This window comes from Impatiens glandulifera, chromosome 6 (genome assembly GCF_907164915.1).
Source record: "Impatiens glandulifera chromosome 6, dImpGla2.1, whole genome shotgun sequence".
NCBI lineage: Eukaryota > Viridiplantae > Streptophyta > Magnoliopsida > Ericales > Balsaminaceae > Impatiens > Impatiens glandulifera.
This window is the reverse complement of record NC_061867.1, coordinates 54,685,177-54,757,265: the sequence shown is the minus strand read 5'-3', so window position 1 is coordinate 54,757,265 and position 72,089 is coordinate 54,685,177. Positions and strand designations below refer to the sequence as shown.

Genomic DNA, 72,089 nt, shown 5'->3' with positions numbered 1-72,089 from the left:
AATTAACGAGTTTGAATTTTTCTACGAGAGTATAGGTATTAATCATAACGAAATCAGTTTGATTTTACCGGAAAATAAGTTTTTCCTTCATGAAGATCCAACTGTACTGAATGCAGCTTGTGCTTTATCGGAATTTGGGTTTCCTTGGAATAAGTTGGGGAGTTTGTATAAGGAACAAGTTTCTATTTTTAATCAAAACCCTGATGAATTAACTAAGAAGTTAGTTGGGTTTAGGAGTTATGGACTTAATACTGCTGCTGTGATTGGTATTTGTTTGGTTTTTTCGCGTGTTTTGATTGGGGAAGATGAGTTAGTAAGTGATTTGATTAAACTGATTATAGATTTTGATTTGATGAGTTCGTTTGAGAACAATGTGATTGTTTGGTGCGAAGTTTGTAGGAAGATTAAGGTGTTTTATGATTTGGGTTGTGAAAAGGGGGGAATTGGGGAGTTGTTGGGGAGGAGTAAAACCATTTTTGTTGATTTCTCGGAAGAGGTTTTGGTTCAGAATGTTGAGTTCTTCTGTAAATTAGGTATTGAAAGGAAAGAAGCTGGTTTGTTTCTTCTTGAGAGACCGGAAATCTTTCGTTTTGATTTGAAGGAGAAAGTGATTTCAGTTGCAGGTCTTCTGAAACACTTTGGGATGAATTCTGATGAAATAGAATCGGTTCTCGAGAAATTTCCCTATATTTTGGGGAGAAACAGTATGCAGAATCTGCCTCAAATCATGAGAGCTTTGAATTTAAATGAATGGTTTTACAGTAAGATTACAAAGGAGGAGGATTATCATCTACTTGGAACTTATGCCATTACTGATTCTGACCAAGACATGGATAGAAACTACATAGAAGCTCTAGAAAAGATAAGATTATCGAAAAACCATATTCACTACGAATGCAAGTTGGAATTTCTTCACGGAATTGGTTTTGGGGAAAACAAATTAACAATGTGCGTACTAAACGGGCTTCATGGAACTGGGCGAGAGTTAAAAGAACGATTTGATTGCATGATCAGACAAGGGTTTTGTTTCTCGAGACTTTGTAAAATGTTGAATTTCACTCCAAAGCTTTTGAACCAGAATTCTGAGATTCTCGAGAAGAAGATAAAGTTTCTTTCTTTTGAAATGGGTACATCGGCGCAGTATCTTGACGCGTTTCCTGCATTTCTATGTTATGATTTGGAGAAACGGATACAACCCAGGTATAAATTTCATATGTGGCTTACGGATACCGGTTTGTGCACTAAAAATTACTCTCTTGCTAGTTTGATTGCAACTAGCGAGAAGAATTTTATAGCTCGAATTTCTAATATTCATCCTGCTGCTCCGAAAATGTGGTTAGAGTGTTTTAAATTGAAATCTTAAGTTAATTGTTCTACTACATTTGTTGTATTATCATAACCCATGAGAGTAGTTATTTTGAATTGGATTATTACCCTCTTTGTTCTTCTTTGGTTTGTATATTTCATTTTGTTTTTTAGTGAAAATGGAGAATGAGACCTCTTAGGTAAGACCTTTTCACTTTGTATATTTACTTTTATTTTTACACTTGTAAATATATGAAATTAGAGAGAAATACATACAAATATGTAAAGAAGTTATATTAAATTGAAAGAGAAGTTAGTTTTTTCATCTTTTCTTTCATATAAGTGAAGTATAATCTCATAACATTATGTTAGTCTTGAAACACATCTCGAGTTCATTTGAAAACACCTTTTATATTTGTACTTTTATGAAATATCATCAATAAATTCATAGTGTCTGGTTTGTCTTGATTTCTTATTTTGGAATGGAAAGGAAAATAGATGTTTCACCGTAGAATAGATCATCTTCTCTTGCAGTGCAGTTCCTAGTTTTGCTTTCTAATCGTTTTCGGGACCAAGCTTCCATCTCTATTCTTTTTTTTAAGGTTATTTTGTTTATGATTTTTTGCATATAGTCCTTGCTAGAGGTAGTGTCCGATTAAGTTGAATAATGGCTAAATAAAATCATAAAACTGAATGAATATTAAGTCTATTTAAATATTCATTCAAATGACATATAAAATTAGAGGTGAAAATTAAAACTCTAAATGGTTTAGATGGGATAAAATTGATATATATTATGAATGAATATAAAGTCTATTTACATGATTGAACTAATTTAATTGGTACTTAAAATATATTAGTTAAAGTTATAAAATTTGTACGAATATTCAACTTTTCTCATTTCTGAAAGAAGATAAGATGGATGATCTTTCCGTTTTTATTGAATACAAAAACTATTTTAATTGTTATTATTTAGTGTTTTATATTTAATAATACTTAATTTACACTACGGGTGGCCAAAAATATTCGATCCGTTGATCCATCCGATCCGAGAAAATTTGGATATCGATCAGATCTAATATTTTTATCGGATTTTTGGATCGGATACGAATTGGATAAAATAAATTCGGATAACCGAAATCGATTCGGTGATTTTTAAAATTTAAAAATAACATATTTATACAAATTACAAACACTAATGTTGAGATATCCTTGGGAAATTATGTATTATTGGATGTTTAATGTCGTACATGCTATTGAGATATCCTTGGGAAATTATGTATTATTGGATGTTTAATGTCGTACATGCTGATACTGACAAGATCCAGAATGCTTAATGTTGAGATATCATAATCCATCTTGTAAAGCTTCTATTGGTCAAGATATTGGTCAAGATATGATAAACCTATTCACAACTAATTATGATAAACCTATTCACAACTAATTATGATAAATGGAAGTATGCACATTATGTTTGTTCGATCTTATGTTGAAGACAAACGCAAGGTAACTATTGTGTTCATTTGTATGTTGTTATTGTGTACATTTAATTAGGGGTGAACAAACTGATTAACCTAATAGATTTAGCAAAATTAGAGAATTTTTAATTTAAAATTTACAAATATGAGTGAGAAATTTGTGTATGAGAGAAATGAACCTTTTATTACTACAAGTCAAAAACCATTAAGGCATCTTTCCTCTAGTGATGTTTTTCTCCTAGTTTAGTTGTGATAATAAGAGAAATAGTTTCTATTTGGTGGTCTCATTTTGATAAAATGTATGTTATAAAATATGCAAAGTGTAAATATTGTGCTACAAAAATTGGTTGTGCGACAAAAAATGGAACAACTCCTTTAGCAAATCATATCAAGAGATGTAAACAACTTCCTGCTAATATGAATAAGAATAAAAAACTTATGAGAGTTGAAACAAAAACTATTGTCCGTGATGAAGGTGTGTTTGAACCAATCTCTCTTCCGTCTTGTTGACAATTTGATCCAACATTTGTAGAAAGGCTATTGCTAGAATGATTATCGTGGATGAGTTGTATTTTGCTTTTGTATCCGCCTATTTTTCTTAGAGAAGTATATAAATCTCTCATGTTCCATAATAGAAAAAGGCAACTCATCCACGATAATCATCTTAGCAAGGGTGTAGAAATTGTTTCATCAAATTGCTAACAAGATGAAAGAGAGATTTTTTCAAATACACCGTCATCACGGACAATAGTTTTTGTTTAAACTCTCATAAGTTTTTGCTTCTTATTCATATTAATATAAAGTTGTTTACAACTTTTGATATGATTAGTTAAAGGAGTTGTTCCATTTTTTTTTGTTACACAACCAATTTTTGTAGCACAATATTTACACTTTGCATAATTTATATCATCCATTCTATCAAAATGAGACAACAAAATAGAACTATTATCACAGCTAGAACTATAAGAAGAAACATCACTAGAAGAGGATGTCTCGCTGGTTTTTTACTTGTAGAAATAAGAAGTTCATTTCTCTTCGACACAGATTTCTTACTCATGTTTGTAGATCTTGAATTAATATCCTCTAATTTTGCTAAATTTGTTAAGTTAATTAATTTGTTCACCCTAATTAAATGTACACAATAACAACATAGTAGTTATCTTGCGACTATCTTCAACATAAGATCAAACGAGATAATGTGCATACTTCCATTTATCATCATCAGTAGCCAATATGTTTACCATATCTTGATTAAAAAAAGTTTCACAAGATGGATTAGGGCATCTCAACATTAAGCATTCAGACCTTCCTAGTATCTCAACATTAAGCATTCAGACCTTCCTAGTATCTCAACATTAAGCATTCAGGACCTTCCTAGTATCAGTATGTACAACATTAAGCATCCAATAATGCATAATTTGCTGATGAGGCAAACCTTGACAGCATCAATAGATCTAGAGAATCAGATATGAAGTTCAGCTCGTCATTGAGGCTTGAGCGAGGCTAGAGAGCGGTTGTAACGCGGTAGGAAATGAATATTTGACAACGACGCGAACGAGCAATTTATACTTCACTTTAGGCCCTTAAGGTTTGTAATTTGTATAAATATGTTTTTTTTTTAAAAAAACACCATATCGGCTTTGGGTATTCAAAAAAATTTTCCCGATCTGGAAATCCGGTAAAAATATCGGATCGATATCCAAATTCGATCCATCATATTCAGATTTTTATCGAATTGGATCGGGTCTTTCAAATTGATTTTTTTGACCACCCTAACAATGACCCACTAATTCAAAACGTGATAAACTTCTAACAAGCCCTAGAATATCTTCCTCTCCTCGTTAGAGTACCATTCACCCCGAATTATTTTCGAAGTCACTCAAATCATTTAAAACTCTTGATTCTCTCTTCTAAGCGCATTTATAATCGATTTTATATGAATTTTCATGTTCCTATAACTTATTTGAATCCATAAAAAATATCAGTCTTACACTTATTACAAGTTTTGTGTCTTCCATACCATTGATATGAATAGAGATATAAATTGTTTAGTATTGATATATTTCAAATCTTAAACTTAATAGAACATGATTTAAAAATATCATTTTCTTTAAGAAAATTCTAAAACATTATCTAAATTTTCAAAAAAAAAAAAATCTTTAATCCTAACATATAAATATCTAATTTATTAGATTAAGTTAAATTTTAGTAAAAATATATATATATATATTTTATTTTCAAAAAAGAAAAGAAAAAAGGTATTATAATTATAGCTCAAATTATATATATAATTGTTGTAATATTTATTGGTTAGATATTAATAAAACCCAAATAAATAAAAAAATTGGAAACTTTGAAAATTGAACGATTTGACTCAATGAATCGTTCCCCCTGTGAATCGCATATCTTAAAACTCAGTTACCCCATTCATCATCACCGCCGCCGCTCTAACAAACAATGCGATTTCTTCCCCGCCGATTCGTTTTCTCTTTCTCCGGCGACATTTTCCGGCATATCTCCTCCTCCTCCGACGTCAAGCATCCTCGTCTCACAAACCTCTCCAAGATCCCTTACTGGCACAGACATCAAGTCATTCAACACGCTCAAGAAGCTCTCACCGATTACCTTCACATCACCAGGTCTCTCTCATTTACCTACTCCGAGAAAATCAGCAAGAATTCACTCATATCTCTCTCATCTATCGTTTCCGAGGTCAATTTCTCTCCTTCTACCTTCTCCAAATCATTTTCTAGGTTTCTCAGGTATCATCCAGTTAACGAATTCGAATTTTTCTTCGAGAGTATTGGTATTAATCATAGAGATATCGCTTTGTTTTTACCTGAGAATAAGTTTTTCTTCTATGAAGATCCTTCGATTCTGAATGTTGCTTGTGCTTTATCAGAATTTGGATTTCCTTGGAATAGGTTGGGGAAATTGTATATGGATGATTCTTCAATTTTCAGTCAAAACCCAGATGAATTAACTAAAAAATTAGATTTGTTTAAGAGTTATGGACTGAATTCTGCAGCTGTTATTGGTATTTGTTTGGTTTTCCCTACTGTTTTGTGTGGTGATCTTGATCTAGCAGTGGAAATTAGTTCATTGATGATTGATTTGATTAGTTTATTGAAGGATAATCTTGATGGCTGGTGTGAGTTTTGTTGTAAGATTAAGGTGTTTTATGATTTAGGTTACGAAAAGGGGAGAATTAGGGATTTGCTTAGGAGAAACATAACGATTTTCATTGATTTCTCGGAAGTGTTCTTGATTGAAATGGTGGAGTTCTTCTGTAATTTTGATATTGATAAGAAGGAAGCTGGATTGTTTCTACTTGAGAGACCAGATATCTTTCATTTCGATTTGAACGAAAAAGTGATTTCAGTTACAGGGATTCTGAAACATTTCGGTATGGATTCTGAAGAACTAGAATCAATTGGTGAGAAATTTCCCTATATTTGGGGAAGGAACAAGATGAAGAATTTACCTTGTGTTCTTAGAGCTTTGGATTTACAAGAATGGGTTTTCGACAAGATTAGAAATGGTGATCGTCATCATCTACTAAGAACTTACTCTATTGCCAACATGGATGAAGAAGACATTGATAGAAACTACATAGATGCTCTCGAAAAGGTAAAATCATCGAAATACCATATTCACCTTCTATCTAAGTTGGAGTTTCTTCATGGAATTGGTTTCGGAGAAAACAAACTGACAATGCAAGTACTAAACGGGCTTCATGGAACTGGTTTAGAGTTGAAAGATCGATTTGATTTTATGCTTAGACATGGATTTTGTTACTCGAGGCTTTGTAAAATGTTGAGTTCTACACCAAAGTTTCTTAACCAGAATTCGGAGATTCTTGAAAAGAAAATAAACTTCCTTGCATCGGAAATGGGTTCATCTTCGCTGTATCTTGATTCGTTTCCAACGTTCATATGTTATGATTTGGAGAAGCGAATACAACCAAGGTACAGATTTTATACATGGCTTATAGAGACGGGTTTGTGTAAGAAAAATTACTCACTTGCTAGTTTGATTGCTACTAGCGAGAAGAACTTCATTGCTCGCGTTTTTAGTATTCATCCTGTTGCTCCTAAGTTTTGGTTAGAGTGTTTTAAACTTAAATCAAGTTAATTTGTTTTTTTTAGGCTAGGTTTGTATACTTTTCTTTAGAGTGAGGTATAATTTATGTATATATCCATTGGTTTTAAGGTAAGACAATAATGTGATCATGCAATTTATTTATTGATGCAATTGATTTATTTATTGAGGTTACCTACAAAGATCCTACTAGATGTGATCTTACTTGAATGAGAATGAGTCAATTGCCCATATTCTTGGAGAAATTTTCTTACACCAAGAATCTACCAAACTTCCCGAGTAACTGACATCACATCAAGGAGGTGATGTTTGAAAAGGCCAAATGTGGTATGTTTCCTGCTAATATCATCTATGGATCGAAAGAAACGCTATAGTGTTCTCTAGAATTAGAAGAAATGAAGACCAACTTTGGTGTGAGATCATTTTGGATGGTCATGCACGTATTTATACGTGGAGGTAAATTCTCGCAAATCTAATGGGTATCAAATTTGAAGAAGTCACGAAAACTATATACTTTAAAGCGTTTAAAGGTTAATTTTTACCATATCTTCTCTTGTTGTTTGTTCTTTCATTTCTTTGTTTCCTTGTCATTCTCTAAATAATTGAGGCAAAGGCTTGTTTTGACTCAATTCAAAAAAAACGATGTAATCTTCCCCTATGGGTTTCTTTAATAAAGACACTAAATAGTTTCAAAAAGAATGTTCTAATAAATGATCAATATATTTAATTTTTACCATTAATTTGGTGGATGATGGCCTAATCAAAGGTTTGAAGGTGTATATATACCAATATCAATGTCTTCTTCTCTTGTCTTTCTCTAGGGAAAAAAAAAAAAAAAAAAAAAGTTAAAAATACATTTTTTTTTTCCTATTTGATGACTTTTTTAGAATAAAAGAGTGCCCAAGTTTTTTTTCATTACTCAAATTTGAGTTGGTGCGGTATTTTGTTCGATGTGATATTTTGTTTAGTCGGATCAAATTTTTAATCTTGGATTTTTTTATCTGAATAATTCTCTTAAATCTTCGGTTGATCGTTTGTTGTTCATATCATCCGATTGTGTTGGTGATGCTTTCTCGAGTCCACGTTCATCCCCTTTTTAGCAGCAAAGGAAATAAAGTTACCGTATCAGAAATTGTTTTTCATCTTTCTAATAAAGAGTCACCGAATAAGATTTTTTAGTCGGAAGCCCTCTCACAGGTAATCATACCATTATTTCTACGAGTTTTTATTTTTTGACCATATATATTGATGATCAATTATCACTTTAGAATGACATTTTCCGACTATGCATATCAATCATCGGTCAAGGATAAATTCATTGCCGCTCAAAATACTTTGTAGAGATTCTTCTAAACCGTTTGATTGGTTTGTTTGGCTTGCTCTACTTCAACACTTCATCATTACAGATATTTAGAGTCACATTCAAGAAATTACAAGATTGTTCGATCTTCAACAATAAAATTTTAATTATTGCAAATATGTCATGTTATTTAACTCCTAATTTTTTTTAGTTATTTTGATCATGTAATTTAATTTTCGATATGATACTCTTTATTTGAATTAATAAAAATTAATTTTCTTTCAATCAAAAAATTTGATGTTACAAAACATTAATTTAAACTAGTTATATGTTTATTTATTTAATTTAATTATATATATTATAATAAATTAACTTGTTTCGAAAAGATGGAAGAGACCTTCGAAAGTTAATAATTCTTATCGTAATTTACTTGTTGGATAATAATAAATTAATAATAATGTGTTTAAATAAAAAAATTATAATAATTAGTTGATATATTCTAGTAATTTTATATTGATCAAATTATAATATATTAATTAATATATATTAGAAATTCTGATTTGTGTCATTAAAATATAATTTTTATTGGATTGTAATGCTCGTTCATGCTTTTCATACAAATATTGATATTTTTTTTAAAACAAATCCAGATTATTTTATATTTCTATTATTAATTTTGGATAAATTACTTCTTTCCCCAAGCTTCTAGATGCTTCTCCATAACTGCTCAACTAATTTTCCCTCCTTTTTTCAGTTTCAAATTAAAGCAAATTCTTTATCATCTTAAACACTACTCTTCTTCATCGACATATTCTTCTTCTTGTTTCGGCAATGGAACCAATTGCATCAACGCCACCAAAAGATCGAGAGATCGTCTACAACCGATTGCAATATCCGAATCGCGAAATCTTCAACAATCAAAAACCGCCACCAGATACACCAATGATGAAATCTTTATTTCCACCGGCGGTACCAAACGAGAAGAAGAACACATTTTCTTTCAATCTTTCTCATCAAGAGATGAAAGATCATGTTCATACCACGACTCGATCTAGACCTTTAAAGAGAAAATTTGAGAGCAATGAAGAATGAAAATCACATATGGGTAATCGTTTTTTGCAGCATTTTGTTCATTGTTTCAATTCGTCTTCAATAAGTTGGAAATTATGTTTCTGGTTATTAGTTTCTTCACTTTTTTAGGAATTTTATTACTTTTTTTTGGATACAATCATATGTTTTGAATATTTTCTTTGAAACTATATTTCTTTGATTGACATAAATTTGATTTTCTTTATGATTTGGATTATTAGAATAGAACTTGAATCTTATTCTATCAAATAATCTTTAAAAAAAAATGTCCCCCTAAAGATAATCGACAAGCTAAATGTTCAAATTTCATCGTAATTGAATGGTTAGGTCATATGTAGCGACGAGGTTCTAACCAGACATTGTATTCCAAATGAATTTAGATCATTATCTAAATATTCATCTTACAATACTTATTTTAAAAAACATAGTTTCATCGTTTAAACCCAACGACGAAAACATTTACCAAACCACCGTTAAACAACAGAACACAACCCTAGTTATTCATCAACAATTTCTCATCCGAATCAAGATTTTGATAGAAACCCTTTATTGATCCACCAAAATATAACAATCCCCCAAACAAAACAATAACATTAAAGAAAGGAAAACATACCTGATTTGTCAAGCATTAGGAATTGCATCAATGGAGTTGTTGTTCAATGGATAACAAACAATTCCAGTTTGACCTAATTTGTTCATAACTTCAAATTCTCCAGCATCAACAAATGACTTATCATCTTCTCTCAAAGAAATACTTCTTCTTAATTCTACATAAGCACAATACTCCACATCAAAAACACTTACATCCTTCATGCAAACAGTCACAGCAGATCCCACTCCTTCCCCTGCCAAAACACGAAGATCATAACTACACCATTGATGAACTAACATGAACATGGTAAAGAACAGTTATGCATAATTGCATACCGTGTGTGACTAGCAATAGGTTTTCTGATGGATATTTATCAGCCAAATCCTTAATGATATTCACATATCTTGATCTTGTTTCTGCATCAGTCTCTTCCCATTTTGGTAACTGTAATTAATCAAATCAAATCAAATCAAATCAAATCAAATCCAATCCAATAACTATAATCAATCTATCTACTAGAAATTGTGTAAAAAAAATGTTCTTTTTTATGGGTTAGGCCGGAAACTATTGGTGCGTGTTGGGAAATGTGGATTGAGGCCGCTAGATTTGCGAGTCTGAAGTTATATTCCCATTATTTTTTCGTGAGTAATTTGGTTTGAGAGAAATCGTAGAACCTTTAACAATTTCAAACGACCATTACGAATCCTTCACAATGCTATCATCCTAAAATCCTAAAGGTACAAAGTGGGAAGCCAACAAATTCAATCCGAGAGTTCATTGCCCTTTTGGAAAATCTCCGTATACTTTAATTTTGTATTAATGTTTTTCACAATTGTTCGCTTAAACGAATATCCATCTCATAATAAAATTGTGTAAATATGGAAGATACCTTATCATAAACTCCTGTAACAGAGTGATCAACTGTTCCAGAAGGTAACAAAGCTTCAAGATCCGAGATATTAAAATCAAACTTTGCATCTTTAGGAACAACTGTAGGTCTTATTGCAGAACTATTAAACATCTCACATAATCCATATTCAATTGATACCTAAAAGAATATAAAAAAAACTCCATTACTGATCCAAAATCAAATTCAAATCATGTAAAGGAAAACAGAACTATCAAAATCTATAACTGACCTTAAGTTTAGAAGGATCGATTTCAATTTCAGCGGAAGAAGTTTTGATCGGATCATCATTGACTGCGCAAAGAGAAGAGACAACTTCTGAAGCTGTTTGAATGCAACGGAGGAAAGGAGAAACGAAGACGCGGTGGATCGGAAATCCGAGTTGAGATCGGAGTTTTCTGCCGGTGCAAAAGGCGCGGAGTTTACCGTCGTCGATCAATGGAGGATCCCATGGTCTGCTTGCTGTGGTCGTCCATAGAGGTTCGAAGTTGTCTATACGATCGCCGTGCCTCATTACGACGACGTTTTGGTAGATCGGCGCCGGTCCGGTGGAGTCCATCGTCGGAAGGAGATCGTCGGAGAAGAAGAAGACTTAAAGGAAATGGAAAAGGAATGAATTGAAATCGTTTTTTTTTTATTAATACTTATACAGTTAATTTTTTTATTATTTATTTTTTAAATAATTTATTTTGGATTTATATATAAAATAAATTGCTTACTTATTAATAAATAAAAAAATATTATTTATACATAATAATAAAATATTTATAATATAAATAAAACTTAGACAAAATATGAATACATTTTTTTTAGTAAATATTTATAAAAACAAAATTAAATCAATTTTGAGGTTTTATTCCTTAACATTTTTAGTGGTGGTAGGTGGGATTAATTTATTGTTTTCTATTGTCCATTTTTAAATTAAGCTATCATAGTGGTTTATAATATTTTATTTTTATTGTTTAACATTTTATTTTAATTTATGTTTATTTATATGTAAATGATTAATTTTATAATTAGGAAAAACTATTACTGAACAGTATTATTATTATTATTAGGAAAATCGGTAGAAACCGTCGAAAAATTAATCATTTTTTCGATAACTTAAAAGTTCGATAAGAAGTAAAGTTTTTGTTTTTTTTCTATCAAAATTTTTTATTTTTAATATAAATGAACTTTTTTTAAAAAACAATATTATTACTAGGAGGTTGTTGGATTTGGATTTATTTAAATAAACTTTGTTTATTTAGAAAATGTCTATAGACAATAAATTTTTTAGTTAATGGGAAAATTCAAGATTTTGAAGAGTTATGAATTTTTTTTTATTAAAAAGATTGAAAAGGGTATAAATTATTTTATTTGTTTTAAGTATGAGTTTTAGTAATTTAGTTAATGAATTAAGTATTTAATTATAATTAGATTAAAAAAAACTAAATAAAGTAAATATTTTTTCAAACCTTCAACATTTTTTATATGATTTTGTTGGATTTTTTTCTTTTATATATATATTTAAAGAAATAAATATTTTTAAAGAAAGATTAATTTGAATTATTAAGGATATAATTTGTTTTAAGTGTTGTTTGCTTCCATTTTACCCTTTTATATTTAAATCTATAAAAAAAATTATAAGCAGTGTATTTCATATTTATTTACTTCTTTGTATAGCTTTCTATTTGTATATAAAAAAAACGGAACAAATTTGAGTGATTTTTTCATTATTCTAACAACTTAACTAACAAACTTTGGCAATATTTCATTAGTCTAGCCTAATTCTTGAGTGCGGTTGGTAAAAGGTTTTTGTTTTATTCTACCAACTTAACTAACAAACTTTCATTTAGTAATCTTAAATATGTTTTTTTTTTTTTAAATATATTTAAATTAGGTAAAAAAAACAAATTTTGATATTTTAATAGATGATTTAAATGATAGAGTATACCAACCACTTATATACAGGGCTGGGCTCTTTGGGGGTAAGCCCATCAAGTCTCCCCGGTTAGGAACTCATTTTATTAATTTAAAAATATTATTTTTAGTATTTTTAAACATAAATAGATTTAGTCTCGTGGTTTATGATGTAAACAAAATTTTTTTATTTAATTTTTTTTTATTATTTTTTAGTTGTCAAAAGTGACATTTTGTTAGACTAGGCATTTCAAAATTTGGGGGTCGCAGTTATATAAATAAAATTATTTGAATTAAATTTAAATAACTATTTATAAATTAAAGTATAAGTTAGAATAAAATAAGAGCTTGTTTTGATGAAGATTATTTAGAAAAATATTGATTAATTTTTTTATATTTTAAAAGTATTTTAACTATTTTAATTTATTAATAAAACCTATAAGTATGGTGCTAACTTTCTAGATAAAACAGTACAATTGAATGTATTTTTTAATATAGTTTAACATTAATTATTATTATTTTCTTCAAAATAATAATCATAATATCAATTTATTATTACTTAGAGCATGTGTGATAAGTTATTGGGCCTGTTAAAAAAATAATTTTTAATTTAATATTTGGGCTAACCCATTAATATCCTAAATGAGTCCCTTGAGAATTTTGAAAATATTAAAATGTTTGTTTTGAACGAGTGTTTCATTCATTTACAATTTTACAAATATCAGAAGTTTATAAATTATTTTAATTTTAGATAAATAAAGTTAATTTATATTTATAAATTAAAAAATATATTTATTCAAATCAATAGCCTCTTTTAGTAACCATGGTTAACTTTTATTTTTAAATTTATATATTTATTAATTAAATATTAATATAATCTTTTATTAGTATATACGTCTAAGTGAGCTAGTTGTACAAGTACATACGTCTAAGTGAGCTTTTTTCAATATATAAATTAATAAATATATAAATTTAAAAATAAAAGTTAACCATGGTTACTAAAAGAGAGGCTAAATGAGCCGATTTTTGATAGTACATATGTTTAAATGATCTTTTATTAGTACATACGTCTAAGTGAGCTAGTTGTACAAGTACATACGTCTAAGTGAGTTTTTTTCCTAGTTTTTAATATTATTATTATGTATTAGATGAATTTAATACTTAATTATATATAAATAATATTCCCATAACTTTATTTTATTTTTTATTATTATTTATCAAATTAATTTTTAAAAATGGTATATAAGCCAAAGACACACAAAAATAACATGTAAGTAGGTTTATAAGAGGCAATCAACTTCCCAACCAAATTCACGCTTTTCAGAACCAATATTAGATAATGTGATAATAATGACGTTATAAATAATACGAATAGGTCAAATATGTTGTAACTCAACAATTTAGACCCGCCATATATGTTGTCGATCCAAACTTCTCAATAACTACTGAATGACTCATGCATCACCCACTGAATTTTAGTCAAACTTCAGAGAAGATTAAAACACCTGTCACCCTAATGATCCAAAAGAATGTGAGATGTTGATTCAACCTTCATAATGTACGTCCGATAACGACTAATTATAATATAATATTTTTCATAAATATTCGTCAAAATCCAACAAAGAGTAACACTTCACCAAAAATAAAAATAAGATTTAGAAAAGGAATCTTGGATTCCTACAACTTCTCCCAACAATAATCGAACGGAGACGGCTCCGCAAATAAACTATAACAATGCCCACATGAAATAATCAATGTTTTGCCACTGCATAACATTATGTAGGGTCAGTCGGTTTAACCTCCTTACGTCTCACTATGATCAAAATCCTAACATGAGATTAGAAGAGCTCTAAATGGTGTTCAATCTTTTTCTATATTAGATGTGACTAGCCAAATCGTTAGTCTGATGATCAAACGTATTCTTAACAATTGTATTCTTACAATAACAATTGTATTCTTACAATTGATAATGGAAGCGAGCTCAAAAAATTACATATAATATTCTCTTAAATAAGCCCTTATTATTTGAACCAAATTCTTGATTTTACGAATTTATAACAAGTCACAATTTAAAGTTAACATAAAATTTATAAACATTTAAAAAATATATATAGTCAAATGAGAAATGAGAACTCTTATGGAGATTTCTTATTTGAATCATTGCAATTTATTCCAAGCTCTCTAAAAGTAACATTCACCCAATTCTAAAAGATCCTCATTTCCAATTTTAAGGTTCAATTTAGCCATTGAAAACTAATTCACTTGATCATAAATGGATTATAAAAACCATTTAAAATCCCTTTGGATGATCTCCTTTTTTTTACATTCTTTATTCACCAAATCCACTAGTCCTTACTTGTAATGAGATTAAAACCTAATTTATATAATGCCTAATTGCATAAACCAACTAAGAATCCAATAGGATGATCTTTTCTTACATTATTTATTTACCAATCCTACAATTGGCACTTATTATGTAGTAGAGAGATCAATGGTTTGTGTAGTTCCCTTAACATTAAGGCAATGCATTATCTAATTATTTGAACAAGTACATATATATAAGACCAAACAAATCACATCATGAATAATGTAACATCGCTATGATCAAATCGGTTCGTTTTAGTTTCATGCATTAACTTGTTTTCCCTCGCTCGTGACTTTTGTTTTATGTTAAAGTAAGAACATGAAAAAAAAAATTAGACCAATTGAAGTCATTCATGTTTCTCTATAAGTAGTCAAGTAGTAGTGGTGTGTTTTTTTACTTATCTTGAACTCAATTTGTCTCCATATAAAATATCACAACTGGCAACAGCTAAATTACCTATCATGTATGGAAATCATTAATAATAAGTCCACAATTTCTAATTAGTCATATATTTGGTGGGGAAAACATTATTAAGAAACAAATTATATGCTTTGACACACATTCTTCTTTCTTCCTTAATTGATCTTCACATGCAATGTTCTCCTATGATGTCTCACACATGTCCTACAATTTTCAAAAGTTCCTTTCCATTCACATTTCATGCACTTATTATTTTATAATAGTTGATTATTCATAGGATTATAACAAAAGATAAAAGATGGTTTTCGAGAAACAATAAATCTTTTTTAAGGATCGAAATTTAGATCAAGATTTTACCCTTTATGTAGATTTTGACCAAGGAAAACCGATGAGTATCGAAGATTTCATAGCTCATCGTGAGCACATTTTTAAATGTTTCTTACATATAACGCGCAATGGTGTGAAATTCAAGATAATAATTACCGATTTTATATTTTAATAATTTATTAAAAATAATAATATGGCCATGACCTAAAGACATTCCCCATGAATCCCATCATACATATAAGGTTGTCCAAGGTCATGGTAGTCTTTCCTTAAGGACAAATATAGACAGCTAAGACTTTACTAAAATCTTGATGACTATTTTGATTTTATTATGATAGAAAATGTTATTGTATTTTTTTTATAAGATGTTCACTTTTTATCCTATTCATGGTTTGAATTTAAATAGTTTAACATAAATAAGTATAATTGGTTAAACTATTTATATATTCTGTACAAAATTATAATTTTCTATATTCTTATAATAGAATAAAAATAATAGTATTATTAATTATACAGTTTAACATTTATGTGTATAATTACATATAATATAAATAAATTAATTTATATTTATAAAAAGTTATTTAAGAAAATATTAAGTTGCATAACCAACAATAACTTCTTTTTGTAGTATAATTTATTTATTCTTAGATTATTTTGTTAGAAAGTATAATTGACCCAAAGTCAACATTTTAATAATTGTTTTGTAATTAATTAATATTTTCTTTGAGAAAATGCAATATGTATGCCGACATGTATAAATTCAAAATTAATGTTGTTCTTATATTTCAGAAATATTATAATAGGTAATTTATTCAACGATGTAATTACCTTAAACAAAAAATGAATCGTATCTAAGTCATCAAATGATTTTAGGTGTATTAGTAGTTCGGTTTGATTTGACAATTTTCTCAACAAAACATGTATTTAAATAAATAATTTAATTAACTAAATTAAATATCTATAATCGACCCTACATTTGAACGGATTGATCGATTTAAATATATATTTCGGATAGATCGATTAATTTGAATATTTGTATACCTTTTTTAAGAAAACAAATTAAGAAAGTGGCTAGTATTAAAGTGTGTAATTTGGTATTAACAAGTAAATATAAAATACTAGTATGCTAATAATAATTAAATATTTAAAATATTTTGAATTTATTATGATTATTTAAGTAACAAAAAAATTGTGCCTAACAAACTTAATGTTTCATATTATTTTTATTAAAAATATTATGTTAGTTTCTTAATATATATATATATATATATATATATATATATATATAGTATATTTAAATTAATTAATGTATTTAATAATTATGTATCATGTTTGATATTTATAATTTGAATGATAAAATATTATGAAATTATTCTTTAAAGTTTAGTTAGATTCTATTATTTTTAAAGCAGACAAGATTATAAGGAGTCTTTTTCCTTGTATGAATGCACCTCATATATATTATATATATATATATATATATATATATATATAATATATATAATATATATAATGTGACACCACTTTAGACTAGATAATAACAACTAAGACTTTGTCATTTTTTTGCGATCGTTTTCCACAATCGAATATTAATTATTATTATATCTTAATTTCTCTCTCTAAATTATTAAAAAATAAATTATAAATGCATGTGTTAGTATTTGAAATTTATTATTATATGATTTATTAATATATATATATTATGAATATATGAATATATATATACCATGAACATGAAAGTCACTTTGGAAAAAATAATTAGTTATTTACAAGTTATTATGATAATAATTATCACGAATTAAATAGAAACAAAAAGGTTAATAGTAATATAAGAGAACATATGTTATATTAAATCAGGGACACAGATATACAAAAGTTTTAAGTCTTTTTTTTTAAAAAAAACAATAATTTTACTGTAAAGATAGATATTACCACCTAAATTATTATTTTTATAAATTTAATTTATTATTATTTTTATAATTTGAAAAATTAATAATAAAACTCATATTAATTCACTCATTTTATCTATAATTTTTTCTTTATTTTTTAAAACCCACTCAAAATTATAATTTTTATTAAATTAATAATAAAATTCATATTAATTCACTCGTTATATCTATAATTTTTTCTTTACTTTTTAAAACCCATACAAAATTATAATTTTTTTAGATGTTCTGGGAATGATTTTACTAGAACTAAACCCAAAATATATTATTATCTACAAAAATTCTATATAAAAAATTATAATAATTTTGTATTAATTGTCTAATTGTTTCCAAAGTAAACTGTATATATCTTAAATTGAGCCCATTATGGATTCTGAATTTTTTTTCTTACTTTAAGCTTAAATCGTTTTATTTTTTATTTTTAAATTTATTGAAAATCAAGCATCTGATTTTAATTTCTCGCTCTGTTTAGGACGTTTACAATCCTGTCATGTTATTTTGAGAATTTTTTTAATATCATTCCCGCGGGACATTATTTATAAAATATTTTTTAAAAATATAATAAAATTATATAAACGATTTTTTAAATATATTTAAATTTTATATTATTATAAAGAAATAAACTTATCACTCTTTTAAAATACAGTGAATAAATAATAAATAAATGTGTGCTTTCATATATTAAATTGTATTTATAGTGTTCGTGGCAAAAACGGGATGAGATCGAGGCGGTGACACAAATACTATCCCCGTCCCAATCTCATTCGGTTTCGGGGAAAAATCGCCTCAAATGGGACAATTCAATTTAGTTACCGTGAGGTGGTTTTAAATTGTTATCCTTAGTTGTCTCTTCTACCATCATAGTTCCTTATTTCAATTAAAGATACTTTTAGTGATAATCGAACATGAACTTAGATAAAACTCTTGTCAGTACAAATAAAAATATATTTAGTCATAAAATATGTTTAATTAGTAATGAGTAATTAATAAGAGTTGGATCATCACCACATGACATAAGTAACATACTTAATTAAAATGCTCACTAACAGGCCAAATGAAGTTCGACAAACCTTAATTATAATTTTATGGTTTAATTAATTAAGGATAATGTAGACCTTTATTTATTGTTCTATTTAGTTACCATTTTGAGAATGTGGAGTAGTTGAACCGTGTTAGGTATTATACATATATTAGTATTTTTGGTATAATCCAAGGTATGATCTATTCCAAATTATATAATGATAATGGTATATACATGGGATAACCTAATCATTTATTTTTTATTTGTTTGTTAAGTCATAGATTATTCTAGATAAAGAAAACCCATTTTCTTTTAAATTTTAAATAAATAACATCTTAATATTTTTTTAAATTAATTTTTTTTATTAAGATAATGTAAACAATACTTAAATAAATAAATGGAAAAAAAAAAACATTAACACTAGATAATATATATGAATAAAAATACCCTTAAAAAAATAACATGAGCTCGTTAAGAAGATAAATAATAGTCCATATGCGATCGAGTCTTTGGGTTTTTGGGTAGTTGATGAAAATTTGGATTGGGACGGCTTTTTTTAATATCGACAACCTAAAATGTGACATCTAGCTAGCGACTCCTCTATTAATCTCATCTCTCTCGCCCTTAGCCTGAGTTCATACCTACATATTTGGGTTATCATTCAGATTATTTTATAGTCGATTATCCGATTTGAGAGAAATTATCGAAAATTCAATGATAGTAATGTCCGATTAGTATAATTTATGATGATATTATTATAACAATTTTTTTGTATCGAAAAAACGGTAGAATTGATCGGGAGTTAATCGTTCTTCTCGAAAATGTATGAGCTCGATAACCTATTGGATAAAGTGGTTGTATTTTAATTTTTTATGTTATGTTTTTTTTTAATGTACTTCAACTATTCTTATTATTGTTAATATAAATGTTCATTTTATAATAAGAATATCAGTGCACACAACAATCAAATAAAAAGATAATTATGACTCACCTTGACTTGTTATTAAAAAATATAAAATACTCAAAATTAAAAAGTAGTATTTGTGAGAATGTTTAACATAATTACAATTGAAAAATGGTTGTTCATTGTTAATTTGAAAGTGATATTTATTTTTAGTAGGGCAAATTACCTGGGCGGCCCTCAAACTATTTCAATCGTTCACTTTTGGTCCTCAAATTAATTTTTAAAACAAATCGCCCCTTCAACTTTTATAAAGGTCACCCGTGGCCCTTCCATCAACTTTTTAGTTAAATCTAACGGTTTAAGTTTAAAATATTATTTTTTTTATATATTATCTTTAATTTTATATTTTATATTTATATATATAATTATTAAATCGCTTATATATAATATTATATATATATATATTATTATTAAAATTTATATAATTATTAAATCTTTTATATAATAAATAAATAATATATATTATTTATTTTTATCTATATATAATTTATATATATTATCTTTAACTAATTTATATATAATATTTATATAATATATATTTTAAAAAATAATTTAAGTGTTAAAAGTATTTGAGTAGTTAGAAGGTTACACTTACTTTTAATAAATTATTTTTAATATATATAAAACAAAGTTTAAAAATAAATTAGATGGATTATCCCTAATCATTAATTATATATATATATAAATAAATTTATATAATTTATAAAATATATATTTTACAAAATAATTTGAAAGATTAAAAGTAATTGAAACCTTCTAACTACTCAAATACTTTTAACACTTAAATTATTTTTTAAAATATATATTATATAAATATTATATATAAATTAGTTAAAGATAATAGATATAAATTATATATATGTATAGATAAAAATAAATAATATATATATTATTTATTTATTATATAAAAGATTTAATAATTATATAAAATTTAATAATAATAATATATATATATATAATATTATATATAAGCGATTTAATAATTATATATATAAATATAAAATATAAGATTAAAGATAATATATAAAAAAATAATATTTTAAACTTAAACCTGTTAGGTTTAATTAAAAAGTTGACGCTGGTGACCTTTATAAAAGTTGAAGGGGCGATTTGTTTAAAAAATTAGTTTAGGGCAAAAAGTGAACGATCGAGATAGTTCGAGGACCGCCCAGATAATTTGCCCTTTTTAGTATAATAAACAGAAGAGGAAGGAACATGGGACAATAATGATGGAAGAACTGTCGCTATTATCTCTTTTTCAATGTGTAAAAACATTTAATGAAATAAAATTACCGTTGGATAACAATAATTATGAAATGTCCTGATTTATATCATATTGTATTAATTTTTCAATAATACATGATTCAAAGTCCCCTTTTGGAATCTGGTTAATACCTTTAAAAATGATTGTTTTTACTGTTAAAAATTCAGATAATTTTTTACTCTCTACCTATTGAGATTTTTTTTATACCATGATATTTTTATAATCTAATTCAAAATTCGAACTCAATCGAATTCAAATAAACAAGGTCTTATTCGGTATAGGTTATTTAAATAATCACAATAGTTAGAATAATAGAAAAAATTGTATTAAAATTATTATATTAAATTATATAAGATATGTCTATTATATAGACATTACATTAGACTTAAATAATATAATAATGATATTATCTTACATATATATTATCTTATATTCTAATATTTTTTTAAACTTAAAATGAAAAACACTTGAACAACTTGAGATTAAAAACGAGATATTGAAATGTTGATAATGTATTTTTCAAGTTTTGGAAACTCGTGAGCTCTATCCAGTTACAGGATGACAGTGTGTTGACTGATAAACCAGTAAAGAGGTAGAATTTCATGGACATTGAATGCTGGGGTGAAACAACATCCGAATGAACTCTAAAATTACTCGTGAATCTCGAGATCCATCTAACGATAGGATGATAGTGTGTTGTATAAAAGAAAACCAGTGAAGAAGGTAGAATCTCATGGGCATAGAATGTTGGAGTCACTTAAAAAAAACTCATCCTAATAAAAGGATGAAAGTGTGTTAACTAAATGACCAATAAATAAGCACACATATAATTGGATTAAGACAAATAAAAATTAGGACATTAACTACTAGGATAAAATAATATCTGAAAACAAAGATCAGAGAATATGATTGCTGAAGAAAAATAAGAACATCAACAAAAAAAAATTGTTTGAAAGAAAAAAATTATTAAAAAATATAATAATAATAATAATCAAAGTTTGAAAAGACGGGATTAATCCGCGATTAATCGGAAATCGAAAAAAAAAACGTCCCATTTTTTTCTATTCGGTAACCAAAAAGGTCAACGGTCAACTTGGTTTGGTCAACGGTCAACCCGGGTCGAACCCCGTTAACTCGGGTCAAACTCGGTCTAATTTTTTATTAACATGTAAAAATTATATTCTAAAGAATATAAATAATTTTCTCCTAATTTCATTTTCTCACTTCTGTTTTTATTACCCTCTTTCTCTTACTCAAGCCGCAGGTCATCTCGTCTAGGGAGCCTGAAACCGGCGTCTCCATTGTTTATATTCCATTTCAAACCGTGTTCTCACTGGTAAATATTTATCTCTTAAGTCTTTCATGCTTACTCTTGACACTGTTTTCTTCTTTATCGCTTTATTTCTTTAGATCATGTTAATACATCAATCGTAGATATCAAGGTTTCAGAAAAATATGTTTATAGGATCCACTATATAACGAAACATCTCTGTGGTTGCTTCTTTATGCTTGTGCAAAAGTTCACACAAAGATATCACAAGTTTGCTATTATTCTAGGTAGTTATTTATGGTGAAGTGGAAACCTTTCAGGTGTTACTTTGAAACAAGTGTTGCTTTTATACTCATTGTGCACTCAAAGTGTTTGATAAATGCTTTTGGACTTTTTAAATTTTAGTTTATAACTTTTTGAACGATAATTTTAGTATCCAATGCGACTCTGTATGAATTTGTGTGTGTTTTTAACTTTTATGAATGAAATTTAGTATTATTCTTAAAAAATAATGTGATTAGGCTAAAAATGATTAATTCAATTAATCCGATTAATCCAATTAATCATTAATTTGTATGTGTTGATTAATGTCCAATTACCGATTAATACAACCTTGATAATAATAATAATAATAATAATAATAATAATGATTAGAACTTTCCATCAAATGGTTAAGGTAACCATTGACAAAGGCAGCGAAAGACTAAATATTTTAGCCGAATAACAAAATTTTGGCTCTGATACCATGTTATAATAATAGAAGAAATTGTATTATAATTATTAAATTAAATTGTATAGAATAGGTCTGTTATATATACATTACATTAAACTTATAAGGAAACTAATAATACAATAATTATATTATCACAATTTATAATATTATGATATATTATCTTATATTCTAACACTAACCCAAAAATATCATATCATTTCTCTCTCTTCTTCATCATATCATTTAATTCATTACACAAAACAATAAAATATTTTTTATTTTAAATTATTATTATTTTTATTTTATCATTATATATTAATATTTTTAAGTCTATTTTAACCAAAAAAAAAAAAAATCACTTACATATTCAAAATTATCATTAATCATTCTTTTCTAAATAACTGATTATTTGAATAACCTCAATCCGAAAAATTCCCGAAATTTGAGCTTCAAATAATAATAAGTCTATTTTTTAGAATGGAATACTTTTCATACTTATGGTAAGATAATTATTTAAATTTATTTTTAAAATTGAATACTTTGATTCGTTTCTCTATAACGTATAAAAATAAAACAATTATAAAGTAGTTAAGTTTGGACATATATATATATATACCACAAGTTTAATATAATGTAACAACAATTCATACAAAGAGCATAAAAAATCAAATAACATCAAGAATCAAAACTATTAAAAGCATTTGCCAAGATTCTGAAATTAACATATTCCATGTACATAAATTTTTACAAAGGAGGTGTTATATATGGCTTGTCTTGAACTCTAATAAAAAAAATTAATTTATAACACCTTTAATATATTTATTCTTTTTATTTTATATGATTGTAACTCGTGAAATTCGTTTTCTTGAAAAAATATTGAAGTTTAAAAAATTTTAACATCGGTTAGTGTTAAAATATGTTTTTAATAAAACATTATTTAAAAAATTTATAAAAAAATAGTTTGACATTTTTAAATTAATTATAATAATAATTAATTTTTATGTTCAATTTTAAATAATCTTTTAAATTTATAATAATAAAATTACCATTTTATTAAAAAAATATGTATTTTATATTAATTTAAAATATTATTTATTTGATGAAAGAATCGCCAATTGATTTATAATTTAAAATCAATAAAATGTTTTAGTATACATATATATACGTATATTTGATCAGAGATTATTTTAAGTTTGATGTTTGGTGATGCTCGGAAAAAGGTTTCGCATATATCCTCCATACTCGTTAAAAAGCGGTCTCTATTTTATAAAATCTTGTTTTGAAAAATTGGTTTTCTTACGTTTTAATTAGCCAATTATTCTTCAAGTCTTAAACATTCACATGTTTTTCATGCATGAATTTAAAATTATATAATACTATTTAAATGATGGTACCTGCGATTGATGTCGATGTTTATCGAGGAAGGTTTCTGAAAATATCAATTTAAGGAATGAGAATTTAAAAATAAATCCAAACAAGCATTTATCAAAAATATATTTTATGAAAATATTCTAAGAATATTTTGAAATCGTTTTATTTTTTTCCAGATTCTTAAAAAATAGTTTGGGATTTCTAATTTAAAAAGAAAATTACAAATTCTAAACAAGCAGACCCTAGGACCGGTCCTCTCAATCGCGGGTGTCGATCCCTCGGTCGAGAGGGAGAATTTCTCGGTCGGATGCGGGGAGTCTTCGGTCGAGGTCAAGATTCCTCAGGCAGGTGCGAGGGATCCTCGGTCGAGGCTAGGATTCCTTAGTTGGATGCGGAAGAGCTCTAATCGGGTGTAGAGAAGTTCTCGATTGAGGCTAAGATTCCTTGGTCAGAAACCATGTCGGGCTTGTTTTCTCGGTCGAAAATCAAGCCCATGCTAAAATCCCACAGTCGGGTGAAAGAGGGAGGGTTCGATTTTCTCGGTCGGAAATCGAACTCAGGTAGAATATCGGTCGGACGCCAAGAACACCAAACTAACTACTAATTTGGTGATTTTGATTGGGGGGCCTCCTCTCTTCGATCTGAAGCGATGGGGTGCTTCGTCTGGTCTTAATGATCACTTATAACATCATCTTAATGCATCATTCGATTGGGATCATATTCCATTTGATTCAAACATTTTTTTGAACAAAAAGCGTATTTTTGAATTTAATGATTTTATTGAGTATAAATAGTTTACCAACAACTTCCTTATACATATTATGATCAAACAACCAAAACATGAACATTGGCGGTTCATTTTAACCAATTAAAGAACTAAATTTTTATTTTTATAAAAAAATTAGTTCTTGATCAAACATGATCGAGATTGCTTGGAATTGATCTAAACATACTCATAACACCTTTAGAAACATGTTAGGAAAGTTTTTGGATCACTAAGAATAGAAACCGATTTTAAAAATTTTCAAAATTAAATTTGGGTATTATTTATTTGGATATTTTTTATTCAAATTTGGTTTGACAAAAATCTTGTAAATGATCTCATGATCGTTTTTCAATCAATAAATTGAACAAAAAAATAGTATATAAAATTGGTCGAACTGATATATAAAAATTTCAATTTGAATTCACAAGTTGAATTCCAACATGATTGGAAGCTTATAGTGAGTTGGAGGACATTCTTGAACTATTTTAGTAGCTTTGTGATTACCTAGAATCGAGCCTTAAAACCTTATACAAAATTTCAATTTTTTCAAGAAAGGTTAAAAAAAAATTAAAGCGGATTTTGTATGGAGTGGATTGAGGGATTGAGATTTAGATAAATTGCCTTCAGTTTGCCTAAGGGGGGCTATTTATAATCTCCCAAGGTTGGTTGATCGATCAAGTAGATCGAATTTCAGACAAACGTCATTAATGTCTTTTGTTTGTTTTTCATTCAACTTGATTGTAAGGCGATGATAAACACTATGATCGTAGGTGAAATAATCACCATGTTAGGGTAATTATTTCAGTCTTTTAATCGACCGATTTGATTGAGTTTCGGTCGATCATCATTGTTGTTCGCTGCGAGGAAGAAAACAACCAAAGAATGAAATGTCGTCGTTTCAGGATGAAATGTGAACGTTTGGGCGTTCCGTTAGCGTTTTGTCATGTCTAGGCGTTATGTTAGCGTTCATGCTAACGGTGCTGAGGCGCACATTAGTTGTCCTGCTGCTTCGTGAATGCGCGCCTCTTTCGTTGCGGCGAACCACGCAGCTAACTGTTGGTCGGTGGATGATATTCTAGCGCTCATCTAATGGTTGTAGGGTCTGTTGTATTAGTTTTCTTTTAATTCTGGCTGCCGTAGTTCATGATCATTTTTCAGCCTTAGGACTTGTTTAAAATTGATTTTTCTTTCATCATTTTGGTCTTGTTTTTAACCTACAAATTATATCAAGCATTTTAAATAGACATAATATTTATTTTGCCTAATTTTTATATTTTATTTTTAATATTTTTGGGGATTTATTTTAATTAATTATTTGATATAAAATGGATACAATATTTATCATAAATAATTTATTTTAATTTCTTTTGACTCCTTAAATTAATTTAAGATAAAATTACTACAACAATTATTTAAAATTATTTTATTTATTTTTCTTAGTCATTATTTTAATTAATTGGAGTAATTACTATAATAATTATTCCAATTAATTATTAAATCATGTTTTGGCCTTAATTTTAATTATCTTGAATTTATTTATTTAAAATAATTATTTTTAAAATTTATAAATTAGATAGGTAAAATTTTAGTGGTTATCATTAGTATTATATTTAGTTTTTAATAATATGAATTTTTAATATATATTATATAAAAAGATAAATTTATCATAATTTTTTTTATGTTCAACATATAATTGTTCGGATCAGTTCTTTTGTCATCCACTCATCTCGTGAATTTTTTTTTATTTTTTATTTATATTTATATTTATTTTTTAACTTGAGCTATTATAATGGATTACATTCTTATGTAAATTTAAATATCCTAACCATAAGTGACATCTTTGTATACGTTTAATTTTCAATTTTCTATTGCAATTTAGAGGGTTTTTTTTGTTCTTACATTTTGTATAATAATAATAATAATAATAATAATAATAATCTAAACGTAAAATTCAAACAATAATGTTGAAAGAGTACAATTAAAATTCAAACAATAAATGTGAAAGAGATGTCTAAACGAATGACTGATCAGTTAAAATAATTCAATATCGTGATAAGCATGTAAACTTCTATTTGTCATTGTCAGATTACAGATTTTAAATTATAGGTTATTGAAATAATCGGTCAATTATTTTAATTTTTGTTTGATATAAATTTTGAAAAAGTTTTTATTTATTTTTATTTTGAAAGATTAATATATAATGATAAAATAATAATTTTTTAAATAAAATTATAAATATTTTAATAATTTAATTAATAAATAAACTTATTTAATAAATAAAAGTTAGAATTAAATAATATTTTAATTAAATTTGAAGTATTTATAAAAAGAAGAGAGATAGGGGAACAAAAAGATAGAAGAATGACTTGATATTACGTGCTAATAAAATAAAAAATATATAAAGAGATAGTATAAAAAAAATTATTATTTTAATCAGGTTAAGTTATTCTCTCAATAGTTCCCTTTTCCAAATTTTTTATTCCAATCATTAGTCTTAATAAAATAAATTAATTAATTAATTGAGACCACATTATATATCTATCTAATAGTTTAGCCTTGTCTACTTTAATAGATGGGTATTTTTTATTTTATTTTTAAATATATTTTTGGTGATTTTAAAAAATATTTAAAATATATAATATCACAATGCATTCAAATATTCTATTAGTTTTTTATTTTTTTAAGTTGTTTAGTTTCACTTTAGGTGACTCATCTTTATATTACTTTTATAGTTAAATTTAAACAACTTTAGTTGATATATTTATAATATATATATATATATATATATATATATATATATATATATATATATATATTAATATATAATTTGCTATGATACATGGACTTCAAAAAAAAATAGTTTAAGAAATCCAATTATTGCTTGGAGTAATAAAAATAGTTGCATTTTATGATTTCTTAATTAATAATAAAAAACAGGGGAGGTAAATAAAGAACTTTAGAGGGCTTGTTTGGATTGGGTTATTTAAATAACTCGATTCAAAAATATCATCTAATTCTCTCTTATTTATTACATTATTTAATTAATTAACTAAAATATTAAAATATATTTTTTTATAAATTATTATTTTTTTATTATATATATCATTTTATTTTGAAAAATGTCCATTTATATTAAAAATGAAAAAAAATTAAGGAAAACTAAAAAGAATAACATGATTTTTTTATAGAAAAAACAGTACTCAATAAGTTGTTAAGTTTGTAAATCATCGATAAAAACGATTAACCCTCCGACAGACTCTATTGGCTTTTCTGAACGAATATTAGAAAGCATAATAATGAATATATTATGCATCGAATGACTACGCTCATTTAAAGTTCGACGATTTTTCTCTAACTAGATAGTACATCAAAAAATAATTGGTTGGTAACTCAAATATTTAGGTCTACCATATCAGCCGTATCAATCCAAACTTCACAACAACTACCCAAAGACTCAGACATCACCCAATGAATCTCAGTAATACTTCACAAAAGAGTCTAAATACTAGTCACACCTCGACAATGCAAAACTAAATGAATTGTCAATTCAACCTTTTTGTGACACATACGACTAACCATTATACAACATTTTTTCATGCACATATCATCCGTTGGAATCTCACCATGAATAACGATTCATCCAAAGATCGAGATATTGGATAAAATCTTTGACTCCCAAAGTTTTTTCCAATAAAAGTTATATGGAAACATCTTAACGAATAACTTATAGCAATGCTCCCATAGAAACTATCAATATATTGTCAACGCATAACATCTTATTCAGACGACGACACTTGTTTGCGTCCTATCAAAAGTAAACTCTATTATGGAACGAAGTCTCCATAATGTTTAATCTCCTTCTATATCTAATTCGGCTAGTGAAACCATTAGACCGATGATTAAAATATCCTTAACGGCGAAATTTCTATATACAACAATGGAAGTAGACTCAAGATATGTCGTATTAATACTATTTAATTAAGTATTTTTTAACAAAAAAAAATCATTACTAATCATTACTTTTTAAGTAACCGTATATTTTTTTTAAAAACCCCAATACGAAGAAGACATGGGATTTATACCATCTTTCTATTATTTACTTATTGTTAACTATACAACCCTGAAAACAAGAAAAAGGTGATATGTTTTTAATATTTTTTATTATGAAGAATTAGTATAACACTTTACAACAATGACTTTTCAAATTTATTTAAAATGTTTTCAGTGAAAATTGAATCCGTGACATTTTAGTCTTTTAAGTTGACTATTTTTAAAATTAATAACTCTGATGATGTTTTTAAATATTGCATCTTAGTTCATTTCAACTCAAAATATAAAAGAAAATAATATTTAGTCTTTCATATTGAGTTTACTTTGTATGGTTCCATTTTATAACTAGTAATAAATTGTAAATGTTTCAAATTTTAATTCTTAATGAAATGCTTTAAAAAAAATCTTTTTTTTTAAGTACAAACATGATTTTATTAAAATTAACTATTTAATTATTTAAATAAGCCCATGTTATATAAAGAAGGCCTAAATGACTATAATTTCCATAAATTAAAATGAGTAAGAGCTTGATTATTTTGTTTTTTTTACTGGATATTGTTTTATTATTATTTTTTAACATAATTTAATTTATTAATTAAAATATTTTTTATTTATTTTATAAAATTTAAATTTTAAATAAAAAGACATTATATATATTTTTTAAATGGTTCATTATATTAAAAATGATAATAATTGTTTAAACACAACGATAAAATATAACATTCATAACAAAAATAAAAATAAGAATATAATACAATCACATTACCCGTGTTATCGAACTAGTAAGTTTTCAAGAAAAACGATTAACTCCCTAATTAACTCCACCATCGACTTTTAAAAAAATAAATGACATTATAATTATTCAATTAATTAAAATTTTAAATAATTTAATTTTCAACCAAACAATATTTAAAAAAAAAAATCAATAAAATCCAATGTAGCCCCACATCAAACAAGCTCTAAATGTATTCTATTAAATTATGATTAAAAAGAACTCATAAACCAAACAAACCCTATGAAGGGACACCCAAAAGCTTCCAATTATTGGAGTCTATGTTTGATCTCGAAATTAAAATTATGAAAATAGCAATTTAACTTAAAGGCAAATTAGTCTTTAAATTTTAGAAATTATTTTTTTCGTATTTTTTATAAAAAAAAAGATTTTAAAAGAAAATTCAGTAAAACTTAAAAAACTCTTTCTTCAAACCAGCCCAAACAAAAAAAAAAATTCTTTTCTGTCTAGTTTGGTTCGGTCTATAAATGCAAATAAATTGTCCATTACATTATAATTTTTTATGATTATTTAGTAAATAGCTATCACAATTCACCTATTACATATAAATAAAAGGAATATAAGCTTAATAATATGAAACAAATAAGAAGAATGTTTATTAAATATTTAAATAAAGTTGAATATTAGGTAATAAATAATCAAACTAGCCCTTAACCTTTTAGTCATTTGTTGGTGTCAGAATTAATTGACGTGTCCCCGAGGAAACTTGTCTTGTGAACTTTGCTTTGGCAACTTCCCTATCACCTTTTCTCTCGTTAATTAATTTCCAAAGATAATGAATGTTAGCCAACCATGACTTTTTTTTCTTTCAATTATTTAATTATTTAAATAACTTAAATTTAAAAATATCATTTTATTTTTATATTTTTTATACTATCACTTAACTCATTAAATAAAAAAAATAAAAATATATTTATTTTAAATTATTAATTTTTATTTTATCCTTATATATTAATACTATTTAAATTTCATATCTTCTTAAAATCACCACAAATTATTATTTTTAAATAATTCATGTTATAATTTTAACTCGAATCCTAATAAACTCCAAGATAAAAAAAATAATAATAAATAAAAAAAGAATAAAAATAAAGAAAGAAGTGAAAATATATATTTTATAATTTCTAACTTCAAAACAAAACTAAACATCTTAAAGCATAAATTTGTAATCAAAATAAATTTCCAATTTCATCCATAGATGATGAGCTAGCTAATTTAAAGATGAAATTTCATCGTTTTTTAACCCTTTGACTTCATTCAAAATGTGAAATGATCGCTCTACTTCGTTGATCATTTCCCCTAAATTTAGGCGCATCATCACAGCCTATGTCAACGACTGACTATAAAACAACCAAAACGCTATTAAACGCTATTATAGTTGCTTGACTCAAAGGAAGCCCACTTGCTTCTTAAACCAACTCCGAGAGGCTATAAATAGTCTCTTTGGATCAATCCGAAGGAGGAGATGAACTCTCAAGCCTCAAATCGGAAAATTCCATAAATCTACCATTAAAACTTCAAGCTTTCTGAATTTTTGAAAATTCTGTGTAAGGCCTTAAAGTTTGGATATAGGCATCCCCAAAGCTCCTTTCATGTCTAAGAAGTATTCTCCAACACCTGATAAGCTTTCAATCATCCTGTTATTCAAATTTGCAGTTTGAAATTGATTTTTTTTTTTATTTTCATAAGTTTGTATATTGTCTGATTGTTGAACTTTTTTATTAGAAAATGATCATAGAATCATTTACAAGATTTTTGTTGAATCTAAAATCGATCTAAAACAAAAAAAAAATCCAAATTTGAATTTAAAATTTTAAAAATTAGATTTTTTTTTCTTGAACTATTGCTCAATAACAACAACCCAGAAAGTTTCCCAACATGTTTCTAATGATATTAGGAACCTATTTAGATAATGTTTGATCTATCTTGATCATGTTTATTCAAAATAAAAATTCTCATAAAAAATGAAAATTTCAAGTTATTGAATTGATCAAAATGAACAAACAATGTTCATATTTGGGTTCTAACCAATCATATGAAACATAAGAAAGCTATTGAAAAACTCTTTACACCTCATTAAAACAAAAAACCAAAAATTTGTTTTTTTACATTAAAACTATTTTGGTTGAATGAATTATCATCTCGATCGAATGACACATCAGGATGATGTTCATAATTATCTTGAAAGCTTTGTGAAGCTACCCAGACCCCTAGACCAAAGAATCCAAGCTTCAATCAAAACTGCAAAACATAAAGTTTTAATGTTCTTAAGTATCGAGAGGTCCTACCGAAAAATTTCGACCAGGACCGATAATTTTGACATCTGAACGAGGATTCTAACCTAGGACCGATGAATCTTGCACCCGACCGAGAATTCACATACCTTGGACCAATAAAGTTAGCCATAGACTAACCTAGGACCGATGATTTCCACACCCCGACCGAGGGACTTCAGCACCCCGATCGAGGATCTCTAAAACCCGACTAAGGGACTTTTGTCCCCAGAACCGAGGGTTTTAGCCCTGACAAATAAAAAGCGCACATATGACCGAAGACACCGGTCTGTTTGGTTACACTTTTAATTTTCAAAATTATTTTTGTAATTTGGGGACTCCAAACCATTTTCTAAAAATCCAAAAAAAAAAAAAAATTATTTCAAACTTAATTTTTGTAATTTTCAAAATTATTTTTTTAATTTGTTTTTTATTATACTTGAGCTATCTTAATTGGTTGTGTTAAATTAATATTTTAATAAAATAAATAATATATACTAAAATTATTTTTATTATATTCTTTTTTTCAAACATAATAATTGAGATTGAATTAAAATTCTATAATTTTTTCAAACATAAAAATAAAATCCAATTTAATGAGAATTGGAATTCTAATTCTAATGTGAAATCTAATTCCAATTTTACTCATACAAACCTACTAAATACTATAATAATTAAATTAGACTAATGTAATATACAAAATCTAAAGTATTTAAAATGTTAGAATTGGTGTTAATTTTTAAGAAAATATAGTTTTTTTATAAAGAATTTAAATGTATAAATATATAATAATAAAATAAAATATTTTTTTAAAATAAAGTTTAATTTATTATTTTGTTTAATGAATTTAATAATGTAATAGATAAAAGAGACTAAAATGTAATTATGTTCCTATTATTTAACTAGTTATATTTAATTATTAATCTCATTTTAAGAAAGTAAAATCATTCAAACAAATAATAATCTTGAATCTATCTTCTTAAATAACTCTTAAAATCAATTACTTGTTTTTATTTATAATCAAATAAATAAATATGGACAGACAATCCTATTATAAATTTAAATTAATTAGGAGGATGGCCTTTAAATGATGTATCAATCGATCAATCAATCAATCTATAAAATAAATAATGATTACATGTACGGAGGAACACATTGTAACCATATAGTTTAGTTTATTAAATGAATTATGTCCTCATTCTAATTCAATGAAATGGACCCCGATAGAAATTGAAAGATGTCTCTTTTGGTGACAACTCTAAAATTTGGACTTATTCTTTAATTACTCAATATCACAAACAAATAATGTAGAGACCTTTCTCTTGTTGCCAACTTTAATATATGAATTAATAACTTTATATAGAATTATTCATAATTTTTTCGATTAATTCATTATTACTTTTTGATATCCCATTCAACTTAATGGGTTTTAGGTATGTTTTTTAAAATCTTAAAAATCAATTTTATCACATGAAATAACTTATTGGGTTTATTAATTATTTAATATCTTAAATTAATCTATTTACAAATTTACCTCAATGATAGTAAAAAAACAAATTGTATGCAAAATAGTCCCACCACTAGAAAAAAAACAAATAAGATAAGGAATATATACTGTTGGCAACTTTTTGCTTTTACTCTACAGTATTTTTAATATACATTATTTAAAATAAAATAAAATAAAACTTTTATATTATCACCAAAAAATTGAAGTTAAAAAAAAATATTATATTATGCCTTATTTCAAAAAGACTTTGGAGAGTCAATTATGTCAAGCTTTAAACTTGTGGAATAAAAAGAAACATGACTAATTCATTTTATGCAATCACTTATTTGTTTTTTAAATGATTTTTTTTAATTTTTTAGAACTATTTAATAAGTTGTTAAATAAAATAAAAGTTCATTTTATACAAAGACTTTTTATCATGAGCTACCAAAATATGTTAGTTTCTTGTTGGTTGTGATATTAAACTAGTTATAATGATAAATTGATTCTATGAAAAAGTTTTATCAAAGGAAAAAGTTTTACATTTTTATTTTTATTTTTTAAATTATGGATCATATTAAATTTGAGACTAAAATAAGAAAATTGTTAAATATTATAGGTCACAAAAATAATTAAGATGTTAACATGACAAATATTATAAGTCCTCTCCACTTGTGCTTAATTGAGGTGGACAAGTTGTAATTAATTATATAAACACTAATAATGTTTTGAAAGACATCAATCATCTGAAATTATTATTTGAAAAACAAAATTTACTAGACAAACAAATCAAGATCTCAACTAAACAATGTAACAAATCATTGCTTCTAGATTTATAATCCTTCTATTTTATTCATATGAATCTTGTTTTCAATAATTTGTCGTCCATTTGCTTAAACTTTCGTTAAAACCACGTGTATTTCATGAAATGAACTCGTATACATATTTTTTTTATAAAAATGGTTGGTATGGAATAACAAATTACGATTAAAATAGAACATCATGTTTTTTTAGAAAATACTTAATACCTGAATAAATATATGATGTCTAATGGGTGTCTCATCTCATCATTTATATATATCACGAAAAATCTTAACAAGAAATTAAAAAGAATCTTAACAAATCTAATTAATTTAAAAAATACATCAAACCAGTTGTCTTAAATCCCTAAAAACATGGTCGAATGATTACATTGCGAAAAGTTTCATCAAATTCAACAATTTCTTTTAAAGTAGGAGACAAGTAAATTAAACGGTGTCTAATGATTGTCTCATCTTATTCTCATTTATGCATTATCATGAATCATCTTAATAAGAAAATCGATTTTTAGCAAAGATCAAATCAATCTTAAAGAGCCTATCAAATCCATAGCCTTCAATTCCTAAAATCATGGTCAAATGTTTACCTCAACGAAAAAGTTCTATCAATTCAAATAATTCCTTTCAATCGAAACAAAATCGCTCACCCATGTAATTCATAAATCGATTGGACTATTTGCCCTCTCCAAACCCCCAATAATCCATATATTGATTGGACTATTTTCCTTCCCTCAATCCCTAATACTCCCATCAATGGTGGATCAAAATTATTCTACTTATTTATCAAGAAGTCAATGGACATCAATGTCACTAAAGAAATCAATCAATAAACCATAAAAGAAAAATCGAACAATCCAACCCGAAAACCAAGCAACATCAAGCTTCAAAATCATCCACGACCTCATGAATCCACACAAAATTCTATCTTATTTATAAGAATTCATCTATATATATATAAATAAATATAACTTATATTTATGAAACATATAATAAGTGGTCCTAATTTTTTGAGTTTTGTACATTTCAAAAAGATATTCATCATATTTTAATTCCAACGACACACATTTACAATAAAATTTTGATTTTTTTTACATACTATTCATTTGACGATGCCACCTTCGGTTACAATTTTTTTTTTTTTTTCACCACACCATACAATTTCATTTAATTATTGTATTTTATTAATAAAAAAGAGCTTAAAATTCCTTGATATCACATGGGGACAACAGTCATACTCATAGAAAAGATGCTTGTCGACTGCGGAGAATCACTACTATAAGAGAATTATTTATATATACATAATAATTTCATATTTAAAAAAACTTATTTGAAATAAAATTTTAAAACTATTTGTTGTAACAATAATTAAATTTAATATTGAAGTAAAATAAGAATAAATGATAGAAAACAATGTTGAATTGTCTTAATCATTTTGTTATTATTGTTTTTTTTTTATAATATCTGAAGTAATGTCTATTATTTTCTATTATAGACTTTATTTTTACGTTTTACTGAAATATTTTACTAGGTAAAAATATATTTTAATTATTATATATAATAAAACACTAAACAGGATCCAAGGAGCTGAAAACACAGGGCATAAAAGTCTGGACAGGGGCCCACTATAATGTGCCCATGTGTATAATGTTGCAGTGATTTTCTTGGCTTTGGATTTGTATTATTTAAATTATTTTATTTAATAAAAATTATAAAACTTGAATTATTAGGTGAAAAAAAATAAATATATTAATTTTTTTTAAATAAATAATATTTTAATTAATGAAGAGAGAGATTAAAATATGGTTGAATAAAATAAATGATTATGTGAATTATAAAAATTAAACTATTTTATAAAAAAAATATTATTGTATAATAAATAAATAATTTTTTTTTTTGAAACAAATGGTATTTAATATATTAATTAATATATAAAATATGATTCAATTATTTTATATACAAACAAAAACACTTTAGTTGATTTTTTTTTTAAAAAAATCAACATTAATCAAAATTATTTCGTTTTCTTTTTTATTAATCATATCACTTAATTCATTAATAAAATAATAAAATATATTATATTTTTAAAAAAATAAAATTTATTTTATCATTATAAATTAAAATATATATATCGTCTTCTCAGAATCAAGATTACTCAATATTATTCTAATAATATAAGTTTATTATAATAAATCCATGTGGAGAACAAGGCCTAAGTTGGTCTTATGAAATTTAATAAAATTGGAATCATATTCTAAATTATTTATTTAATTTATAATTTAAAAATATAACTATAATTTCAATAAAATTATATGTATAATTTAAGTTTCAATTCTAATTATTAATTTTGAAGTGTCAAAATAAATAAATCAAATGAAACCGAATCCCCCATTTCAATTATATCATTACCAAACATTGCCTTAAGAATTGCTTAATCTTTTATAAATTTTTTAGAATTATTATTTAGATATTCTTTTACTCGATTTAAATGATTGTCACACAATCTAGATAGTTAGGTGTATCGATTAATTGATACCACAAAATAATTTACCACAAATAATGTTTGATATTTACAATAGTAAATGTAAAAAAAACAATAACAATATATTTAAGCCATGACATTTAAGTAAATTTAATCACAATTAATTAAGTTAAATATGATTAAAACCATCAGCATTATGAAAATATTGTTTTATTAAATTGAAATTAATAATTATTTAAAATAATGGTGTAGTGATCATGTGTTGAATAGATACATGGGTTTGTCATTTTCCCTATTACCAAAAAGCCCACATGAGATATAAATAGAATTAATACTAAGATATATTTCTTAAAATAATCCTTAATTAGCTGTCACATTCATATTGGTCAATTTTTGCTTAAAATTTACAACTTTGATAATTAGTTGTATAACCTTATAATGCTGGCTAAATTGTTTCAATTTAAAATAGCATAAATTTCAAAACATGAAACCAAACAAATTGAGTAAAAGAAATACTAATAACACATGAAATGAGTTATGAATGTATGTGTGTATATAATTATAGGTTCGATATCGATAAACATTCATTTAGATAAAATAACGAACATAAATGTGACAGTATCGATCAAAACAAACAATCTTAACAATTCTAAGAATCCAAAATAATATAAAAGAGTTATCAATTGAGATTTACAACAGAAATAACATAAGAATCAATGAATACAAGATTCTTAATTTGTCCATGTTCTCGACTCCATGACCTTGAATTTTTGCTCCCTAATTCCAATGATTCTTCATCCTTTTGCACCTGGTTTCGGCACTAAGGTTTGTCCAATCATTCCATATAAAAACAATAACATTTCTAAAAATCCAATGATCTTATAAATAAATATGTAATGTTTAATTTTTAATATAAATTCTTATTGAGAAGCGATGTAAACTACAACGAAAAAATAATTGTTAATTTTCTTTTCACTTTCTATGTTAACTTGAGGAGGGTATTATAGCCTCATATTCAAATGTTATTTTATTATGTTTTTATTTTTGGGAAACTAAAAAATGTGGCCACAAGGGGTTAAGTTTATAGCCCGCAAACACACTTAATTATTTAATCAGACATAAAATTTGTCGTCTGACGAGCTCAAACTCAGAACGAGGTTGAGAATATGCCGCTCTTGTTGTTGTTAGGTTAGAAGAGGGAATATATTGATATTTTTATTTTGTTGATTGGGATATGAGCTAGTTATGACTCACCATATTATAACACAATCATTTTTCTTTACATGAATTTATTTGTTTTATAAAACAAAGATCACCTCTTCATAGCTTCTAAAGAGACTGATCTTTCAAGAATGAGCTTAAATTATCAACATGATATTATTTTTAATGGTTTAAATTATTTTAGAAAAAAAAAGATCTCAATCCATTTCTTATTATTAAATGCTCTCAAATAGCATTTTTTTCAATACCCACTCCCTCATTTATTTTTGAAATTTTTATATTTGTATTATTTTTGAATATTATTAGCAAATTGTTTCATATATTCTATGAAATAATATTATGACACATTGTACTATTATATTCAACAAAAACTTAATCAATAACATCAAATTAGTTAATTACTTTTTTTACCAACTTCTAATTAATATTAATAACAAATGGACTTTAAAATTTATAAATATTAAGGAAAGTGGTGATGGTGACAAAAACAAAGAAAAAGAAAGGATAGAGGTGGTGATGAAAGGTAAGTCATGAGCTTTGTTTGAATATATTTAAAAAATAATAATTAATGAAAGATAATTCAAGTGGTAAGAATAATTTTAAAATACCAAATGTTGTGAGTTTGATTCTCACTTAATTGTTAAGTACGTTCAAAACAAAGAAAAATAATATTTGTATATTATATACCTTCATTAAGAAGAAAAATTATATAAAAGTTAAACATTTTTTTTTTCTTTCAAAGAACCCAAAATTAAATAAACTCCTAATATTAAAATCTTATTCATGTAATCCTATTATAATAGTGTTGGGAGTAAACATTTTTATTCATCTATAATAGGCAAAAATCACATACACAATTGAAAAATACAAAAAAAAAAATATTGAAATGAGTTTATATATATATATATATATATATATATATATATATATAAACTCATTTCAAGATTAATAATATGATATTATCTAATTACTTATTATACTTCAAAGGGCAATAATATGACTTTTGTCTTAAATTTGATTTTAATTAATAATAACTTAAATTAAAATGGGAATATGATTATATACTCATTTTATAAATTTTAAATAAAAAGGAAAAAAAGTGTCCATTTTCAATATATTATATATTCCATCTATATGAATACTTATTTATCTTATGTATGGATAGATTGTTAATGAGGTTATGTTACTCATTCATTTTGTTAAAAAAATATATATTTCTTTAATTTTATCAATAACTACAAAAAAAAAATTTATAATTTCACTTCTACTTGAAAATGTACTTAGTAAAATTAGTAAGATTCCCGTAAGATAAAGATAAAAATATAAATAAAATAAATTTAATAAAATAATTATAATGATATTCAATATTTAAAATTCTTAATAAATCACGAATAATATATTAAAATAAAAAATAGAACGCTTTCATTCCACATTTTATTCATTTCGATAAAATAACTTATATTCTCACATATCTTATCACATATTTTTTCCGAATGAATCTCTTATCTCGTGACCTAACACTTTCACTTTGGTCAATCAAATATTTGATTCATATTTTTTAATATTTAACATCGTGACTTCACACTTTGGTCAATCAAATATTTGATTCATATTTTTTAACCACTTTCAATTGATCATACTGGCCTATTATCCATCGGTAAACCACATCACAATCACACTTGGTTAAAGGGTTGTACTTGTTTTGTTCGGTTGAAACATACATATAGCACTTTTAATTTTATTTTTATATAACCATTTAAAGTTTATAGGCGGGTCAACTCACAATCCGACTCAATTATCCATTTACTCTCACATATATATATCCAAATTAACCACAGCACTCGATCCGGCAATTCAGACACTTTAAAAATTAAACATCATTATATATATATATATATATATATATATTAATTAGTTAAAAAGTTGAACTTATATTGTTAAAATGTTCCGCGTTCATCTAATTTGGTGTTAAATTTAAAATATAAAGTGTTATTAGCCTAGTTGGTTAAAGAGTTGTACTTGTTTTGTTATGTTGCAAGTTCGAAACATACATATAACATTTTTAATTTTATTTTTAACCGTTTTAAGTTTATGGGCGGTTCAATCCACAATCCGATCCAAGTATCCATTTACTCTCACATATATATTCAAATTAACCACAACTCTCGACCCGACAATCCGGACACTTAAAAAATCAAGTATCATTATATATATATATATATATATATATATATATATATATATATATATATATATATATATATATATATATATATATATATATATATATATATATTAGTTACTTAAAAAGTTGAACTTATATTGTTAAAATGTTCCGCGTTCATCTAATTTGGTGTTGAATTTAAAATATAAAGTGTTATTAACCTAGTTGGTTAAAGGGTTGTACTTGTTTTGTTAAGTTGCAAGTTTGAAACATACATATAACATTTTTAATTTTATTTTTAACCGTTTTATGTTTATGGGCAGGTTAACTCACAATCTGACTCAAATATTCATTTACTCTCACATATATATCCAAATTAACCACAACTCTCGACCCGACATTCCGAACACTTTAAAATTATGAAGACTCGTGACTTAATAATAAAGTAAAAATATTTAAGTAGATATTATATAATTACACTTAATTCACTAATGCAACCAAAAATTATTGAAAAAAAAAAAAGTATTGTTTAGAAATCAAATATCTTATATTATTCTTTTCTTTTATTAACTGATTTATCCCTCAGATGTCAATGTATTGCTATTGATCAACTTTTAGTTTCATTACAAACATTTTAAGTTGGGACATATACTATTATATATTTTGCTAACTTATTTTAATTAAAAAAATAATTTATTTTAAAAAATGTAATTTATAATAATACCTATATATATGTTAAGTTAAACCAAGAATGTGCTAGAAGGGGTGAATGAATAATAAAAAGAGTCAAAAACATATGAAAAGAAAATCATTAGAAATTCCACATGGAGTAAGAAAACAGATCATTCAATTGTAAACTCTATTGTTTCCATACTTTACTTTCTTTATAAACACTACCCATGAAATGCTCATAATTTTATTTATCATTCACATTCTTCTCTTTCTCTCTCTTCTATCTCTCACACACACACAACCAAACCACCATGGAAGATCAAATTCAAGACTCCCTTCCCTGCACTTCAACATCTTCATCATCAGAATCAATTACAAAAAACCCAACAAATCCCACTACCAACCTTAAAAAACATCCCAAAAACATCGACGGCAGCGACGATCAACCAAAGAAACGTAAGAAAATCGTCGCCGCCGTCGAAACCCATCATCCAAATTACAGAGGAGTTAGAATGCGAGCATGGGGGAAATGGGTTTCTGAAATTCGAGAACCAAAGAAGAAATCAAGAATCTGGCTTGGAACTTACGCCACTGCAGAAATGGCGGCGCGTGCTCATGATATGGCGGCTTTAGCTATAAAAGGAAACTCTGCTTACCTTAATTTCCCAGAAAACGCAAACGAACTTCCACGACCTGCATCTTCTTCTCCTAAAGATATTCAAGCTGCCGCCGCTGCGATTGGAAGAATCGCTGCTGCGATCCCTAATTCTCATTCATCTACAAATCTATCATCTTCTTCAATGGATAATAGTACTCAAGAATCATCGAATTCAATTTCAAGAGAAGAAAATGAAGAGGATTTGTTTTCGAATCTTCCTGATCTTTCAATGGATAACTCAGATCGCAGCGATATTGGATTTTGTTTCTATGATTCAGGTTTTCGACTTGATGAGTTATCTTTATGGGACTATTACTAAGTTCTAGTTTAGTTTCTTCTTTCTTTGATCTCAAAAAAAAAATTGAAAAAAAAAAAAAAAAGAGTGAAATTCATGTGAAAAAATATATTTTTATTTTTATTTTTTTACAAGAAAAATGGGTTTTTCTAACTTTTACTTCACCTATGAAATTATTGGTGCATACTTTTTAGGAAACTTATTATAAGGTTAATGATAATGATGATGATTATGTTTATAGTTAATGAAATCTCCATTTTTTTTTTTTTACTTTTATTTAATTATTGAAGTTTGAAGAGTAATAATTTCCTTCTTTCCCTATACATTGATAAATTTTTGTTTTTTTTATTGGACTCAATTTCGTAAATTAAAATATTAATGTCTTCATAAGAATTTTGTATTTAACTTACTAAGAGAGTTAAAATATAAAAAAAGTACGATACAAATATCTCAAATTCGATTCACAATAATAATGTTATAAATTTATGATTGTATCCGTGACCTTTATTATAGTAGGTAATATTGTTACATTTTGACCTACCTTATTATGAATTGTATATATATTGTTAAAAATATATATATAATTTTGGGTAGAGTATAAAGGACTAGTATAAAATAGGTCAACATGTGTCTTTTTATCCGGGTTTTGAGTATGTTTGTAGAAGAAGTTACCATGTTTTACTTTCTAGAAAAAGAAGGGAAAAAAAAAAGAAGAAAAAGGAAAAAAATAAGAGAAATGTGTGTTTGGCCCCTTGAACTTGTAAATAGTTTTGAGTTAGGACCCTTGTGTTATTTTCATTGGAAATAAGCTCCCAATTAATAATCAACTACAATTTGCTTGTCAAAGTATATATATGGACAATATCTAAATTAAATATTTCATAGAAGAAATATTTTTAGTATTTGTTGAGTATATTTCACACTCAATTGGTTTATGTTTTTATCCATATATATATATTTTTTTAAAGATAGTGTGTGTTTGTACGATAAAAAATTAATAAATTTATGACGTGTGTATAAATAAGTTAATGTTTTATAATATTATCTCACATAAATCAATATTTGGATGAGATGGTCGACAAAAAAACTAAATAAACTTAACAACGTTTTCTCAGCTAAACTTAGACTAGATCAACTTCATAAAGTTTTTATTTTTTTACTTTTTTACTTGTTAGTTCCGGGAGCCTACTTTCCTTTTGGGGGTTATTTGAAGAAGTTCGGGTCAACATCATATCATTTGGAACCAAAACTAAGGGGTTGAACTTGTTTTTAAATATAATCTTCATACAATTTCGGCTCATTCTCTAGAAATTACCACTCATTTTCTCAATTCACGCTCACTTAGATGCAAATTTCGACCCATTGCAGGCCATGCCTACCCTCGCGATAAGCAAATAGCAAGGGTAAAATGGGAAGAAAATGGGGGATATGAAATGAAATGTGAAAGAGAAATCATGCATAATTGCATATTGCCGATTAAAATGAAGAATCTATATCGAAATCATCTTTTGTGAGTTGTATAATAATTGATGCTATAGTTTGAAAGATGTGTAATCCTACCAATCTTGACATGAAATAAAGTGGAGAAGAGGGGAAGAATGACACTCCATGAAATTTAATGATGATATACTTTGATAATAATAACACTAAAGAAACAAACTATTAATTGTATATCAACCAAATCATTCGTCGTCACACCAAATCATTCGTCGTAACGATGACGCGTTTAAACTAAAATTAATTTAACTAAGTCTATGAGTTTATAACTTTTACCTTTTATAAGATTAAGACTTTATTGATAAATTAAATTGTGTGGTCACAAAAGTCACCATATATATATATCTTTGAAAATTAAATTAAAATGATCAATTTACAATTTTGAGATTGGATGTGATTTATCTTTGTAGACAATTTTTGACCAATTTATTGCACATTTGACTTTTAGTCTTTCATAGGAGGGTTTTAAGGTTTTTGGTTTGATAGTGTCTATTAATATTTATATGATATCTTAAAATCATTTTTTTTTTCAAAATTGACATGTGTTTCTTGTCACTTGTGATGATGAGTTTTTGTGAATTTTTGAAACATTTTATTTACAAAAGTATATATAAAATGAAAATAATCAAATTAATAAAACTACCTTAATATCATAACAATAATTTAGTAAATATACAGCCTAAAAACTCATATCTATACATATAGTGTTAAATTAAAAACAAAGTTAATTTAAAGGTTCAATTCAAAATGCACTAGAAATATGGGGGGGCAAAACACACATTATTCCTTACTAAATTTAGTTGAAGTTTTTTCATCTTTGTTTCTTGTTTCTCTTTAGTTTAGATTAATTTATATTTTATACTATATGGGTTGTTGATGAATTTATTTATGCAAGCAAAAAGAAAAAAAATAAAAATAAAGAAAAAGCCTAAATATGTGTCTTTAATCTTTATTATTATAATAATTAAAATTTATAGTATTCTTGGATTCCCACCAAGTGGGTGTAGTTTAAAGTGTAGTGATGCCAAATTTGGGGGACAGCTCCATCATTTTACATTATATTTAAAAGCTGGACATATCTTATAATTAATTATACTATTTTTTAAAAAAATATAATCTTTCAAAGAGTTTGTATCTTGATATGCTGTAGATCCCATTTTACTAATAAATTAATTTTCAGATGTATAATTAAAAGTTCATAACGAATTGTATAATTTTTTTTTTTTTGTAATATGATGTACTATGTCATTTATATTATATCAAGATCTTATATTCGACTATATATTATCAAATCTTGAGTCAGACAATTCTTTGAATATTTGACTATATACATGAAACCATTCATATTTCATAAAAAAAAATGATCAAACAAAATAAAGCACAAAAGTATCATTATATTAATAATTTTAAATAAATTTCTTATTAAAAAAATACGTAAAATAATAAATTGATAAAAATGTAAAATTTATGTGTACGTCGTAACATTACAGATTGTTTCGGTTATTTAAATATATTATATCTGACCATTATAGATCAATTTTTATTATATCCAAATATGAATGAATGATCAAATATTTTTTATTTCTAATCTATTTGAATATTTTCAATCAAAACAAAAGCTCTTATGTTTTACTAATAAATTATGTGTTTTTTTTAAATAATAATAATGATTAATATAATATAAAAGAAAATAGATAAGTAATCTTTAAAATTTATAAAGATTGTGTGTCGGCAATGAGGGATAAATTAGTTTATGTTGGTAAAATCATTTAGGCTAAAAGTAGTTTCTTTCTACTAATAGATGATACGATTCACTAATTAATTAAGCAATCAACCTTCATTATGCTTCAACTAAAATAATAAGAAGACTAATTTACCCTAATTTAAGAAGTTTGGAAATGAGTGGACTTTAATCCTTTCCAACGACAAATGTTTCAAATACGTAAAACCTTGTATAGATTTTATCTCGTAATTCACAACCGACGGTAAAAATATGATATTACACGCTAAAGAATTGTGACAACAAAAAACGAAGTAATGATTCGAGAATCACCCGTTAAAGAACTAGAGATGTGAAAGTTGTATAGTCAATATAAAATTTGAGCTATATGCTGATTTCTATTCATTTTAAATTTTGGATGAGAAGTTTTGAGGACTATAATTTTTTAACTATTTTTGTTGGCTAAAATAATAAAAATTACACTTGTATTAGTTAACAACAATACTAAAAACAAAGATCTTAGACTCTAGTAACAAATTAGAAATAAAGTTTGAGAATTTATTCCTTGAATAATTTACAAAATAATTATAATTAATAAATATGGTTAAAGTATTTGATAGTGACATATTCGTAAAAGTTAAGATAACAAAATAAATTTATTATCTTCACGTTTTATATTCAATTCTCATTGAAAATGTAAAGATTGCGTTGAATAACAAGTTGAGGCGAGTGAAATTTGATTAGAACATATTTTTTTAAAAAAAATATATTATTATTATTTGATAGTGAAGAGTGAGGTAGAGTGATGTGAGCATGGGCATTAAGTCTCTTTTGTTAATCATTAGGGTTATGAAAATAATATAATTAAGCAATTGGAAAAGAAAAAGGACAAAAGAAAAATCTATAGCCTTCTAAAAACCAAATCTTTTTTCACATATTTGTTATTGTCTACTACTCCTCAACCTTTGTTTGGGTCCCATTTGAGTGACATTTCCTTCAATAATAATATAATAAATAAATAAATAAAAAGATGAGCTTTATTCAAAGATTAATGGGTTGGGCCCAATCTAATATATTTTTTTTATAAATTATATAATTTATAAATAAGCCCTTAATTTACTTTTTAATATTCAAATCAACTCTATAAACTTTTCTTGTTTTATTTTATGACCTTAAAAGTTTTAAATTAGGAAGGTTCAAACCTACTACTATACCACTATAGTCTAAACAAGTATTTAAATCACTCATTTCTCTAACTTTAAAGTTGGTTTCCAAATTATTAAAAAAAAAATTGATTTAAACTTTAAAGTTACAAAATAAAAAAATAAAAAAAAATTAAATCCTAAAAACAATAATAATAAATTTAAGGATTAATAAAGATATTTTATGTAATGACTATATTTCATCACAAAAATAATATGAATAAATAAATAAATAATAAAATAATAATATTTTGAATCTCTAAAACCATTCATGATTAATCCTCTAATTATTTTTTTTTAAAAGTAGTTATAAGGAAATGAATTTTTCATATAATTTGTTATTTTCAACTGAGTGATAATTTTATTAAACGGTATATGTAATTATTTTTCTTATAACTCGAATTAAAATTATTAATTTAGACAAAATATGTTCAATTCATTCATCTTAATTAAACAATTCTTTTAATTATAATGGTTATACAATACTAAATATTAATCGGTATGAAATATTTCTTTCTTTTAATTATAACTGGAGTTAAGAGAATAATTAATTATCAATCATATAGTTTACAAATCATATTTCATACAAAACATTTCATTTGTAATATGTGATCACTAAATTTTGTTCAAAGGATTTTAGTGATAATAATTTATAATGACTGCATTAATAAGTAAGGTATTAATATAAAAAATTATTATTATTATTATTATTATTATTATTATTGTTTGTTTGAATTTTGAAAAGTTAGTTTGATTCTAACATAATCTTACAAAATAATGAATTTGAAACCATTTCTCTCCTAAAAAAAATATTTGTCACTTATGTTATTCTAAAAAATTATAAAAAAAAATATTTATTATTATTATTATTATTATTTGTGACGGGAGGGAAATCGAACACGTAGCAATATAGCTATTTTTGTCTAAAATAAAAAGTGAGTGATCAAACCAAACCCCACAAGATCTTGATATTTATTTTAAAACAACTTAATTATACAAAATAATTAAAAAGTTGGCATAAATAAAACAAAAGTCATTGTTCATAGAGTTTTAGATCACAATTGAAAGAGTATAAATCCTAACAAGTGTAATAGGATATAAATAAATAAACAGTTAATAAGTATTATTCAAAATCAATTGATAAACAACTATATCCAATTAGGGGTTTACATGAGCCGAACCGCTCGTAAGTGGCTCGATCAAAGTTTAATTCGAGTTCGATCAAAATCGAATTCGAGCTAGCTCGTTTATGTTTCGAGTCGAATTCGAGCTTAGGTAAGACCCACTTGATGGCTCGTCGAGCTTTTTCGAGTCTAATCGTATAAAAAAAAATTATTATCTTTTACTTTTTAATTAAAATTTGAAACATACTCATAAGACTATCTATGGCTTATTATTTATGGGTCTCCCCAAAATATACTTATAAATTAAAAAAAAAAATGTTATATAATACAGTTAATATTTATAAAAAATAAATAAATTTGATATTAATTTAATTACAAAAATATAATTTTTTAAAATCAAATCAAAATATAATTATATTGTAATATTATTTAATATATGTCATCTCATGTGTTATATTTTATAAGATATAAAACTATTTTTATTTCATTAAAATAATTATCAAGATATATCAAAATAATATCAATAAATTAAAATTTATATTTAATATAATACTACTAAGTTATAAGGAAAAAATATATTTGATATTAATTTAATTACATAAATATAATTATTAAAAGTTAAATTAAAATATAATTATATTATAATATTATTTAATATATGTATCTCAATATATAATATTTAATAAAATATAAAATTATTTTTATTTTACTATAAAGTGTTTTATTTTTCAAAATAAACATAATATAGTCTAATATGTTTTCAAATTTATCTCAAATATAATACAAGACTTGAAAGTATTCTTCTCTAACTTGTTTAAACAAGAATAACTCCCTTAGATATTTTACATGTATTCTTACACGGACCAATACGTCTATTCTTACGTGAACCAAGTCATGGCTGAAAAAGAGTTATGGGGCGTAAAATAAAAAAATACGCAGAGGATTGTATGTTCCGATTAATGTACTCTCGACTTCCATTATATTTTTTAATATAAGAAATTAATATATACATATATTTAAATTCGAGCATTTAGAGCCGAACTCGAACCTATAGTTTTATGATCGAGCCGAGTTCGAGCTTGATATTGAAAGCTCGATCGAGCTCAAGCCAATAAAAAACGAGTCGAGTCGAACTCGAACTTGGACTAATTTGAACTCGACTCAGCTAGTTTACACCCCCCATATGCAACAATAAATACAATGTATAGAATCTCAAGAAAATCAAATGAAAAATACCATAAGTATTTTCATCTTTTAACCGGATATTCTAGATATACTAAAATAGCAAAAATTGATTCTATATATCAACATTCGCCATACTCCTTCATCGTGTTGAATTTGAACAAAAACACATGTTACGATGAATATAGTAATTGCTAAAGTCATTTTAAGGACACTTTTATTACTACGATAAATGTCTTAGTTAAATTAATTTGTAACATTTTAAATGTAGTGGAGAATCACAATTAAACAATAAAGCACAAAAACTTATGTAGTTATGGTTATGAGTTCACTTTAATCATTTAAAAAAAACATTGTTAACTTACTTAAAATATAATAATACAAATTGGACATAAAGAAAGAAAAAAAAAGTATTATGCCATTATTTTAACTATATAGCACAAAGTTCCCTCTTTTAAATAATCAAGCCTCAAAATCAATTGATTTCAAGAGTTCAAGGATCTAATTGAACTTTAAGACCTTGTTCGATTTGGTCAATCAAACATCATTTCGTCTATTTTCATCTATAGCGAGTTAAAATACCTCTATTTTAAATTATTATTATTTATGTTATTTATATATATATATATACTTTTTAAGTCTTTTTACCAAAATTAATCACTACCTCGTCAAAATCATAAACCATCGTTATTTTTTTCTCCTTCTAGATTATTCAAATAAACCCAATCCGAACAAGCTCTTGCATCAAACTCGTGTTTCCATTAATTGACAATTCATGTTGATTGATTCAACTTTTTTTCCAAGTCTACTCCAACACTATAATTTTTGGACCCATCCTTGTCTGTGATTGTGGAAAAGTTGTGATTTTGATTAACCTTTTACTAATTTAGTGAATAATTTATTAGTATGAATAAGATGAATAATCGGTTATCGATAATTTTGACAAAGTAAATTGAAAATATATATATATAAGTAGTGCGATTAAACATATCTAAACTTAGTAAATATCATTGCAAATAAATTATACACTAATAAACACACAAGAGATTAACAAATAAACCATCTTGGACTTGAATTTGATATATTAGTTAGCTATGAGATCTAAAAGGAACATACTTGAAGGACATATACAAACAATAATGGAATTATCATCAAGATCTCCACCCATCAGCACAATATAACAAGTATAATAAATAAATGACCCTACCCTATTTAGAAATTCATCAAAATATAGTAGTGGTAAAATAATGATCCAATTAAATAATCAAATTAATCATAACAACAATAATTTTGTCATTTAGCCATCACTACTATTGCCTTGGAGCCAATTGACCAATATTGTTTCTTTTTTAAACATGATTAGTCATCAATTATCTAAACAATGCCTACAAGATGAACTAACTCTAAGAATGAATAATGAATGATAGAAATCCATGTAAAGTGAAGTAAAATGGTTATCAAGAACAAGTCATAAAAAAAGTATCTAGAATATGAGTCAAATCAAATCTCAACAATGAGAACTATAAAAGTAATAAAGTGAATCGTTAACGAAATTCAACTTCAAGTCTCAACTTAACCTAGGGCTGCAAATGAGTCAAACTGCTCGCGAGCCGCTCGATCAAAACTTGATTTGAGTGTCACTTTGACCAAGTTCGAGCCGAGCTCGAGCCAATTCGTTTAATATTCGAGTCGAGCTCGAGCCCATATAATATTTGTTTGACGGCTTGTCAAGCTTTTTCGAGACTGATAATAAATAATATATTTTTTAATATTAAAACCTAAAATTTAAAATAAATACTTTTTCTTGACAAATATTTGAAAAAACTTATAAGTAAATAGTCGAGTCGACCTCGAGCTCAAATTTATAAACTCGTTTGAGACCGAGTTAATAAATACTTAATCGAGTAGAGCTCGGGCTCAAACTGGCTTTAACTTGGCTTGACTCATTTGTCGCCCTATTTTAGCCCATACGAGATTCTTAATATCTTCAACTTTTTCTCGTGTTTTTTGTTTTCTATTTTCTTTGATTAACCCGTGATAATTCATGTCATGGCATAGACTATGGATCTAAACTTCGATCCTTAAATAAATGAAGGATTGATCATCTAATTTTTAAGAATTTAAGGGGGCAAACATGACATTTAACATCATGTAACATCATTAAAAAGCATAAAAGAAGGGAGAAGAAGTCTTACAAAAAAGGAAGGAAATCTCATTTCCTAAAGAAGACTTCATTATGTGGAAAAGAGTTCCTTCTATAAGAACCTAACCTTATGCTTTTTTATTTTTATTTTCTTTTTTTTTAAGTGGGGAGAAATAAGTGCATCAAACAACTGCTTTTGTCTCCCAACAAAAAAAAATATATTATAAATAAAAGCACGGTTGGTATATAGAATATATTACACATCTGTGTAAAGAAAAAGATGATAAAATATACAATTTTTTTGTGCCTTTAATCTCCTTTAGAAAATAACTTCATTCATGGATTTCATAAACTTTAGTATCATAACTTGACTTACAAGAAATATAGCTAAATTGGGCCTTTAATTTTGTTTTAAACTATAGAACATTTTAATTAAATTTTAATAAGATAACAAAAATACGCAAAAACAGTACAAACCAAGGAGTTACGTCTTGCCTAAATGAATTGAATAGGCCGGAAAATAAATTGTTGTAGAATTGTATCGTTAACACAACATAACTCCATTAGTTAAAACTTAACATATATATATATATATGGTTTAAGGATTTTGGACATAGGGTGAGGCGACTTAAGCAGACGAATTTTACCTCAACTCCTCGAGTCCTTTATATGAACTCCGTAATTTTAAAAGTGATGTTGAATAGGTATAATATAAAAGTGTAAGAATATATTTTTTACAACTAAGGCCCAAAATAAAAATAAGATATAAGGTAAATAATTTATTTAAAACCGTTAAATATTAACAAATTTGTAAAATAGTAAAAAAAATACTTTAAATAATATTATTATATATAATTCAATATAAAATTAATTTAAAAAACAATAATAAACAAATAACATTAAAAATACAAGTTATAATTATAAAAAATATTTATTTGAATAAGTAATTTCTTTTTAATATGTAAAATTTACTTTAATTTTTTTTTAAATAGTATAATATCATAAAATATAAATAATTTATAAAATCGTAAATTTAAAACCGTAAAAAATTAACTAGTTTAAGAGTTACATAAAACAAACATATTAAGATTTTAATCGAAATTTTAACAGAAAAAAAATACTTATTTCTGAAAAAACTCATTTACTTCACTACCAGAATGAATTTTTGTTTCATGAAAAAAACTTATTTTCAAAACTCTTTATGAAAAAAACTCTTTCTACTTCACTACCAGAATGATTTTTCAAATAACCTTATATACAAATGAAGTTCCAAAAGCCCATCAAATGCAATAGCAAAAATAAGCTTAAATGCAAACAAATATTATGAACTAGGTCAAAATAAAAATAAATAAATAAATAAAAATCTAGAGAAAAAAGAAAAAGGAAGTTATCAGAAACCCTAGCAAGCAAAATTCTCAAAAATCCCCTTAACCATAATTCAAATGAATGTCTACTACAAAGAATAGCAAAATTCAAAAATAATGAGCTGTCTTCAAAAAAATCCAATCAAAACCAAAATAATTCAAACTTTTGAAACTAAACCAAGAAATCTCCCTTAAATTCATTCTAATTTTTAAAACAATGAGCTACAAACTCATTCAAAGGTGGTCCGTCAAATTTAAGATTATGATTCTCAGATATAAATAGGTTTAACATCGTTAGCTCCAAAACTTGTAGCACAAATTGGGCATTTTCGATGTCGTGATTCAATAACTCTTTGGATGCAAGGATTGCAAAATAGGTGGTAGCATTTCGTAATAACCACCTGCAAATTCAAGGGAAAAAAAAGGTAAAAATAAACACACTGCAAGAAGCCCTTTGGCAGACGAGACAAAGAAAAAAAATTGCCCGAAAGAAGATTAGGGTTCTAAAGGGCCAAACACATTGTTATTGTTATTCTTATTCATAATCAATTTGATGGGATTCTTGACTTATCACCTTAATTTAATAACAAAAACATATCCCTTAACCTAAATGACTAAGTTCTTATTTTGAATTAAGTTAATTTAATAATTGTGAATTAAAATTACTTAACTACAACTCAAAACTAAAGCTAAAACAGTTCAGCAATCAAAAGACGACGTTAACCCTCCAAACTAATCAACTTACATAAAAAATATGGGAAAAAAAATGTATAATAATGATGTTAAAACTTAAAAGTTATCTTTGCTTGCTCAAATTAGATTACCGAGTTACTTAACTCTGTAATCAAGTATGAGCAAGACTAACTCCTAAGACTAATCAACTTACATCATTACAAGGGTAAAATAGTCTTTTAAGCTCTTTCCGTTCCACATTTTATTTGACACTTAAAATACAGTATTCAAAGTTTTTTTTATATTTAAGTTATTTGACACTTAAAATACAGTTTTCAATATTCTTTTCAGTTTTATAAATCGCACAAGAAAAATGTATACGCACCTCCTTTGGGCTTTCTTGACAAATGCCACATGTCAGTATTTCCTTGTACTCTGCGAGTTCCTTCCGAAGCTTTTGAACCACAGAGGATCCCTCTATTTCCGACTTAAGAAGGGAAGCTTTTCTTCTCAAAGTTTCCAATTCCTCTTCAGTTCTTCTCCTCTTGAACCTAATCAAATAGAAAATAAAAGTGACATTTGGTCATATAGGAAGAAGTCGAGAAACTTTGGATTTTCAATATTACCTCACTATATCCAGTTCTACTTGCATCTCTGTAAGACTAGTTCGACCAGATTCAACCTTCAATCGTGATGCTTCCAGAGACTCCTTCAGTTGCTGAGATGATTTATTCGTATCCAACAATTTCTTTCTCATGATTTCTAGGGTCGACGTGTTTTGATGCCTACCATCAATAAGTTTCTGAAGATGGTCTTTAGACATCTTTAACTGCAAAGACAATACTCAAATTAAAAAAAAAAAATACTAAGAATATTTTAGTCATTAACCCAAATAATTCACTTTTTCATCACTTTTCCAGAAAATCGGATTGTTTAAGAAGAACAAAAACTACATCAAACAAGCTCATGAGCTGGACATGCAAAGCATACCTGATCCTCTGTTCTTTTTGCTTTCACCTCATACAATCCAACAGAGGCTTTGGTTTGCTGATTATTCCTCTCCAATGTTCTTTTCTCCATAAGAAGATTGTCATTCAGCTGTCTTGCCCGAACTCCTTCTAGAACAAGCTGAAACACAGCCAAAAGATCTCTGGATCACAATCTATACGTTACATCAATCATTGAGACAGTGACTACATTTCTGTGATGGGTCGCATATTCAACTATAGAGAGGGCAGATACAACATCAAAAAACAAAGCTAACATGTCAATTTAGCCATGTAGACAAAATATATGCCATTTCACGATCATTTAGTCGTCTCATAGTCAAAATATTATAAATTAACCAAAGAGATTATGTATTGCAGAGCATGAGGAATCTATTTCCCTATTCTAGTTAGAGTCTGGTGTGTAACTCATATAATTCCATGTATTTCATTTAGAAGTGGTGGGGATTCAGCTAATTTATACATTGGCTTCTCTAGGATTTGGGGAGTGACATGCATCATTCCCAACCTAAGAAGACTCTAGTAACAATGAAAAACAAAACAGAGCATAAAGCATCAAAAGTTATAAAGCATCAAAAGTTATAAAGCAACTTTATAATGCTCCTAATTCAAAAGCAATATGGATAACAAGATGATTGCTAGCAGGACTCAGAAGGCTCCTCAGCCTTTTATTTCAGAATATTGTTTCCTCATCTTTAATATTAAACCAAAAGTTTAACACATTTGGGAATATTGTGCATAACCAGACACTTGGATAAATTTATTCAACGAAATTCTGGAATCAACCACATATAATTCCTACTAAAGAGCTTGTTTGATCTTCGTTTATTTGGTCTTTTTATTATTATTTTTAAAAAAACATTGTATGATGAAAAAGTGGGTTATTTGGGTTGAATTACTAAAATCTTGTATATAAAAATTTAAATTTAGATATTTTAATTGATGAATTAAGTGATTTGATAGTTGAAAAGATAATTATGTGATAGAGGTTTTTCTTTTCTAAAAAACCCAAACCCCAAGACAAACGAGACTTTAGAACTTCTCGGAACAATATTTACAAAACTTTTTTACGATATATATATATATATATATATATATATATTCAACAAAATTCAAAATTTATTCAACGGGTTGCTTGATAGTTGAGTTGGACAATTAACAACGGTCAACTAAAGTGTTCAAGACTTGAAACACACATTCTTTGTATTATTAGTACTCGTTTAGTATAACTCTTTGTACAACAACAACATTTTGAAAATGACAGTGAAAATTCATTGTAGTGTATTCATAAATCAACTAACATGGTATTGTGTTTGTGCCCAACCACCTAGAAATCCAATTCAGGATTTTGTACCAAAGAAAGAGTTTACCTTAGTATTGTAATCATCCCGCTCCGTTACTTCCTGCAAAAGTTGTTGGTTTTTTGTCTGTATGTCATCGTATGCTTGACCAATTGACTGAAGAAAGCAATCAAAATATTAGCCCTACAATATAGATGATATTTAAAAGGGGAGTTTTAGTTCCAGCTATAAACATAAAAGGAACAACCTCTATTTCAAATAAGTAGGCTTCATGTTCCTCATTTTTTGACTTCAAGACATCAGAAAGCCTAGATTTCTCCCTGAAATACCATAAAAACAATACTTAATGCACGAATCAACTCATAAAAACTAGAAGAAGAAAAAAAGAGAATTTTTGCAATTCGTTTATCACTCGTCCCAAAGACAACAAAACAAACGAGAATGAAAGGTTTTGGCTGTTAGGCTTTGTTTTTGTTTGGTTGCTTTCCAGAAGGAAAGCAGAGAATGCTGCAGATTCCATTAGTTATAATAAATAACGGAACTTAGTCAGCAACCTTTCTAAACTGAAGCAATAAAGACAGACAAATCATGAAACAATTTGCAGTCAGCAAAACGATTGGACACTGTAAAAGAAAGTTAAATAAAGAAGATATTAAACACTAAATCCAAATAACCCCTTATCCCATCATCAACCAAAATATCAAATTACCCTTTTTTTTATAACATTTTAAATACTAAATGCAAAAAATATTTTGTCATTTAGCCCAAATAATCCACATTTTCATCAAAGAAGTCTTTTTATAAAAAATATTTCAAAAAAGAAAATCAAACAAACTATAACTGATGGTTCATTTGATAATGAGAAAGAAAGAAATGACAACAGACAAGATCATGCTTGGAAGATATTTTTGCTCAAACACCAATGAAACTCAAGTTCTACTACATACACATTGGAAAGAGGAGGACCGGGTATGTGAAATTACAAATTCAGATGCATTTAAAATTTTGTTTCAGATCAGAACCTTTTTGAAGCTTCTAATTTCTGTCTCAAGTCAGCAATTTCAGCTTCGGCAGCTGTTAACTTTTGTTGAGAATGGCCTTCAGCTTCAATAGCAGCTTTAACGCGTGTCTCTAAATTATGCTCATTCAGAGCTGATTTCAAGATCTCGACTTGAGCCCATGCCTTACACTCAGCATCCCTGGCATCCTGAAGATCTCTGTAACCACATTAATCAAATTAAATGAAGATGTCCACTTTAGAACATACCAAGATAGTTATTAAGAGGAAAGTGGTTGGGAGGAGATAATATTGCAAGTATTCAGATTAATTATCCAATGTATAAATTATTCTAGTGAATCAGATAAAGTAAGATTCATTTTAAAAAAGTCAGCATTGCATTTTAGTATAAGCTAACCTTGAGTCAGTGGATTCAAGCGTGTACATTTCTAAGAAAATTTTCAACTCCGAATCACACTCTTTTAAGTCATCAAGCTGCAGTGAGAGACAAAATTATGAAAAGAAAAACGATTTAGAACTAAGAAATATAATATAAAGGGATTATAAACTAGCAGAATGGATATATGTTTAAAACAATAACTGTTTGGAATTCAAAATATCACATCACCAACTGCATGAGATCTACCATTTGAACCAGGTCAAACCAACAGCATTCCTCCATAGCTAAGTGGGAAGGGAATGAACGAGGAACAGAGGCAGGACTTAAAGGACACAAAGAAAAAAATACAGTATATTACATGTAAGGGTTATACTCTAAAATTAGAAAATTCAAATGTTGTCATCATAATAATGGAGACCCAAAAGTGAAATATCATCCCACTAAGCTTGATTCCATGAAGCATAATAGACAGCATAGAGTGCTATATTATTAACATAATCCTATAAAATGTAAAAGTTGGAAAGATAAGCCATGCTCAACTTCAATTTGGCCAATATGACCACTACTATTAGAGTTTGAGACATCAAATTATTTGCACATCTAGAGATAAAAATAAAGCCTAAATAGACTAGAAAACAATTAAACCTATAACTAGTCTAAGCAATCCCCATTTTTATGAATTAACGGTTTTGTCTACCAATTGAACTTATCATACAATTCTCAGCTTTATTGTACCAAGGAAGAGTTTAGGGAAGAAGATTATGAGAATTAGAGAAATCTTAGGAGAGGAATCAGATCTTTTCGTTTCCAAAATCTGTTACAACCATATGGCATGTATTTGTAATGTCATAATCTTTTCTCTTATCTAGTTTAATCTGGGCCTTTACTAGACTATTAGGCCTTTACAGGTGGTGGGCTTGTTTTATTTATCAACTATGGCTTAATAAATCATCTGGCCCGTGCTATTCTCAGATGATAGTCCTTTACTTGTCTGTTTGTCACGTGCACTGTTTCTTCCCACAGTTCCTCTCTTATTCATGTGCAACCATTAACCAAGTGAATGGGGACCTCATTTGCTTCAGTATAGAAAATGCAAGAATTATACTAAGCTAAAAGAACCAGTAAAAAATAATACACTTCCTAAATTTGAAAATCATGGTTGGAAAAAGAAAATCCTCCAAAGGAAGAAAGTGTTGAGTTTATAAAAATTGTTGCCAATTTGTGTTGTACATCAATTAATTTAACAAAAATAAAAGCAGATCCTTAAATACTGGGAAAAGTAATGTTCCATGCTTATCATACAATTCTCACTTGTCAAACTATATAAAAGGAATCTCATAATATACTCGAGTTTGGTAGTAACATACCATAGTTTGCAACTTATGAAGTTCAGCAACTTCTTCGGCTGATCTAGCTGATAAAGTTTCCAGCTCTTTAGACTGAAAAAATCAAACATTTTAGATCTCCGTCTTTTATCAATAAGTTGCACTACCTAGAGTAAACATGCATACCTTCCTGACAAGCACACCAGAAATAGATTTGACATCTGCCCGCAAAGAATGCACATCTGAAGCAGCTTCTTTGTATTTACTTAATTGATTCTGCATATTCCCCATTTCTTCAGGAAAAGAAGAAATCAGGGCCTTAAATTCTGAAATTACTTCTTTCCTACCTATAATAATATAGAATAAGTCAAATTCGGGAACCATGAAAAGTGTCGTTCTGCACATGAACAATGAATAGCTTAATGATACTATAAGTTTCACCATACCAGATTCTCTTGACGACTCTTCTAGCCTAGTCTCAATTAGTTTTCTTTCATCAAGTTGTTTCTGTATCTCAACTCCCAATTCCACTATTCTGGAATCAGCAACTACACAACTCTTCTGTAAAACATCCAAAATGTCACTTTTTACAGCTGTGTCTTTTTCAAACCACAATAGGTTATCTTTCGCAACCTGCAGTTCAAATTAAAGAGAATAGTTAGCATAAAGTGATACTTGGGCTTGGCCATGGATGTTCACAATCTGGTATGTATCCAAAGGTTGGGAATGGAATCATTAGACACGCAGACTATATAATGGTGAACTAGGTATCATCATCCATATTATTAATGTAAGAAATTCTTGATAATATGACACATCAATCTTTTCTTCTTGCAACAGTTTAAAGAGGTTCAAATCCCACCTCTTCCATTAGCAAAACTAAAAACTCCTTTCTTTATATAAAAAAAATTCTTGTAGACTTGAATTTAAGGGGAGACAGATTAAAACTTATACTTCTTCACTTTGGAAAATGAGGAACTCACATTTGGTAGAGATAAAATAATTCACTTAGAACATGTCCAAGTTGAATATTCCAAGATGCAGCATACAATCAAACTCAAGTAACCATGGATTACCAAGAAAAAAAATGTGATTGCTGACCAATTTAATACCTGCAGTTTTTCAAATAGGGTTTGATAATAGAGGGCATCTGTCTTTGACTTTGCAAGTTGCTCCTTTACCAAGAGAAAAGCTTGAGATGAGGAGATCCCCTTTAAACTCTTCAAAGTGTTCTATGAAGTTGGTATACAAATTCAAATTAAGAAAATGTAATTAGTAACAAATGGAGAAATAGGATTTTATTAATTCATGCAATGCAATACGAGGGGAAATATGAAATCTTAACCTGAGCATCAGAGAGTTGTTTCAGAATTCTTATCCGTTCTTCATGCAGATGTGTGAGTTCAACTAACTGACCAGAGGCTTCATCCTGTAAAGAAGTTAAAACCAACTGAGCAATTACCAGCTTTCTAAAACCCATACATCTTATTTTTCTTTTCCATATATAGCCACAGAAAAATTAAGGGGAGAGTTTTTCAATCAAGTAATTACCAGCAATTCCTTGTATGCAGACTCCATATCTTGCAGATCTTTCTGTTTATCTCTCGTCTTATCAGCAGAAACAGGCTTATTTGCCAAATTTAGTATGGGAAAAGATGAAATTGTTGCATCTCTTCCTGCTTTTACAGCAGACAATTTAGAATTGCTTTTCTCTAATTCAGCAATAAAACTCTTCAGTTCACCTTCATGAGAAGAAACATACCTTCTTTAGATCTTACACAGTTTCATGACTTCTTGGCTATCAAAGGGAGGAAATACATTGATAAAAAATCGTATATTTAATTATCAGTGGATTCTTATGAAACAATAACTTCATAATCTATAGGGCTAACGATGGATAACCACCACCAAGATGCATGCCATGATCTTATATGGATACCAATTTTTGTTCTTAAATGTGCTGACACCTGAACTTCGGATGAGTATTTATCATATATGACTCAAAAGTAGTCAAAGGCGATCACTTTTTTGTATTACTAATGAGAAACTCTACAGTATACATTACCTGTCCGTTGCCTGAGGTCTAACATTTCTACAGGTGGTATTGATTTGTTATAGTTGTTACTGATAAGGAAAGACAAATGGCATCATCTTACAGGAAACCTATCATTTTAATGTTTCGTGATTTCTCAGAAAAGAGACTGGTTGAGGGAAATTTTGGCATATTTCATTGGTTTCGGGTTAGGTCCAGCTGAAGACTGCAGTATCCAACTTCAAGGTCACAAATATGAGATTCTCCTTCCAGGTGAGAATTGTCAATATTAAAAGTGACTGCACAATAAATTCATGGAAACAAGATATTTCCCAACAACTAATAATTGAACACAGCCTTACACCCATATTCTTTTAAGAGAACAAATCAACGAGAAGATGATCCTCATATATAAAAGAAATTGTTCAAATAGTTGTCACAGAGAAAACATAGGGCACAGTATAGTACAGTTGATTTTGGACTAATTCAATGGACAATAATGATTCAGTAAGTAAAATTCATTTCAGAGACAGGTAAGTTACCCTCCAACCCTCTGATAACAGCTTTATTCCCTGTATCAGTGTCTCTATGAGTCTGCAACTCTCGCAACAATGATTTATGCCTCATAAGTAGATCTTTCAAAATACGTCTAAGATTCTTGATCTCTTCCTGTAAAGTACTGAATGCCTCTTTCTTATCTGTATAAAGGAAAAAATATATTGGGAACTGAACTTACAACAGGTTTTAAAATGTAAGCATTAGACAAATAGACAATGTTAGACAACTGTCCAGCAAACATTACCATCTTCAGGAAGCACTTTCATAGCTGATTCATGCAGACTATCCTTACAAGAGAATAGAGTCTCCATTGTTGACTCCAAGTTGCGGATTATTCTGCTAGATTTCTCACAAAGCATTTTTGCATTCACCTCAATCTGACCGCGTGTATCAATTCCGCCAGTTTCTACAAGGAAACTAGGAGAAGCATTGTCTGCAACAGAAAATTGAAGAAGGAGACGAGAGAATCAGAGTGAATTTAGTCAGATAAGAGATGTTTCACTATATACTCTCATCATCTTACCATCTGCCTACTCAGCATAACAAATAACATAAAAGGAATAAAAAGGGAATCATAAACTCAGAAAGGACAGCTGTTGGATTATTTATATATTCTGATTTCAGCTTAGACGGTCTGGACTACAAAGGCCTTGATGTGGATTGTTTGGGAATATTTCCAAATATAACTCACTATCTAATCTACCAACACATCATTAAAATCATTAACCAAAATACCCTCCATTTCTTCCTTTTCTAAATTTAGTCATTCATTATATATTTGTACCCCTAATGTCTTTTTACTCAAACAACCCCAAATAACCTGGTTTTTCATAACCTACATTAACAGGGTTATTTGAAATAACCAGGTGGTTATTATTTCAAATAACCCCAGATCAAACAAGGCCCAACAGATAGAGGAAACGATCAGGACCCTTCATTTCCATGATGAATATTAGTCCTCCATTAATAAGACAAGTGAGTTAGGGTTCCATCAATCCGGCTAAGAAACATGTACAAGGAAAAGAGCAACCATACCATAGGTCTACCTATTAAGATATTTTTGAATGCAAATTTAATTTTGAAAAATAATAAATATTCACCTTATTCAAGGCTCTTCTGCAAATAACTGAAACAAATGAGATCATATATACAAGTGAAAGCTTATGGACTTATCTACGACAAAACATGAAAGTGCAAAAACCCCTTTATACTTTTTTCATTTATTTATCAAGCTTTGGATGCCCATTACAAATTGCATAATCTCAATTGATAGGTATTCTAACCAAACAAATCTCTCTAAGTGAGCATGCCTAGTGAAGAAAGCAGCTGAAGACAGAATGCTCAATTCTACCTAAAACAATAAAACCTTGACCAAGCCAATCCTGCAAAACTTAAACTTACCTAGATACGATCAATAAATATGCCAAAGAAGTAATAATTAGAACAGAACAATCATCCAGTTATAGCAATATAATAAATATTTGCAGGATCAAACAGTATTCTCAAACTATTTCAACAAGGACCTCATGCCTTCTTCTAAAGGTAATAGCAATGAAGATCATGACAATCCAAATGACAGAAAGAATGAACAAATCAAAAAAGATCCTTTTCATAGCAGGTCTGTGAAAATTGAGCAGAAATGACAATTGATCAAACTCAAAGTTAGGTAGCAGTAACTGAGAATTTTAAACACAGCCCAACTTGATGGAAAAAAGAATAACAGAAATATGATAGCCTCACCCTTTTCGTTCAATTGATTCCTATGATCATGTTGACTGCTCAGCAAACCCTTCATTATAGTAGAACGTGACTCACAACTTCTAAAAAGCTAGTGTATTAACAAAACAAAAGCAAGGGAGAAAACAAAGAATTGAGCAAAGTCAGAACCATAATTCTCTGTTAGCAAAACATAAGAGAATTTAACATGATGAAAATAGTTACCTCCTCCATAGACTTGTTTATCATAACAATTATCTCGTCATAGGGTTGTTGCCTTTCAATCATTTGACGAATTTTACGCTCTAGTGCCATACGGTCCATTTTCAGGCATTCCAGTTTCTGGGAAAGCTTTTGATTTTGATATTGAAGTACTATAGTGTCAATCTGTCAAATATATCACATCTATCGTCAATCATACACCAAACATCACAGAAATATAATTCTAGGAGGTTGACAAATATAACAATCATTTTCCAGAGATTAATTGAAATAAGAAGCACAAACAATCAATTGAATTTCAAAAACTAGCATCGCTGCAATGATGATGAAGTCAAATTTCAGTTAAACATCTCTCAAAATATCTCGAAGGCACAAAACCATCTAAGAGACTGGATAGATTTCAGTTTAAAAAGCTCCTAGCATCTAAACATGTTTTCGTTCACGTAAAGACAAAGCACAGTATCTTGATTCAGAGATCTAAGGGAATGGCCACCATGCGGCGCCGAAAAAAAGAACCTACTATGAAAGGACGATTACCTTGAAAAGTTCTATTAGGTCAAGGAAATCACTACTTTGCAAATAAGTTCTAAGCCTATATATAGAGTTTGGGGAAATGATAAATGAGACGTATATATACAGCCTAATATACATCTTTTATTTGTATATTCTCATTTAAGGCCTTAATTAAAATCATAGTAAGTACTTTTTCCGCTTTCCGATAAATCATTTCCGTTAAGGCCCTCATTCAAATAAATACTTACTGATTCTTGAAAATTATTATATAAAGTAAAAATCGCTGCCTATGTATTGTAATTATTATATACTCATTTAGGTCATTGATAGATATCAAACACTAGTTACCCATTTTGTTCTTGATGTTTTAGAGCCCATACTCACAGTCACAGAACATCTGGATTCTAACATAAGGAAGTATATAGAACAAAGACAGCATCAGATAGATATAAAAAGGCGCAAACAGAGTGAATTATATTGAACTTTTCAAGTGACTGGAGTCTTGAAATTCATTCAAAAAGAAGAACAGACATCCAAATTATATACTTTCCTCATACACCAATCTTTATACCCCCCACTAAACTAGAAAATGCTTGGCATATGAATTTAATCCTGCCATCTTATTTGGAATTTGGTCAGCAAGATGTTCATGCAAAATTATTAAAAAATAATAATAAATGAAAAGTTAAAGCATGTGTCAACGTGGAATTAGTTGCCACGCAACAACCTTACAAAGAACTTTCCTTAAAAACTCAAAACTCCAATATATTGTAACAATTTGTTATCAAAAGAAATCAAGGAATTGTTTGGTCACTTTGATGAGGGGTGATTTTGAGATTTTGGACATATCAATCCAAAATCACGTATACGAAATAGTAGTTTTAACTATTAATGTGATTTATTATAAATTTATAGTCCAAAATCACATCATATAAAGAAACTTTTATCTTTTTATTTAATATTTTAGCATCACAAAATTTATTCATAAGCTACATAATCCGCTATCTCCTACAACTTAAACAAGGGTAGGTATACATTTTTTTTGTTATCCACTTTGTCAAAATTCCTTTTTTACAGACAACATAGATGAGTAATAACTAATAGAGGAAATTTAATGTGTAATCGAAAATGTACTCTAGGCCATACTGAAATTAACACAAATAAGATAGCATCATAGACAAGCAATTGATAACGATCAATTATTTGAACAGAAAAAACAATCAAATCAAAGTTTGCAAAATTTACAAGTCCTTAACAAAATGATAAGTCTACTAGTAATCCCTTGAAGAAGACACCATTTTGTCCAACAAATTCCGATTATCCTTTGATTGATTTGGGTTTAATGGAAAGGAAGTAATAGTAGGCTCTCCAAATCAAATAAAGCCTATACAAGACTTAAGATATGATACTTTTTACTTTCTTTCTTCTTTCCCCTATTGCCAAATGAGGAAAAAAGAACACAATGCGCCGTAGGATAGGGCAAGTGTTCGATTCTATTTTCACATAGCCATGACTCATGAGGAACTAAATGACGTCTTTAACCTTCAACTCGTACTGGTTGAAATAGAAAAGGATGTTGTAAAAGGCATTCACAAATTACAAACACTCTCAAACATAGTCTCAGCCCAAGATTTCTCAGCAAATCTCAGGTCCTAGTCCCTAGGTCCTATCGCTTAATTTATCCAAATGAAGAAATAGTTGTGCTTGGATCACATTTCAATATGTGATTTAAAATGGAGAATAGATTATTCTCACACTCTCTTTGAGATGTTCTTAGTACATTACATTGCAAATTTGCAATAACCCCTTATACTAATACATAAATTTGAGCAAGAAAAAGCTATAAATGGCACCAGAAGTACAAACTAACTCATCATTCATACCATTTCACAAAAATTATGACTGTAATCACTAAAAAAACAAGGAATCAGTAAAAAGTACAGTGTATAAAATGAACATAAAGAACTACTCCAAAATCACCTTCTTTTCTTCAGATACAGGTTGTTTCCTATTAGAAGTAGTTGAATGTGAAACTGAACTCACACTCCGTCTTTTCCGATCTGATTCACCGGTGCTCACCATCGTAAAACCCTAATAATCTTCTGTATCCAACTTCAGAATCAAAACCCAGAAATGTTCGCAGCTCAATCAGCAAAACGATGTAATAATGTATATCAAATATAGCCCAGAAAATCTATAGTGCTCCTGAATCATAAATCATCAAACTTTCAATCCGACTATCAAACTGAAATGAATCCCTAATTGAATTATTTGAAACTTCTATCAATTGAAAACTCTAATTCCGTGCTTCTCTTTCACTCTGATCATCCTTCGTCTTCATCATATCACTGAGTTTTTCTGAATTTTGATTTTTCCGGCGTATGATCATCATCTCATCGTTGATGAAGGGGAGAGAGAATTCTTGGTTTGTTTTTTATTATTTTTTTGAAATTATAATAATTAAATTTGTTAATATAATATTTTTTATAATTATATATTTCAAATTTAAAAAATAAAAATAAAAGGGTAGTCTGTATTATGTGGAAATGTTTTTGATTATTATTGAAATTTTATTGTATATGTTATTTCTAAATTTGTTATAAGAAAAAAATGGTAAATAGTCTACCCAAATTATTATTTTTCCAGTATTGTTTTCTCTTATTTTTGTAAAATTATAATAACAAATTTATTACATAAATATTAAAAAAAATTGTTAATATAATATTTTTTATAATTATATATTTCAAAATTAAAAATTAAAAATAAAAGTTTTAAAAGAAAAGGATAGTCTGTATTATGTGGAAATGTTTTTGATTATTATTAAAATTATTACTATTTAAGTTATTTCTAAATTTGTGATAAGAAAAAAAAACAAATTATTATTTTTCCTATATTGATTTTTAACAAAATCTGTACTTGTATAATTGTATAGTACAGATTACATATATCCATTGAAAAAAAAATGTAATCTTTGTAGTTTTAATTAATTTTTTCTTTTTACAAAAAAAATTCTGTTGATTTTGAATTATCCCAATAATCTTAATTTTATTATGGTGTCAAAAATAAATATTTTAATTTTTGAAATTTTATTTTTATGTAATTTTATAGTGTGTTTGTTTGAGTTTTTTATAAAAATTTGGTCAAACACGACACTTAATCTATAAACAATACTGTATTATTCTTTAATAAAAAAAATATTTTATCATTAAAAATTAATACATTTAAACTTTTTTTATTAAAAAATATTTAATTTTCAAAATCAACATTATTTCAAGAATCTGTGTTTATTATAATTACTAAAATATTTATATATTTTTGACATAATTAACTAATAGAAAATATAATGTTTAAATAATTTATTTTAAGCAAAAAATTATTAAACTTATTTTTTATTTTTTTAAACAAAAATTATCTCAATAAAAAGCATCATTTAACAAATTCAGAATTCTAACACAAAATTGTGAATTATGCTAATTTCCTAAACAAAATATTAAAAATATATAAGATTCTATTACCAATAGTGTAACACAATGGAATAGTCTAATATACAATTCTTCGTTCAAACGAAAAATTAAATTCAAATACATCGTTAGACATATACAAGACATGAAAATTCAATCAACAATGAAAATTTCCGCATCAATTGTAACAACTTATCAATAAAAGAGTAACCTTTAAACAAAACAACAAAATTCTATGATAAAAAAATCCAATCAGTAATGAAAATTTTCACTTAAAATATCCCAACAATATGGTAACCCAACAACTTGTCTGTAATTGCCTTAGTTTGTTACCTTATTCTATCTTCATCTCTAAATTTTCAAATAATTTGAATTTTGTTTAAAAGTTTGATCCAATTCCAAAAAAACTATTTCAGTCTCATATCCTCAAGGATTCTCCACAGTTGGCTCCAAGACGAGATTCTCCAAAGTTGGCTCCATTTTGTTGCGACATTTCTCACTAAGTTTTACTACACTGTCTGCAACAGAAAACCAAGGAAGAAGATGATAAAATTAGAATGAATTTAGTTAAATGAGAAAGGATTAGTTTAAATCATCAACCAAAATAACAAAATATCAACCATTTCATCAATCTTCTTTTACACAAATAACCTGATAATTTACAACCTACATCAAACAGAGTTATTTGAAAATAACCCCAGATCAAACAAGGCTCAACAGGTAAAGGAAACGATCAGGACCCTTCATTTCCAAGATGAATCTCAACAATCCAGATAAGAACCATATATACAAGAAAAGTGCAACCCTACCTATTAAGATATCTTTGAATGATTACTGGCAAAAAGAATCTTTTTATATCAACTTTCCCACTTTGTAGTCCAATACATCTTTTTTTTTCATATTAATCTCTCGGCTACCATTACAGATTCCATTCGTATAGATTTTCCCCTAGAAGAGTGATTTGCATAACCCCAATTACTATGAATTCCAACCAAACAAGTCTCTCTAAGTGAGCATAAAAATAAATTGTTATTTTTTTCCTACAACCTATTCTTCCAACTCATTTTGCTTATTTTTTTCAAAAATTGTTTAAACTACATAAGAACAACATATGGTTCTTTAAATTTATCGAATGATTTGTCGTATCCTTAAACGAGAAATACCAGGATATCTTAAGATTCGTCATCAAACACCGAACTATTTGCAAATTAAGAAACATGTCAATCAAACTCAAAGTCTACTTCAAAACCAAACAAAAGATGTAAATTCAACCTACTATCCAAAGAAGTAAGTTTGGCATTCTATATGAGTACACGACACATCCTTTCAAAATCTAGTTAAATTTCCTATCCCTAACCTAAACACCGATAAATTTAACTCTTGTACAACATTCACTCCATGTTTATCTCTAATGAAAATCCATTACACCAAACCATTATGATCGTTCATGTATATTGAATTTAACCATTTTCCAACTCACCAAGTTCGAAATCCTCAAATTATCATGATCGAGTTCAAAACTCATGGAGTGCTCTAATACTTCTAACATTGACCTCCCATCATAAAGATTGTCGAATGCAAACAACAAATAGAAAAAACTAAATAAGACATTAGTCTATTAGGTCAGACTCTTGCCACTTAAGTTATACTGGTAGTTAAAACAAGTAACCATCTGAAATCACTAAAACAAACCTCATAGTCTCTATGTTCTTAATAGAAATTGACACGATAAAAATACAAAATATAATACATATTAAGAATCTATCTCCCACACTTGTAAGCTTCAATTAAAAACATAAAGGAGAAACTCCTAACATACATATCATCACATGACTTTTCAGCAATAGTTTCTCATGAAATTCATGTTGGGTTGAAAGCACAGTGAAAACCTTATGTAGTTATAATCCCATAGCTCTAGCAACCACAACTAATAGAAATACGACGCCTGATAGAAAATAGGTAAATCTTAGTGTATGCTCCTCCGATGAAGACGGTGCATGTTGTTGTTGTTGTTGTTGTTGTTGTTGTTGTGGTTTGTTGTTTGAGAAAAAGAATGTTTTATCGAGAAATGAGTTGAACCTCGCAATAAAATCACAAATAATGTCATTGCCAATGCTAAGAACCCACTCAATTATCAACATTCCCAAGTCTCTTTCTTTAACATTTGCCTTTCCTTGACCATTTGCCTTTTCTTTCCCCTTACCTGCTTAGTAACCAAAAATTACTATATATGTGATAGTATTATGTAAATAGAAACAACAATGAATTAAGAAAAACAAACCATATAAAGAAATGGCAATACTAAAAACATGTCACACAATGATCAAAGTGAAGATAGATCAAAATTTGTTAAGTCTATTTTCAATAGGTATGATTTGGGTTCTAAAAACTACAAATTATATAATCCAAGCAAGTGTATGGAAATAGGTGATTCAAGAGGAAGGGTATTATGATTATTACTTATTTCAATAGAGAAGATGAAGAGATTGTGACACTTACTCAAGATTCAACTCAATCATCTTCCTCTAATGGAGATGATTCAAGTAATGACAAAAACTGAAAAGCTTGTAAGAAGTTTATGGAAGATCTCAAGAAGTTACCTTCGATATTAATGAATTGTGCCTTCTTGTAGATTGTGACCCATTAACTTTTTATGATGCCAATAAATCCAAAAGGTGGAGATGAATACAATTGAAAAAGAAAAGAACCATACAAGGCATAAAGTTATTGGAGTCTAAATGGTGTAAAGGATGAAAAAGAATATGAAGGAGAAACAATAAGATACAAGGCAAAACTTGTGGGAAAATGTTACAAGCAAGAATATGGAGTAGACTGTCATGAAGTCAATTTTCTTGAATGTCATCTTGAAGAAGAGGCTTATGTTAAAGCAACCTTTGAGATACATAATAAAAGAGTATGCAAATAAAGTTCTAAGATTGAAGACAGTCTTATATGGGAACAAAAAAAAACAATTTCAAATAGGGTCACAAAATTGACATAAAACAGAGACTGGTGAAAGAGAAACCTGTAGATAAGAATCGGGAAAAGGAGTTCCTAAGAGAAGAAACTTCCTTGTTTGCCATTATAGCATTCCACACAGCTTTATCAGTTGCTATGGAGACAACCATTCTCTACAAAATAAACAAATGCTGTTAAATTTCCAAACTAGATGATAACAATAACAATGATCTTCGTACCAGGATAGGTCCCTCCTTCATCAATTGGAAAACATTGCAAACCCTACTTTCAACAGACGAAGAAAGTAGAGAAAATGGATTTGGGTAGCCTATAAGATCCATCAAACGCGGAATCCAATCACTGGCTTGGAGATCACAAATGGCTCTCTCGACTTCGGCCATAGAAGGAACTTCAACAATGGATTTGGCCATAGATCTATCAATGATTCTTCCTTCTATTATCGATCTTTTCTAGGTCTCTTGTTTATGCATAATGATAACCAGCTAAAGACAACATATTTATATATTGGCCGAGCTTTTTAGAGTAGATCCCACCTCCATTCTCTACTCCATTTCACCATGTTTTGATACTTAATCATAATAAAAAAAAAGTAGTTATTTCCAAATAGGAGTGATTTCGGAATTTTTATTTTTTTTCAAACATCATAATTTTAGGTTAAAAGGGTTGCCCACAAGCCCAACGAGTGTAACCCTAGTCTAGTATGATTATAAAAAAAAATCACGTTTTTCAAGGGTTGAGATAGGCATAAAAAACTTGAGGTTAGCTCTACATACATACTGAACGAGATTTTGTCTTAAAAGTTTCAAACGATGTTAAATTTTTATCTATATGTCATAATAAATAAAATATTTATGTGGAAGAATTTTCTAACTTATCGAAAATTTTTCTAAGACTTATCCTGAGCTCGTTAAATTGGTTTTATTAAAAGACTCTCGAAAGCAAATAAAAGGTATGTCCAGCTTTCAGTAAAGTAAGTCAAGGATCTCCGCTCAACCATAGAGAGAGGATCGGAGAGACCTCCAACTGTCAAGGTAACTATGGTTCTGGAATGAGAAAAATGGTGATTAACTGATATAACCTCTTCTCTTCTTGAAAATCGCATCTCCAAAGTGAGAATAAAATACCCCTTCTCTCCCATAATGGAGGTGGAAAAACAAGGTATTCAATTTACCAATTTTAGATGATTGATAGTCAAATCTTGAATTTTTTTTATTTATGAATGTCCCATAAATAATGAGTAACGACATTTGAAATCTCATTTTTATATAATTTTAACAATAAAAAATCAAAATTACCTTGTTTTAAAAAAGCATTAATTCATAATTGGCCTAAATCTTAATTCCACTGGCAATATTTTTTTTTATCAAGTTTTTGTAATTTTAAATAATAATACAAATGTAAGTACCATGTTATATTATTAGGTTTTTAATTACTAACAATATTTTTTATTTTAATAAAAAAAATTAAAAAATGTTCATTCACAATGAATTACATCTCTTCTAGTTTTAAAATATAGTAAGTGTGCACCAAATTTATAATATATATATATATATATACTCTTTGTACTAGTACATAATTATTCCATTGTTTGATATTCTTTATAATTTTATTTTCTAAATTTCTTTATGAAAACTTTTTAAAAAGAAAGATTCCACTCACCTTTTTAAATATATTTAGTTCATGGGGAGATTTAACTATGACCAGTCCACATAGTGGAGAAGTCATTGTTTATATGGTTCTAAATTAGTTATTTTAAATAATTTATTTGTTTTTCTAAAATAAGTTATTTAAATTTATGCAAGAAGAATCACTTATTGTTTGCAAGAAAAGTATTTGTTATATAAAAAATGAGATTGAATTATGAAGATTATTTCTCCTTATTAAAATGTAATGAAATTTATTTATTTTGTAAAAAAAAAAATGAATAATTTGATTGATAATGAATTAATGATGAATGTTTAGAGTGTTTCATAAAAATAACCTTAGTATTGTGTCTTTTAATATTTTAGAATGATGAGTAAATTTAATGTTTTGATTATTTTATTTTATTTGTTTTTGTTAAAAGAATATGTGATTTATTTATTTAACATAAAAAAACATACTCAATTACACAATCAAAATAAATAAATAAAACAGAAAAATAAAAATAAAAAGAAGATGATTTTTATTTGATTCTAGAAGAAAAAGTTGAAACATAGAGAATAAGTATAACATTATAATACATGACAAAGAAATAACACTAATCTTACTTTAGCTTTAATTTTTTTTAAATTAAAAATAAAGTGCAAAGAATATTTAAGAGACCAACTATTTATGTTGGATTTCCACTAATAACATTCAAATATTTGTGTCGTCCTATTATATTTTTTAAATTGAAAAAATAAATAAAATAAATTTTGAAGTTCTAATTAATTGTTTTTTTGATAAAAAAAATATTTAGTATATTTGTATAACATAAAAACAAATATTAATTTACATACCAGCACAGATTGATAATACACAAAAATAAATAAAATTAATAACAAAAATAAACAAAGTAAAAGAGATAAAAAAAGAAGAAGCAAATATTAGAAGATAGAGAATAAGTATAATATTCTAATATGACCTTACTTTTGTATCATTAATTTTGTTGGGTTTAGCCCACAACTCACTTTTGTGTTTAGTT

The 72,089-nt window shown here is 27.1% G+C and overlaps 6 protein-coding genes across 7 annotated transcripts in view; 3 read left to right on the top strand and 3 right to left on the bottom strand.

The window, feature by feature from the left end:
• The window catches only part of LOC124941804 (transcription termination factor MTEF18, mitochondrial-like), a 1,731-nt gene extending 299 nt beyond the window's left edge, over window positions 1–1,432 (top strand). The window contains exon 1 of the mRNA XM_047482155.1: window positions 1–1,432. This exon is cut by the window's left edge and continues 299 nt beyond it. Within this exon, the coding sequence (XP_047338111.1) occupies window positions 1–1,363 (1,363 nt within the window). The 3' untranslated portion in view covers window positions 1,364–1,432.
• A 3,808-nt stretch (window positions 1,433–5,240) lies between these two features.
• LOC124943927 (transcription termination factor MTEF18, mitochondrial-like) lies at window positions 5,241–6,917 on the top strand. Its single transcript, XM_047484383.1, has one exon. The coding sequence runs from the start codon at window positions 5,241–5,243 to the stop codon at window positions 6,915–6,917; it is 1,677 nt and encodes a 558-aa protein (XP_047340339.1).
• Window positions 6,918–9,616: 2,699 nt separating this feature from the next.
• On the bottom strand, window positions 9,617–11,371 carry LOC124942276. The gene is made up of 4 exons (XM_047482742.1): window positions 11,005–11,371; window positions 10,755–10,913; window positions 10,201–10,309; window positions 9,617–10,118 (listed from the first exon to the last, which is right to left on the bottom strand). Exons 1-4 carry the CDS (start codon window positions 11,329–11,331, stop codon window positions 9,895–9,897), a joined length of 819 nt encoding a protein of 272 aa, XP_047338698.1. The 5' UTR covers window positions 11,332–11,371; the 3' UTR covers window positions 9,617–9,894.
• Window positions 11,372–41,125: 29,754 nt separating this feature from the next.
• Window positions 41,126–42,064, top strand: LOC124942718 (ethylene-responsive transcription factor ERF039-like). The gene has a single exon (XM_047483267.1). It carries the CDS (start codon window positions 41,368–41,370, stop codon window positions 42,031–42,033), a length of 666 nt encoding a protein of 221 aa, XP_047339223.1. The 5' UTR covers window positions 41,126–41,367; the 3' UTR covers window positions 42,034–42,064.
• A 10,273-nt stretch (window positions 42,065–52,337) lies between these two features.
• On the bottom strand, window positions 52,338–65,415 carry LOC124941492 (E3 ubiquitin-protein ligase BRE1-like 1). Its single transcript, XM_047481831.1, has 19 exons — window positions 64,965–65,415; window positions 62,475–62,636; window positions 62,274–62,361; window positions 60,778–60,966; window positions 60,518–60,673; window positions 59,495–59,685; window positions 59,289–59,372; window positions 59,056–59,175; window positions 58,390–58,576; window positions 58,130–58,290; window positions 57,986–58,057; window positions 56,637–56,713; window positions 56,244–56,438; window positions 55,469–55,541; window positions 55,291–55,377; window positions 53,904–54,041; window positions 53,540–53,742; window positions 53,299–53,464; window positions 52,338–52,642 (listed from the first exon to the last, which is right to left on the bottom strand). The coding sequence occupies exons 1-19, from the start codon at window positions 65,064–65,066 to the stop codon at window positions 52,511–52,513; spliced, it is 2,583 nt and encodes an 860-aa protein (XP_047337787.1). The 5' UTR covers window positions 65,067–65,415; the 3' UTR covers window positions 52,338–52,510.
• Window positions 65,416–66,688: 1,273 nt separating this feature from the next.
• LOC124942365 lies at window positions 66,689–69,983 on the bottom strand. Of its 2 annotated transcripts, XM_047482853.1 has the most exons (4): window positions 69,643–69,983; window positions 69,471–69,576; window positions 68,335–68,648; window positions 66,689–66,963 (listed from the first exon to the last, which is right to left on the bottom strand). In XM_047482853.1, the coding sequence occupies exons 1-3, from the start codon at window positions 69,832–69,834 to the stop codon at window positions 68,344–68,346; spliced, it is 603 nt and encodes a 200-aa protein (XP_047338809.1). In that variant the 5' UTR covers window positions 69,835–69,983; the 3' UTR covers window positions 66,689–66,963; window positions 68,335–68,343. The 2 variants fall into 2 exon arrangements, with proteins under 2 accessions (XP_047338809.1, XP_047338808.1); XM_047482852.1 differs by lacking the exon at window positions 66,689–66,963 and having other exon boundaries at window positions 68,174–68,648.
• Between the last annotated feature and the right edge of the window lie 2,106 nt (window positions 69,984–72,089).

Bases quoted from the DNA above. Each gene is read 5' to 3' on its own strand.
- LOC124942718 (XM_047483267.1), top strand. From the start codon at position 41,368: ATGGAAGATCAAATTCAAGACTCCCTTCCCTGCACTTCAACATCTTCA.
- LOC124943927 (XM_047484383.1), top strand. From the start codon at position 5,241: ATGCGATTTCTTCCCCGCCGATTCGTTTTCTCTTTCTCCGGCGACATT.
- LOC124942365 (XM_047482853.1), bottom strand. From the start codon at position 69,834: ATGGCCAAATCCATTGTTGAAGTTCCTTCTATGGCCGAAGTCGAGAGA. The intron at 69,577-69,642 runs GTACGAAGATCA...TTTATTTTGTAG, and splicing joins TGAAGGAGGGACCTATCCTG to AGAATGGTTGTCTCCATAGC. The intron at 68,649-69,470 runs GTTTCTCTTTCA...GTTACTAAGCAG, and splicing joins TTCCCGATTCTTATCTACAG to GTAAGGGGAAAGAAAAGGCA.
- LOC124942276 (XM_047482742.1), bottom strand. From the start codon at position 11,331: ATGGACTCCACCGGACCGGCGCCGATCTACCAAAACGTCGTCGTAATG. The intron at 10,914-11,004 runs GTCAGTTATAGA...ATATTCTTTTAG, and splicing joins TCGATCCTTCTAAACTTAAG to GTATCAATTGAATATGGATT. The intron at 10,310-10,754 runs GTATCTTCCATA...GATTAATTACAG, and splicing joins TTACAGGAGTTTATGATAAG to TTACCAAAATGGGAAGAGAC.
- LOC124941492 (XM_047481831.1), bottom strand. From the start codon at position 65,066: ATGGTGAGCACCGGTGAATCAGATCGGAAAAGACGGAGTGTGAGTTCA. The intron at 59,686-60,517 runs GTAACTTACCTG...CTTCTCATGAAG, and splicing joins TGTTATCAGAGGGTTGGAGG to GTGAACTGAAGAGTTTTATT. The intron at 55,542-56,243 runs GTTCTGATCTGA...ATGGTATTTCAG, and splicing joins AAATTAGAAGCTTCAAAAAG to GGAGAAATCTAGGCTTTCTG.